The sequence below is a fragment of the Salmo salar genome, chromosome 04 (assembly GCF_965601325.2).
Source record: "Salmo salar chromosome 04, fSalSal1, whole genome shotgun sequence".
NCBI classification, from domain to species: Eukaryota; Metazoa; Chordata; class Actinopteri; order Salmoniformes; family Salmonidae; genus Salmo; species Salmo salar.
In genome coordinates, this window is record NC_138294.1 from 62,752,638 (window position 1) to 62,824,726 (window position 72,089).

The 72,089-nt window shown below is 42.8% G+C and overlaps 2 protein-coding genes across 5 annotated transcripts in view; both read left to right on the forward strand.

The window, feature by feature from the left end:
- Positions 1-18,439, forward strand: part of LOC106603510 (cytospin-B) — a 185,683-nt gene extending 167,244 nt beyond the window's left edge. For all 4 annotated transcript variants that reach the window (XM_014197290.3, XM_014197289.3, XM_014197288.3 and 1 more), the window contains 2 exons: positions 10,093-10,152; positions 17,301-18,439. In XM_014197290.3, coding sequence (XP_014052765.3) covers positions 10,093-10,152; positions 17,301-17,390 — 150 coding nt within the window. In that variant the 3' untranslated portion in view covers positions 17,391-18,439. The remainder of the gene's footprint in view (positions 1-10,092; positions 10,153-17,300) is intronic.
- Positions 18,440-19,371: 932 nt separating this feature from the next.
- Positions 19,372-54,150, forward strand: adora2b (adenosine A2b receptor). The gene is made up of 3 exons (XM_014197287.3): positions 19,372-19,555; positions 19,783-20,241; positions 48,448-54,150. The coding sequence occupies exons 2-3, from the start codon at positions 19,922-19,924 to the stop codon at positions 49,217-49,219; spliced, it is 1,092 nt and encodes a 363-aa protein (XP_014052762.1). The 5' UTR covers positions 19,372-19,555; positions 19,783-19,921; the 3' UTR covers positions 49,220-54,150.
- The last annotated feature ends 17,939 nt before the right edge of the window (positions 54,151-72,089 follow it).

Genomic DNA, 72,089 nt, shown 5'->3' on the forward strand with positions numbered 1-72,089 from the left:
ACCAAGTGAGAAAAATTATGCTCAAATTGAAAAGGAAGCCCTGAGCATAATATTCGGAGTGAAGAAGTTTCACAAATACCTCTACGGAAGGAAGTTCCAACTGCTGACAGATCACAAGCCTCTGTTGGTCATCCTTGGACCAAAATCAGCCATACCAACCATTGCTGCACTTCGAATGCAACGTTGGGCTCTGATATTGCTAGCCTACGACTATGAGATCGAGTTCAGACGATCCAGTGATCACGCAAATGCAGGTGCACTATTAAGACTACCATGCAATAGTGACTCCGACAGTGAAGATGATAGAGCAGTCTTCCAGATCTCTCTCATTAATGAACTGCCCATATCTGCTTCAGACATACCAGAGGAAACTAGGAAAGACCCAGTCCTTTCCAAAGTCTTGGACTTAACATTAGGCGGCTGGCCAACCTTTGTAAATGACGATAACCTTCGTCCATTCATCGAAAAGAAAGACCAGTTGTCCACTGATCAAGAATGTGTTCTGTGGGGATCAAGGGTGGTGGTACCTCACACATTTCAGTGGAGACTGCTATCTGACCTGCATGAAGGACATCCAGGGATCACTCGAATGAAAGCACTCGCCCACAGTTATCTGTGGTGGCCTGGACTGGATCAGGACATTCAACAGCATGTAGGCCACTGCTCACCTTGTGAAGCTGTTCGCAACAAGCCTGCTGCTGCACCTCTTCATCCATAGTCCTGGGCTGCTACATGGGAACGCATCTATGTGAATTACGCCGAGATTGACAAGCAACATTTCCTTGTTGTCGTCGATGTCAATTCCAAGTGGATGGAAGTGTTCCCTACTCAACTGACCACAGCTTAGAAGACCATCAATATTCTCAGACACCTGTTCGCATCCTTTGGACTAGTCAAGGAGCTCGTATCGGACAATGGCCCTCCTTTCACCTCAAACGATTTTGAAATATTTCTCAAGAACAACGGAGTAAGGCACATCCTCTCACCACCTTACCATTCGGCATCAAACGGAGCAGCGGAGAGAGCCGTGCAAACCTTTAAGAAGGCCTGGACTAGACTCCAGGTTCAGTATGTGCCCACCCACCAAAGGCTTCCCCGGTTCCTGTTTATTTACCGTAACACACCACACACAGTAATGGAACGTACACATTTACATTTACATTTACGCCATTTAGCAGACGCTCTTATCCAGAGCGACTTACAAATTGGTGCATTCACCTTATGATATCCAGTGGAACAGCCACTTTACAATAGTACATCTATATCTTTTTTTGGGGGGGGGGGGGGGGGGTTAGAAGGGGGGGGGGGGGGGTTAGAAGGATTACTTTATCCTATCCCCCATTGGGGTGCCAGAGCAGCGAACAGTTTTGACTGGGCTGAGCGGGAACTGTGCTTCCGCAGAGGTAGGGAGGCGAGCAGGCCAGAGGTGGATGAACGCAGTGCCCTTCTTTGGGTGTAGGGACTGATCAGAGCCTGAAGGTACGGAGGTGCCGTTCCCCTCACAGCTCTGTAGGCAAGCACCATGGTCTTGTAGCAGATGCGAGCTTCAACTGGAAGCCAGTGGAGTGTGCGGAGGAGCGGGGTGACGTGAGAGAACTTGGGAAGGTTGAACACCAGACGGGCTGCGGCGTTCTGGATGAGTTGTAGGGGTTTAATGGCACAGGCAGGGAGCCCCGCCAACAGCGAGTTGCAGTAATCCAGATGGGAGATGACAAGTGCCTGGATTAGGACCTGCGCCACTTCCTGTGTAAGGCAGGGTCGTACTCTGCGAATGTTGTAGAGCATGAACCTACAGGATTGGGTCACCGCCTTGATGTTAGCGGAGAACGACAGGGTGTTGTCCAGGGTCACACCAAGGTTCTTAGCACTCTGGGAGGAGGACTCAATGGAGTTGTCAACCGTGATGGCGAGATCATGGAACGGGCAGTCCTTCCCCGGGAGGAAGAGCAGCTCCGTCTTGCCGAGGTTCAGCTTGAGGTAGTGATCCGTCATCCACACTGATATGTCTGTCAGACATGCAGAGATGCGATTCGCCACCTGGTTATCAGAAGGGGGAAAGGAGAAGATTAATTGTGTGTCATCTGCGAAGCAATGATAGGAGAGACCATGTGAGGATATGACAGAGCCAAGTGACTTGTTGTATAGCGAGAATAGGAGAGGGCCTAGAACTGAGCCCTGGGGGACACCAGTGGTGAGAGCACGTGGTGCGGAGACGGATTCTCGCCACGCCACCTGGTAGGAGTGACCTGTCAGGTAGGACGCAATCCAAGAGTGACCAGCTGAACTGTTTCTGAAACGCCAACCACGTACCCGCCTGACATTGTTGAAACCAGACTTGTCAAGCACTGTGGCAAAGCACCAGCTACAGCAGAAGAAAGCTCATGACAGACACTCAAAGACTGTCAGAGAATTCAGAGGGAGAGAGGGTGATGGTACGTGATTTCAGACACCCCAAGCGCCTGTGGAACTCAGGTGTGATCTTGCAACGCAAAGGACCTTTGACTTACCAAGTCCAAATTGGTCATCGCCATGTCAACGTTCATGTGGATCATCTGCTACGGTCCAACACCCCAGCAGAGACATGCCGAGAGAACAAGAACAATAACAACCCCCAGGACTATTCTCCTGACTGTGGACGTACAGGAGAGACAGAGCCTGACCTTCCACCCGAACCTGGCCCACCACCGGAAGCCCAGGAGGAGCGGAGATATCCTATTCGACAGCGAAGGGCACCTCAAAAGCTTGACCTGAGTTGAGCTGTTTCAGGAGGTAACAGACAGTAAAACGAACAAACGCTTTAATATGTCCTAGATAAAAGGAAAGAAAAACGACATTACCTGGGTTAGTTATTAAGACAAATTCCATCTTCGGGGCAGAATAATCCCCTAGATTTGTGCTGGGCTCTGAAAAGTCTGCTTCAACCCAGTAGTTGAAAAATGTTTAAGAATGCGTTGTTCAGGTATTGCATTAGTAGTTCTCTAACATATTTACCTTGTTCTCTGGGAGTTAAACACTATGGGGGAGGAGTGTAGTATCTGTGATCTACATCTGTTTATATTAGTTACTATGCTGTTACTAAGCAGTAATGTATTACGGCAGGGTTATGTTACTACACCTAATAGAAAATACACATGCGCACTATCGGGCCGGGGGCTGTAGAGCACGAGGCGTTTTTGACTAAACAAAACTAACTGTACTCCCGTCTCCTGCCTGGTCATTTCTCCACAACACAAATATTACACCCACCAGGAAGCATGGAGGAGGAGGTGTGATGGTGTGGGGTTGTCTTGTTGGTGACACTGTCAGTGATTTATTTAGAATTCAAGGCAGACTTGAATTCTAATTGAATGCTTATTTGGCTGTTCTTGCCATAATATGGACTTGGTCTTTTAACAAACAGGGTTATCTTCTTTTACCAAATAGGGCTATCAGAGTAGGTGATCATCCGTTCACCTACTCTGCGTCTCACAAAGACACCAAATTTGGACTCATCAGACCAAAGGACAGATTTCCACCACAGCATTCTGCAGCGATATGCCATCCCATCTGTTTTGCGCTTAGTGAGACTATCATTTGTTTTTCAACAGGACAATGACCAAACACACCTCCAGGCTGCATAAGGGCTATTTGATCAAGATGGAGTGCTGCATCCAATGACCTGACCTACGCAATCACCCGACCTCAACCCAATTGAGATTGTTTGGGATGAGTTGGACCGCAGAGTGAAGGAAAAGCAGCCAACAAGTGCTCAGCATATGTGGGAACTCTTTCAAGACTGTTGGAAAAGCATTCCAGGTGAAGCTGGTTGAGAGAATGCCAAGAGTGTCCTAAGCTGTCATCAAGGCAAATGGTAGCTACTTTGAATAATTTAAAGTATTTTGATTTGATTAACACTTTTTAGGTTACTACATGATTCCATATGTGTTATTTCATATTTTTGATGTCTTCACTATCATTCTACAATGTAGAAAATAGTACAAATAAAGAAAAATCCTTGAGTAAGTAGGTGTGTCCAAACTTTTGACTTGTACTGTATATGTAGGTGGCATATGGAAAGGAGAAAGAAGGGCACAAAAACACAGTGTAACGCCCTGGCCATAGAGAGGGTTTTTTGTTCTCTATTTTTGGTTAGGCCAGGGTGTGACATGGGTGGGCGTTCTAGGTTTCTTTTTCTATGTTGGTGGTTTTCTTTGTTTCGGCCATGTATGGCTCTCAATCAGGAACATTAAAACCTTTCAAGATGAACACATCCTCCGCTGCACCTTGGTCTCATTTCAACGACAGCCGTTACACACAGCAAACAGACAGCAAACAGACAACCCATGTTATGGGTTGGGTTTAGCAGCCCTGTGTTAATTCAATCAGCTCACCATAAACAAAAAAGGACTAAACCAAGGCACACGCACACACAAGCACACACACCTCGATACTGCATGTTGTACGTGACAAATAAGACAGGTTGATTACTATGGTAACACCCTCATGTGCCATCCCGATGATAGCGACAAGGCTAGCCCATCCCCAGTGGGTCGTTCCATCTCAAAAAGTAAAAGAAACAATCTCAGATTGTTGTGAAATCGTTTCTGTAGTTACAAACAGATAAGATTAGCATTCCTGCAACATTATTTTGTTGAAATATAATTTGATCTCTGAGAAATTATCCTAATTGATTCCACCCAAATTGGCCATTTTAATTCATAGGATTCATATAATATTCAATAAATATAGTACCGGACATCCAATTTGGAACAAACGTTTTTCTACCAATGAGTAAGACATGAGCAAACAAACTAAAATTGTCAAAAGCCACCCACGCCAATTCCACCTCAACAAACAGTATCGAGTATCAGTTCTCTGTCTGACAAGTAGTATGGAGTATTGTTTCTTCATACTATGTAATGTATTCCCAGCGATTTTGGGGATAGTTATTTTTCCCTTTTCAGAGACATTAGGCATTGAAGTTGTGAGGTTTATGTCCCGTCATACATCCTGATATAACCAGGTTCTGACCACTAGATGGTGCTTTTCATTCTATTAGGTTTATTTCCTTACACTGTTAGCAGTTTATGGGCAAGTTATGACAACAGTCCATGCTTTGTTTTTTTTTAACTGGCCACTGTTTTAAATGCAAACTTTTTAGTATTGTGGCACAAATCCAATGCAAGCCAATGGTACCTATTTGAGCATTTTCGAGCTTCATGTCCAAATCATCCTAAAGTATTTAAAAATGTATTGTGTAACTCAATGAAGTTAATTATGATTTGGTCATAAAGTGCAAACATGCTAATATAGGTACGATTTATACCATAAATGAAAAAGCATTTGAAACAGTGGCCAGGTAAACAAACCCAAAGCATGAATTCAAATCAAATCAAACTTTATTTGTCACATGCGCCGAATACAACAAGTGTAGACCTTACAGTAAAAAGATTACTTACAAGCCCTTAACCAACAGTGCAGTTCAAGAAGAGTTAAGAAAATATTTACCAAATAAAGTAAAGTAAAAAATAATACTGTACTGTGTCAGTGTGCGGAGGTACAGGTTAGTTAAGGTAATTTGTACATGTAGGGTGAAGTGACTATGCATAGATAATAGATATAGATAATAAACAGTGAGTAGCAACAGTGTACAAAACAAATGGGGGGGGGGGTGTCAATGTAAATAGTCCGGTGGCATTTGATTAATTGTTCAGTAGTCTTATGGATTGGGGGTAGAAGCTGTTAAGAAGCTTTTTGGTCCTAGACTTGGTGCTCCGGTGATGCAACCGGTCAGGATGCTCTTGATGGTGCAGCTGTAGAACAATTCCTGAGGGGGATAAGGTTTTGTCGTGCCCTCTTTACAACTGTTTTGGTGTGTTTGGGCCATGATAATTCGTTGGTGATGTGGACACCAACGAACTTGAAACACTCGACCCGCTCCACTACAGCCCCGTCGATGTTAATGGGGGCCTGTTCGGCCCGCCTTTTCCTGTAGTCCACGATCAGCTCATTTGTCTTGCTCACATAGAGGGAGAGGATGTTGTCCTGGCACCACATTGCCAGTTCTCTGACCGCCTCCCTATAGGCTTACTCATCGTTATCGGTGATCAGGCCTACCAGTGTTGTGTCGTCTGCAAACTTAATGATGGTGTTGGAGTCGTGTTTGGCTACGCAGTCGTGGGTGAACAGGGAGTACAGGAGGGTACTAATTACACACCCCTGAGGGGCCCCAGTATTGAGGATCAGCGTGGCAGACGTGTTGTTGCCTACCCTTACCACCTGGGGGCACACCGTCAGGAAGTCCAGGATCCAGTTGTAGAGGGAGGTGTTTAGTCCCAGGGTCCTTAGCTTAGTGATGAGCTTCGTGGGCACTATGGTGTTGAACGCTAAGCTGTAGTCAATGAACAGCATTCTCACATAGGTGTTCCTTTTGTCCTGGTGGGAAAGGGCAGTGTGGAGTGTGATTGAGATTGCGTAATCTGTGGATCTGTTGGGGCGGTATGCGAATTGGAGTGGATCTAGGGTATCCGGAAGGATGCTGTTGATGTGAGCCATGACCAGCCTTTCAAAGCACTTCATGGCTACCGACGTGAGTGCTACGAGGTGGTAATCATTTAAGCAGGTAACCTTCACTTCATTGGGCACAGGGACTATGGTGGTCTGCTTGAAACATGTAGGTATTACAGACTCGGTCAGGGAGAGGTTGAAAATGTCAGTGAAGACACCAGTTGATCCATGCATGCTTTGAGTACACGTCCTGGTAATCTGTCTGGCCCCGTGGCTTTGTGAATGTTGACCTCTTTAAAGGTCTTGCTCACAGCTGATGCTCTCGTGCATGCTTCGGTGTTGCTTGCCTCAAAGCGAGCATAAAAGGCATTTATGTCGTCTGGTAGGCTCGCATTACTGGGCAGCTTGCGTCTGGGTTTCCCTTTGAAGTCCGTAATAATTTTCAAGCCCTTCCACATCCGATGAGAGTCAGAGCCGGTGTAGAAGGATTCAATCTTAATCCTGTATTGACGCTTTGCTTGTTTGATGGTTTGTCTGATGGCATAGCGGGATTTCTTATACGCGTCCGGATTATTGTCCCGCTCCTTGAAAGTGGCAGCTCTAGCCTTTAGCTCAATGCTTGATGTTGCCTGTAATCCGTGGCTTCTGGTTGGGATATGTACGTACGGTCACTGTGGGGACGCACTTATTGATGAAGCCGATGACTGAGGTGGTATACTCCTCAATGCCATTGGATGAATCCCAGAACATATTCCAGTCTGTGCTAGCAAAACAGTCCTGTAGCGTAGCATCCATGTCATCTTACCACTTCCGTATTGAGCGAGTCACTGGTACTTCCTGCTTTAGTTTTTGCTTGAAAGCAGGAATCAGGAGGATAGAATTATGGTCAGATTTGCCAACTGGAGTGCGGGGGAGAGCTTTGTATGCATCTCTGTGTGTGGAGTAAAGGTGGTCTAGAGTTTTTTTTCTCTGGTTGCACATGTGACATGCTGGTAAAAATGAAGTAAAACTGATTTAAGTTTGCCTGCATTAACGCCACTAGGAGTGCCGCTTTTGGATGAGCATTTTCTTGTTTGCTTATGGCCTTATAGATTTGGTTGAGTGCGGTCTTAGTGCCAGCATCTGTGGTGGTAAATAGACAGCTCCGAATAATATAGATGAGAACTCTCTTGGTAGATAGTGTGGTCTACAGCTTATCATAAGGTTTTCTACCTCAGGTGAGCAATACCTCGATACTTCTTTAATATTAGACATTGCGCACCAGCTGTTATTGACAAATAGACACACACCCCCACCCCTCGTATTACCAGACAAAGCTTCTCTGTTCTGCCGGTGCATGGAAAATCCCGCCAGCTCTATATTATCCATGTCGTCGTTCATCCACGACTCTGTGAAACATAACAGATTACAGCTTTTAATGTCCCGTTGTTAGGATAATCGTAGGTCATCAATTTTATTTTCCAATGATTGCATGTTAGCCAGTAGAACGAATGGCAATGGGAGTTTACTCGCTCGCCTAAAGATTCTCAGCAGGCAGCCCGACCTGCTCCCCATTTTCCTCCGTACTTTCTTCACGCAAATGGCGTGGATTTGGGCCTGTTCCCTGGAAAGCAGTATATCCTCATCGGACTCGTTATAGGCAAAAGCTTCTTCCAGTTCGAGGTGAGCAATCACTGTTCTGATGTCCAGAAGTTATTTTCGGTCATAAGAGACGGTAGCAGCAACATTATGTACAAAATAAGTAAAAAAATAAGTTACAAACAATGCAAAAAAACTCACATAATTGCACAGTTGGATAGGAGCATGTAAAACGTCAGCCATCCTCTTCGGCGCCATCATAATCGTACGCCATTGTCAATCTGATTGATGTCCATAGACTGCTTACAGTGTAAGGAAACCAATATGTCATTTTGTAATTCGGGTGATCTATCCCTTTAATATTGAGGAGGGGGGATCACACTTGTTTCCACCTAATAACAGGAACAGAACCATCTAGTGGTCAGAACCTGGTAATTTCAGGATGTATAATGGGACTCTAGAGAGTTTTTCCTGGCCACAAGGTAAAAATCTGTTGTTCTGCCCCTGAACAAGGCAGTTCATGGTAGGCTGTCATTGTAAATAAGAATTTGTTCTTAACTGATTTGCCTAGTTAAATAATTAAAATTACATGGCATGACCTCAGTGAATTTTTCAGTGAGGGCTGTGTGTTGGCTTTAATGCATTCTGCTGAGCCACTTCCTAGTTCCTAGGCCCCCTTTGACAGCAGAAGTTCTCTTTTCCTAGAATGTTATTTAGATCCTCTATCATTCCATTCATCCAAGCTCTCTGTCATGGCTGAAAATAATGTTATTTATACCAAAATATTTACTGTTGGACTCCAACACCATGGTGTTCAGCCTCTTCATGCAGCAGACATTATGGGCCTGTCCAAAACAAACAACCTAGGCTATCTGTTTAAAAATAATATTGAAATAATAATAGTCTTGAATGTTTCCTAGTCCTAGCCAAAGACAAACACTTTGATGGTCAAAGTAATTCTACGTCTCAGAGGTCAGTGACTCTTTGACTCTCCTCCCCCTCTCCCTGTACCTCTCCCTCCCCCTCTCCCTGTACCTCTCCCTCCCCCTCGTGCAAACTGTTTGGTGTAGTTTCCAGAAGGAATATGCCCTGTGTGTTTAGAAGTTGTTTTCTTTGGAGATGTGTTCTGTTTGTTGCTGTTTGCAGCGCGCTGTGTGATAATGAGTGAGGAAGAAAAGGGGGGGGGGAAGAGAAGGTGGGAGGAGAGGAGGAGGAGGAGGGCCCTGCAGTGTGTTATAAGTAAGGAGGAGGAGGAGGAGGGAGGCTCTGTAGTGTGTTATGAATGACATTTACATTTACATTTACGTCATTTAGCAGACGCTCTTATCCAGAGCGACTTACAAATTGGTGCATTCACCTTATGATATCCAGTGGAACAACCACTTTACAATAGTACATCTATATCTTTTTTGGGGGAGGAGGGTTAGAAGGATTACTTAATCCTATCCCAGGTATTCCTTAAAGAGGTGGGGTTTCAGGTGTCTCCGGAAGGTGGTGATTGACTCCGCTGTCCTGGCGTCGTGAGGGAGCTTGTTCCACCATTGGGGTGCCAGAGCAGCGAACAGTTTTGACTGGGCTGAGCGGGAACTGTGCTTCCGCAGAGGTAGGGAGGCGAGCAGGCCAGAGGTGGATGAACGCAGTGCCCTTCTTTGGGTGTAGGGACTGATCAGAGCCTGAAGGTACGGAGGTGCCGTTCCCCTCACAGCTCCGTAGGCAAGCACCAACTCGGTGAGGGTGGAGAGGAGGATCTGATGGTTCACAGTATCAAAGGCAGCAGATAGGTCTAGAAGGATGAGAGCAGAGGAGAGAGAGTTAGCTTTGGCAGTGCGGAGAGCCTCCGTGACACAGAGAAGAGCAGTCTCAGTTGAATGACCAGTCTTGAAACCTGACTGATTTGGATCAAGAAGGTCATTCTGAGAGAGATAGCAAGAGAGCTGGCCAAGGACGGCACACTCAAGAGTTTGACGAAGAGGAAGAATAGGAGGAGTGAGGCCCTCTAATGATCAACTCTCTTTGTTTTTCCTACAGGGCCAGAATCTGTCCCTGGCGTTTCAGGCTGCAGAAAGCATCGGCATCAAACCCTCCCTGGTGAGTTGAACTGAACAAACAGAGACCAGACAATACAACAAAGTAGCATAGACGCTTTGATCTGGTTTATTACTAAACAAATTACCTGATTTGATTAACTACAGAATGACTATGCTGCTTTGATTTATCTACAGAAGCAACATTTGATTAGATCATTGCATTATATCGAGTGATAGAGTGATCAGCTTCTATCACCAAGCAATAAGACTGTTGACCAGCTAACCAATGGCTGCCCACCCTCACCCACAGTCTACCTGCACTGACTCTATTTGCACTTACATTGCACACTCACAGATCTCTATACACACACTCACACATACTTTCACTGACATTCTCGTACACACACACACACACACACAGACACACAAACACATATTGACGCTACACACACACACACACACACACACACACACACATCATTGTATTCATATACTGTCCATACTGTCTATAAATCATTTATATACAGTAGCAGTCAAAAGTTTGGACACACCTACTCATTCAAGGGTTTTTCTTTATTTTTAATATTTTATACATTGTAAAATAATAGTGAAGACATCAAAACTATGAAATAACACAAAGGAATAATGTAGTAACCCAAAAAGTGTTAAACAAATCAAAATATATTTTATATTTGAGATTCTTCAAAGTAGCCACCCTTTGCCTTGATGACAGCTTTGCACACTTTGCACACATTCTCTCAAGCAGCTTCATGAGGTAGTCACCTGGAATACATTTCAATTAACAGGTGTGCCTTGTTAAAAGTTCACTTGTGGAATTTATTTCCTTCTTAATGCTATTGAGCCAATCAGTTGTGTTGTGACAAGGTATGGGTGGTATACAGAAGATAGTTGAAAATAAATTAAATAAAAACACTAAAGGACACCAATAAGAAGAAGAGACTTGCTTGGGCCAAGAAACATGAGCAATGGACATTAGACCGGTGGAAATCTGTCCTTTGGTCTGATGATTCCAAATTTGAGATTTCTGGTACCAACTGCCGTATCTTTGTGAGACAGAGAATAGGTGAACGGATGATCTCCGCATGTGTGGTTCCCACCGTTTAGCATGGAGGAGGAGGTGTGATGGTGTGGGGATGAGATGGACCTCAGAGTGAAGGAAAAGCAGCCAACAAGTGCTCAGCATATGTGGGAACTCCTCCAAGAATGTTGGAAAAGCATTCCAGGTGAAGAGTGTGCAAAGCTGTCATCAAGACAAAGAGTGGCTACTTTGAAGAATCTAAAATATATCACTACATGATTCCATATATGTTATTTCATAGTTTTGATGTCTTCAGTATTATTCTAAAACGTAGAAAATAGTAAAAATAAAGAAAAACCCTTGAATGAGTAGGTGTGTCCAAAATGTTGACTGGTGCTGTACAATGGCTTGCGAAAGTATTCATCCCCCTTGGCATTTTTCCTATTTTGTTGCCTAACAACCTGGAATTAAAATAGATTTTTTGAGGGGGTTGTATCATTTGATTTACACAACATGTCTACCACTTTGAAGATGCAAAATATTTTCTAATGTGAAACAAGCAAGAAATAAGACAAAAAAACTGAAAACTTGAGCGTGCATAACTATTCACCCCCCAAGTCAATACATTGTAGAGACAACTTTTTGTAGCAATTACAGCTGCAAGTCTCTTGGGGTATGTCCCTATAAGCTTGGCACATCTAGCCACAGGGATTTTTGCCCATTCTTCAAGGCAAAACTGCTCCAGCTCCTTCAAGTTGGATGGGTTCCGCTGGTGTACAGCAATCTTTAAATCATACCACAGATTCTCAATTGGATTGAGGTCTGGGCTTTGACTAGGCCATTCCAAGACATTTAAATGTTTCCCCTTAAACCACTCGAGTGTTGCTTTAGCAGTATGCTTAGGGTCATTGTCCTGCTGGAAGGTAAACCTCCGTCCCAGTCTCAAAACTCTAGAAGACTGAAACATGTTTCCCTCAAGAATTTCCCTGTATTTAGCACCATCCATCCTTCCTTCAATTCTGACCAGTTTCCCAGTCCCTGCCGATGAAAAACATCCCCACAGCATGATGCTGCCACCACCATGCTTCACTGTGGGGATGGTGTTCTCGGGGTGATGAGAGGTGTTGGGTTTGCGCCAGATGTAGCGTTTTCCTTGATGGCCAGATACTCCAATCTCCACTGTATCTGTCCATAGGACCATAGGACCTTTGCAGCTCCTTCAAGGTTATCTTTGATCTCTTTGTTGCCTCTCTGATGAATGCCCTCCTTGCCTGGTCTGTGAGTTTTGGTGGACAGCCCTCACTTGGCAGGTTTGTTGTGGTACGATATTCTTTCCATTTTTTAATAATGGTTTTAATGGTGCTCCGTGGGATGTTCAAAGTTTTTGATATTTTTTTATAACCCAACACTGATCTGTACTTCTCCACAACTTTGTCCCTGACCTGTTTGGAGAGCTCCTTGGTCTTCATGGTGCCGCTCGCTTGGTGGTGCCCCTTGCTTAGTGGTGTTGCAGACTCTGGGGCCTTTCAAAACAGGTGTATATATACTGAGATCATGTGACAGATCATGTGACTCTTAGATTGCACAGGTGGACTTAATTTAACTAATTGTGTGACTTCTGAAGGTAATTGGTTGCATCAGATCTTATTTAGTGGCTTCATAGCAAAGAGGATGAATACATATGCACGCACCACTTTTTCTTTTAGAATCTATTGAAACAAGTAATTTTTTTCACTTCAGATTTCACTTCACCAATTTGGACTATTTTGTGTATGTCCATTACATGAAATCCAAATAAAAATCCATTCAAATTACTGGTTGTAATGGAACAAAATAGGAAAAAACGCCAAGGGGGATGAATACTTTTGCAAGGCACTGTATATATACTGCTCAAAAAAATAAAGGGAACACTTAAACAACACAATGTAACTCCAAGTCTATCACACTTCTGTGAAATCAAACTGTCCACTTAGGAAGCAACACTGATTGACAATAAATTTCACATGCTGTTGTGCAAATGGAATAGACAATAGGTGGAAATTATAGGCAATTAGCAAGACACCCCCAATAAAGGAGTGGTTCTGCAGGTGGTGACCACAGACCACGTCTCAGTTCCTATGCTTCCTGGCTGATGTTTTGGTCACTTTTGAATGCTGGCGGTGCTTTCACTCTAGTGGTAGCATGAGACGGAGTCTACAACCCACACAAGTGGCTCAGGTAGTGCAGCTCATCCAGGATGGCACATCAATGCGAGCTGTGGCAAGAAGGTTTGCTGTTTCTGTCAGCGTAGTGTCCAGAGCATGGAGGCGCTACCAGGAGACAGGCCAGTACATCAGGAGACGTGGAGGAGGCCGTAGGAGGGCAACAACCCAGCAGCAGGACCGCTACCTCCGCCTTTGTGCAAGGAGGAGCAGGAGGAGCACTGCCAGAGCCCTGCAAAATGACCTCCAGCAGGCCACAAATGTGCATGTGTCTGCTCAAACGGTCAGAAACAGACTCCATGAGGGTGGTATGAGGGCCCGACGTCCACAGGTGGGGGTTGTGCTTACAGCCCAACACCGTGCAGGACGTTTGACATTTGCCAGAGAACACCAAGATTGGCAAATTCGCCACTGGCGCCCTGTGCTCTTCACAGATGAAAGCAGGTTCACACTGAGCACATGTGACAGACGTGACAGAGTCTGGAGACGCCGTGGAGAACGTTCTGCTGCCTGCAACATCCTCCAGCATGACCGGTTTGGCGGTGGGTCAGTCATGGTGTGGGGTGGCATTTCTTTGGGGGCCGCACAGCCCTCCATGTGCTCGCCAGAGGTAGCCTGACTGCCATTAGGTACCGAGATGAGATCCTCAGACCCCTTGTGAGACCATATGCTGGTGCGGTTGGCCCTAGGTTCCTCCTAATGCAAGACAATGCTAGACCTCATGTGGCTGGAGTGTGTCAGCAGTTCCTGCAAGAGGAAGGCATTGATGCTATGGACTGGCCCGCCCGTTCCCCAGACCTGAATCCAATTGAGCACATCTGGGACATCATGTCTCGCTCCATCCACCAACGCCACGTTGCACCAGACTGTCTAGGAGTTGGCGGATGCTTTAGTCCAGGTCTGGGAGGAGATCCCTCAGGAGACCATCCGCCACCTCATCAGGAGCATGCCCAGGCGTTGTAGGGAGTTCATACAGGCACGTGGAGGCCACACACACTACTGAGCCTCATTTTGACTTGTTTTAAGGACATTACATCAAAGTTCGATCAGCCTGTAGTGTGGTTTTCCACTTTAATTTTGAGTGTGACTCCAAATCCAGACCTCTATGGGTTGATAAATTGGATTTCCATTGATTATTTTTGTGTGATTTTGTTGTCAGTATATTCAACTATGTAAAGAAAAAAGTAATTAAAAAGATTATTTCATTCATTCAGATCTAGGATGTGTTATTTTAGTGTTCCCTTCATTTTTTTGAGCAGTGTATATTGCTCGTTCTGATATTTATTTGTATTATTTTTATATTTTTATTATGTGTGTATTGTTATCGTATTGCTAGGTATAACTGCATTTCGCTGCACCTGCCATAACTTTGATTTGATTCTAATAGCACGATTAATGAATAACTAAATGAATGCAAATCCTTCTGAGTCAACACACACGAGTAATAGTTATTTTAAAATAAATATTTGTACTGTGATTTCCCTGTAAACCTAGTGGAGGGGATATCTGTGTGGATGTATCAGGCTTAGGCATTGGTACACCATGTGTTCTTTATTACAGTGTATGTTAGGTCTAGTGGATGTTAACTTAACTTGACAATGGTGTTTTCCATGTCCTACATTATATGTGGCGTTTTGTCCTCGGTGCATGCGAAGATCAAGCCAAGGCTTACTATGGTAGCTGGGTGTTTGGGAGAGTCAGGTTTGTTACAGTCAGGATGCAAGTTGGGTCTAGCTAGCTAATAATACATCGGGTTTTTTTACATTTTAAAAATGTATTTACTTACTTGAATAGGTTCTCCCACTGTCTCCGATTTTTGGATCCTTACAGAAATGAAATAATGGGAAATCTTTTAGGTGGTAGCAAAGCGAGGCCAGCAGCCATGTGGACAAATGGGAACAAGGGAAAAAGTGTGTTTGTCACCGGAGCAGTTTCTAACATGTTGTGACATTTGACTTTACCAGCGTTATTTCAATGAATATAAATCACAGACTGCCGGTATAAAGTGTACTCTCGGTACGCTTTATAACTTGAAAACTGTCACTTTACACTATAATAGACAACAACAACCCAGACGGAAAACAGTGACGCACATAACACACAACACCCCTTCTACGGGCGTGTGGGGGAGGGTTTTTGAAATGTGACTGTAACCGATGTGAAATGGCTAGCTAGTTAGCGGGGTGTGCGCTAATAGTGTTTAAATTGGTGACGTCACTCGCTCTGAGACCTTGAAGTAGTTGTTCCCCTTGCCCCGCAAGGGCCGCGGCTTTTGTGGAGCGATGGGTAACGATGCTTCGTGGGAGGCAGTTGTTGACGTGTGCAGAGGGTCCTTGGTTTGAGCCCAGGTAGGGGCGAGGAGAGGGACGGAAGCTATACTGTTACATAACATCCAATCAAAATCTTGTCGCTGGGAGTCAAACGTTTTTGCAAAAAAATGAATCTCCAGACCTCCAAGGAATTCATTGCAATGTTGTGATTTTGGAGGGATGGCAACCCGAGACTACCGAAGTCCAAACCAACTGGATGTCTGTGTCATGACGTTTGCCAACGAACTAAGTCTTAGGCCTCGATTCAATCAGATCGAGTGTTAATGGCGTTTGAGGTGTAACTGCGGTATGAAATGACAAATTGGCGAGTGCTGCTCTCGTGTGTCACTAATCACTCCCTTCTTTATCCATACCACGTTAGAAGGTGGGGCGGCAGGTAGCCTAGCGGTTAGCGTGTTGGTTCAGTAACCGAAAGGTTGCTAGATCGAGTCCCTGAGCTGACACGGTATAAATCTGTTGTTCTGCCCCTGAACAAGGCTGTTAACTCACTGTTCCTAGGCAGTCATTGTAAATAAGAATTTGTTCTTAACTGACTTGCCTAGTTAAATACATTTAAAAAAATAAGTTCAATAATAACAGGCGACTGCGTGTTTTCATGTTCATTTGGATGGGGGGTTTCAAATTGCCAACGATAAAATGCAATTGTGTTCGTTGTCGTAGCTTATGCCTGCCCATACCATACCCCACCGCCACAATGGGGCACTCTGTTCACAACGTTGGCATCAGCAAACCGCTCGCCCACACACACATGGTCTGCAGTTGTGAGGCCGGTTGGAAGTACTGCCAAATTCTCTAAAACGACGTTGGAGGCTGCTTATGGTAGAGAAATCAACATTCAATTCTCTGGCAATAGCTCTGGTGGACATTCCTCCCTCAAAACTTTAGACATCTGTGGCATTGTGTTGTGTGACAAAACTGCACATTGTATAGTGGTCTTTTATTGTCCCCAGCACAAGGTGTACCTATGTAATGATCATACTGTTTAATATGCTTCTTGATATGCCACACCTGTCAGGTGGATATATTATCTTGGCAAAGGAGAAATGCTCACTAACAGGGATGTAAACAAATTTGTTCACAAAATTTTAGAGAAATACGATTTTTGTGCGTATAGAACATTTCTGGGATCTTTTATTTCAGCTCATGAAACATGGGACCAAAGCTTTACATGTTGTGTTTATATTTTTGTTCAGTGTACATTGTTTATGGGTTTCCCAGATCTATGCCATTGTCATGAAACCCAAACAAACGCTTTCAGCCCAGACGACAGACTGATTACGTCTGACAGTTGACCGTATATGGTGGTGGTGACACACTAGTAAACACAACTAAAGCTAAGGCTGCTATGTAAAGCTGACCCAAACCTGGCTAGGGCTGCTCTGAAGGCAGTATCACAGTAAAGAACAGGTAGTCTGTATAAGCCCTGTATAGGCCAGCTTGTTTCTCTAAGGACTAAGCCTTCGATGTCTGTCTCATTATTATTACCTCTGATTTGTGTCAATCTGGTGTATTATAAAATATATGTAGAATATGCCCATGTTTATATATAGCATCAATGTATGACATTTTGTATTATGCTCCTACATCATACTGTTGAGTGAACTCTATTTTTTCTCTGTCTGTGTGTCTGTCCTTGCAGGACATTGATGAGTTGATGCACACGGACAGACCGGACTGGCAGAGTGTCATGCAGTACGTTTCTCAGATCTACAAGTACTTTGAGACTTGACCAGAGAAGAGGAGGAGGAAAAGGAGGATTAGGAGGAGGAGGAAGAAGAAGAGGAAGAATGGAGGCACAGCAGCACTTTCTGTCCGGTCCAAGTCTTCTTCCCTCAACATGGAACCCTAGAACCCTGTCTCAACCCCCTCAACACTTGCATCCATCTCAACACTAAACGCACGAAGAACCCTCCTGTTCATTTGAAGTTTGATCTTGCTTATTGTTACTGTTTTGTACATAATGGTACAATTGACGCTGAGTGTCAGAATGCTGAATTCTCTGACTGCGTATAAGAAATATAAAACATTGTTGTTAGCACTTACATGAAGAAGACACTCTGCAATTATATTGGGCTGTTTAGGTGAAGTCCAATGATTACTTTGAAATGATACTTTAAAGGAAGAGTTTGGTTTTACATGAGAAGCCTATATCAAATAAAATTGCCTGGTTTCTGTTTATCCAAAAGAAACCATTGCCTTTGTTTTTGTTATGAGACCGACCCATGTTGCCATCTATGATGTCATACTAACATGAATTGACAACACTACATGTAGCTCTGAATAATTAGATTTTACATTCACTTTTATGTTATTAATACAGAATGTATTCGCTGTTTGTACGCTGTGGGACTGACTGACTGACTCAATCAAACCATTGTATGATGTGTCCTTTAGCAAGTGTTGTTTCTAGTTCTTGCACAGCAATATGATTTTGTCTTCAGCAAGCATCTTTCAGCTGGAGCTATCATACTGGGGATGGTCGAATGAACAACAACTGCAAAATGTATTCAAACTATGACATTTATGAAAATGTCATCCAAATGTACCATGAAGGACACTTTATACTGTCTGGAATCAATCAAACAACCTTGAATTTGCAGCTTCAGTTATGGTTTGTCTCTTATAAAGAAGGAAGTGCTGTACAGTGTTTATTTATTTACATATGTGCTGGGAAATGTGAGAATGATGCAGGAAATGTATGTGAGCATTTTTTATTTACTGAGATTTCAGAGATTTACTCAGAGGTGGATATTGTTAAATAAAGTATTTCGTCAATCAGCACTGGTCATTCTCATACTTTCTAGTGTGTGTGTGTGCGTGTGTGTGCGTGTGTGCGCGCCTGCATGTGTGTTAGAAGAGATTGGTTGTCATCTGAGTGAGTTACTGTAGGTACCCATATATTAATTTCCCCTCTCCTTTTGTTACAGGCTATAGAGGGAAGTGGACAGGTGTTTCGTGATTGGAAGAAGGCTTTTGATATAATCCGGAATGAAAGTAGCCTACGTAAATTAGAGTACCAGTCAATGTTACAGATTTCAACATTGCACCTAATATTATTTGGTTTGTGTTGCAGCAGGGTTGTAGTTGGTGTTGTCAGTATCTATTGCCCTGACTGGTACCACTTTTAATTGGGTTTCCAAAAAGCCTATTAAACCCTCTATGCCAGGGTTGTAAAAGTATTTATGTATGGGAAAACAGAGTGGAAAATGGAGAGGTATTTTTGTTTTGCCATCAGGGCCATTCTTATATCCTAATGCATTTCTAAAGTTACTCCATAGTGCAGACAGGCTGGTACATGCCATTCAAACAGGTGAGTGTGTTCTCTATCCTGCATGCAAACCTCACTTAAAAAGAAGTAGAGGATCCTAGACTGACAATATATATATATAATCTTTGATCATTCCGACTGAGGGAGGACAGTTACACGTGGGTGGAAATTTAAGTGGATGAATCAATCCACCACATATTTTAGACATTCGTGAAGGGATAGCCTTGAAATTAAAGACATATGTAGATGTCTTGGGTGGGTTTTTGCCTGCACAGTAAAGAACTACTACATCAACCTGAAAGCATGTTGGTTCATTGTTTACACCAAATTTAATGGGTGCGTAAAGGGTGCCTAATTACGCTTTTACACATGATGACTCTTGTCTCAGCTTCATTAAAGAGGAACTGTGGTTTGCAGAATTGCACGTCGTCTGTAGACATCGCTGAATTTGAGGCGTGGCTAGCCTACTCTCTGTTATACATTTTTTTTCGTTACTTCAAATACCATGTGTTGAACGGAACTAGTGACTTTCCAAAGTGAGTCTCCAATACCGCCGCGCAACAGATACTTGGAGGAGTGTAGTATATTTTCAAAGGACTGGAAAATAATGCAAAGTTTCAAGAGGGGTAAGCAACCCAAAAAGAAATTCAGATATTAGTTTTCATGTTTTTAATGTCTATTGACTAACATGTGGCTTGGTTAGACTAGTTGTAATAGGTTACCATATCGTTTTTGTTAGACGCATGATAACCGATACGAAGCTGCAAATAATTCACATTTCCAACAATTGTAATTACAGGGTTTGCTTTGGAGAACAGTAAAGTATACTATATGGTCTTTTTTCTTTTCACAGATGGCTGTTTTCGCAAACCATACTTTTGGAATATTCTTGGAATACAGCAAAAATACTATCTCTTTTGGACCCACTAGAACAGTCTGCCTTATGACACTTTTATTTCTGACAGACCTAATGTTCTGAAATATTTGCTGAGATGATTCAGTACTATATTGTATTTGAGATATTTATAGCTATTTTATCCATCTCTGGCAATGTATTGGTTTGCTGGGCTGTCGCCATCAACACCACTCTGAAAACCACTACGAACTACTTTTTGGTGTCTTTGGCTGTGGCAGATATTTTGGTGGGTTGCCTTGCCATCCCCTTTGCCATAACCATAAGCATCGGTATACTTTTGGACTTCTATGGATGTCTTTTCCTGGCCTGTTTTGTTTTGGTACTGACTCAAAGCTCAATTTTTAGCCTCCTTGCAGTTGCAATTGATAGATATTTGGCCGTCAAAATACCCCTCAGGTGAGTACCTATGCATTTTGATAGCTTGACAAACATTGAGCGTCTGTGTTTTGTGATTTAAATGAATCAATAGCATGTACTTGGGAGTAATTAAGGAACGATACAAATAATTAACCCGATACAAATAATGTTTTTCAAGACTGACTTCAATTAGGGCTACTTTACTGACCTTATTGTATCATGTACACGTTTAAAATGGCGTTAAGAAAAAGGACAAGAACAATACAGTAGACAACACATTCACAATACAAAATCATAACAGTTAGCCTGCAAACAACATTTACGTCACAAAATGGTTGTCTAAAGTGGTCAGGCCACTGTGTCATTGGCCCCTAGAGGTCTTGTCTAGTTCCCGGCTCATCCCAGGGACATTTTTAGGACATTCTTGGGACGTTGTGTCATGGTCTCTTGGAAGTTTTGTCTAGTTCACGGTTTGTCCAGGGGACATCAAAAGGATGTTTTAGGACGTTCTTGGGATGTTGTGTGTCTTGGTCCCCTGGAGGTTTTGTCTAGTTCTCTGTTTGTTCTGTGTACGTCCCTGAGGACGTTTTCAGGACGTTATGTCATGGTCCACTTGAGATTTTTGGCTAGTTCCCAGGCTTGTTCCAGGGACATCCCTTAAAAAGGTTTTTGGGGCGTTCCCAGGACATCATTTTTGCCTGTCATCGGGACGGCTCGTGATGGTCACAGGGGAATGTTCTCGGGACGTCAGTGTAAACCACGTCAGAACGTTTTTAGGATGTTGCCAGGACATTCAGTGTACCAGTTGTCAGAACGTATGGACCCAAAATAACGTTCTTTAAGAAATAATTCTTCCTACCGACCTACCTGGGTATGCCCACTGATTTCATTACACATCACCATTTGTTACTGTTTTGCTGAGCCCATTATGGCTGTGATTGGTGAACCACCAATCCATTCAGTGGTCTTTGTCTGTTGGCAAGGTTAGGGACATACACACAAACAACCCGTCTTACAAACAGTGATCACATTAGCATCTTTGACATACATGATTACATTGTGCATGTTCAGACATGTACAGTAATCATTCTTCACCATGTTGTTATCTGGGATTTTAACTGCATTTCTATCATCCCTCTATGCCACCACGTCTGTCTATAACTATTGCTACACTTTGGGCTCTATTCAATCTGTATTGCTGAAGCGATAGAAATGTAAAGGTAATTTCCGATTGAGCCGACATGCAGCGTTTACCGTATCTGCTATTGTGGGAACATTACCTATACATTTTAATCACCCTGTAATGCTGAACTTCCACAATATGATTGAATAAAGCCCTTTGTTTGAACTTGCTTTCAGCTCTCTTAGACATACAGTACCAGTCAGAAGTTTGGACACACCTACTCAAGGGTTTTCTACATTGTAGAATAATAGTGAAGACATCAAAACTATGAAATAACACATATGGAATCATGTAGTAACCAAAAAAGTGTTAAACAGATCTACAAATATTTTATATTTTAGAAATATCAGACCTGTCACAAATTATTGTCTTATACTGTTTTTTCTGCAGGCGGGTGCCCTATACCTGCACCCAGATGGGAGTAGTTAGAAGTCCAGGTAGAGGGGGTGGCTTGGGTCTTAATGGATTTTGTGAGCCTTGCGGAGGGCCCTGACCTTAAAGATCTCATCCAGGCCTGTTTGTCTGACTCCAAGTATCTTGCTTGCTGTGGTGATAATCCTTCTCAGCATGTTCTTCTGACTGACAGTGGCATGACCAAACCAACAAACAATGCAAAAAGTTAAAATACTCTAAATGAAATATTTGTAAAACAGAGTCTGTATAGTACAGTCAACATGAAAAGAGACCCGTGTCTCTGCTGACCCTTTTTATAAGGGCACAAGGCGAGACCCAGATGCAGACACGGGAGGCAGATGGTTTGAGTCTTTGATATTTATTAATAATCCAAAAGGGGTAGGCAAGAGACAGGTCATGGACAGGCAAAAGGTCAAAACCAGTTCAGAGTCCAGGAGGTACAGTGTGGCAGGCAGGCTCGAGGTCAGGGCAGGCAGAATGGTCAGGCAGGCGGGTACAGAGTCCAGAAAACAGGCAAGGGTCAAAACCGGGAGGACTAGCAAAAGAGAATAGAAAAGGCAGGAGCACAGGGAAAAACACACTGGTTGACTTGGAACATACAAGACAAACTGGCACAGAGAGACAGAAAACACAGGTATAAATACCTAGGGGATAATGGGGAAGATGGGTGACACCTGGAGGGGGTGGAGACAAGCACAAGGACAGGTGAAACAGATCAGGGTGTGACACTTTTTGTAGATCAGGCCTGCACATTTACTCCACTGAATCTTATTGTCCAACAGGACACCCAGATATTTGTATTTAACTACAAACTCTATGTCCTGACCTCTGATAGATGTTGCAGGGGTGGGTGTTGTCCGCTTCCTGAAATCTATACACGTCTTTGGTCTTGTTGGTTTTGAGGACAAAGTGTGATTCATCACACCACTCTACAAAGTCATTTAGAATTGGGCCATGGTGTTCATCATCATAATGCAACAGGCTGATCAGGGCAGTGTCATCAGCAAACTTGATGAGGTGTCTGTCAGGATGGGAAAGTACAGAAAGTGTACAGGACTGGGCACAAAACACATCCATGTGGGGAGCCTGTGTTGGTGGGGATTTTTTGTCTGACACATGGGGACCCACCTTTCAGTTTATTTATTTGTCCCGCAGTAACAAGGTTTCCATCCAACCTTTTTATGCAAGTAAAATACAGGTTGGATAAGAAATGTCACTACAGGCCTGAAGGAAACAGCAAATTTGTCAGTAAACTTTCCAAATGCCGACATAACAAAATACCCTAGACAAGGTGTGATCTTTTTGTGTCTGTAAAATGTATTATGCAGAAATGGCGATGGAAATGCCTTTATGCACAAATATTGATATAATAGCCATCAAATCGAAGTAAACTTGGTAGATAGATTCTGTGGTCCTCCCACTACGATTTTGGAAAGAATGCAGTTTATTAGGCTACAGATGAAATAAATGATAATGAACTTTACAAGGTGGTGAAGGTGCGCATGGGGATTAATGCTCCTTTCTACTAAATATTGAGGGTCTTATTCTGGAGACATGATGATCCATACTTGGCTGCAGTTTGACAAATACAAATAATCTTGTTTTTTCCCCCATAATAATGTCATCATGTAGGCCGCACTGTATCGGTGAGCTGTTGGCTAGAGCGCACGTGCCAAGACCAAAGTGGACACATTCGCTATATAATGCAACATTTTTTGTGACAAAACCATCAGTAGAGTTGAACGTGATGGAAAGCAATTTAACTTGCATTTTTTATTTGGTGCATGGGAATTTAACCGCTAAAGTTATTTTTATGTGCACTACGTCATTATCTGTATGCAACAAGTAAATTTGAGGGAAAGACATATCTAGTGGGAAAATGTGCATATTGTTTTTATGCAGATTTTGGAATATTCACATAAAAATCTGTTGCCAATTGGATGGAAACCTAGCTACTGCAATAGAAACTGTCAATTTGAACCAATTTAGGAGATGCCATGCCTTGATTTATAATTATAATAATCCATAAATCAAGGTAAACTTTTACTTGTAATCAGTGGTATAGAAGTGATGTCTCTGTTCAAAATAGAACATATGTTTATGTCTGTACTGATATGGTTTTAGGCCTAATTCAGTAGTCTTGAAAAAATGTGAGAGAAGGACATTAGCGGTTAACATTTTACTTCAGGCCTACAGCCTTGGGGCCAATAAAAGTCTGGGGCACTGAATAAATGTTATAAAAATAAGGCAATGTAAAATAGGCCTTAGTTGAGACCAGTTATTAAGCCTGCGGTCCGATAATCCTATGACCGTGGTTCATCCAGAATGCGCCTCCTTGTGCTGCACTAATATTTCCAAAGACAAAGCAACTTAAAAAATCTGCAGTCGAAGTAGATCAAGACAAGTCATTTAGGCGTACAGGCTACAACACACCACACAGACCAACACATTCCTGGGGGTTTCTTTCGTGACTGTTAATCTTCATTGTGTAGATAACCCTAGGCATATACTTTCAGTAGGCCTATAAAAACCTATGTTATAGTGTGGGGGGCACTGGGCTCTGGCTTGTTTTTTGATAGGTCATGGGTGCCTGAAGAGACATAGGAAAAGATGCTGTAGATCATTGGAAAAGCAGCTGTAGATGTCACTTCCTGACCAGGAAAGGGGTCATTTTGTTATTGTAGTCGGTCAGGACGTGGCAGGGGTGTGTTTGTTTTGTGTGTTTCGGGGGGTTTTGGGTTATGTTCTATGTTAATATATTTCTATGTTTGTTCTAGTTCTTATATTTCTATGTTTAGTTTATTGGGCTGACCTTCAATTGGAGGCAGCTGTTTCTCGTTGCCTCTAATTGAAGGTCCTATTTAGTTGGGGTGTTTTTCCATGGGTTTTGTGGGTAGTTGTTCCGTGTATAGCTGTGAGCCTTACAGGACTGTTTTTCGTCGTTGTTTTTGTAATAGTGTTTTGTTTTGGTTTCCATCTACTAAAAGAAGATGAGTATTCATATCCCCGCTGTGTTTTGGTCCACCTTTGACGACGCATATGACAGTAGATAATTCTTGCAAGATTGTAATGGCATATTGATGTATACCTTGAGGCACCGCCCATGGTACACTTTAAAGGGCGCTATAGTAGATCATCAGACCTTTCTCTCCCTCTCAGAGTCAGAGACAATGGCTGGGCCCACTGGATCGATACCTAGCCGGCTGGCCTCAGTGTCATCTTATTGATATAGAGCTGGAGGTGGCAGAGGGGCACACTGATGGTGGCACACAGTCTGCCAGCCTGGCAGTCCAATGACAGAGGAGACAAATTGGTTCAGATAGAGAAAAAAATATTTGCATCTTCTGTCTCACAAGACAAGAACTGGGACATCAGCTGGGTATTTATTTTGAAATTGCAGTTTATCAGCATAAAGTATGACTAAGGTCAGGAGTTTCCCTGTGGCTCAGTTGGTAGAGCATGGTGTTTGCATCGTCAGCATGGTGTGTGCAACGCCAGGGTTGTGGGTTCGATTCCCATGGGGGGCCAGTACCAAAAAAAATGCATGAAATGAAATGTATGCATTCACTACTGTAAGTCGCTCTGGATAAGAGCGTCTGCTAAATGACTAAAATGTAAAAAAAAAAAATGTAAAAATGAGTTTCTCCTGCTCACAGGACTCCAGAGGCCTAATTGGTCTTGCAGCCAGGAGGAAAACTAAAGGCCCTAACTGTATGTGGCCACCTAAAGTAACAGTGAGGACACAGAGGAGGCCAGTTTTGCAGAATCAAACCGCACAGATTCATAGACTTTAAGAACTCCACTTGTTATCAAGTTATGTAAGAAACACTAACAACGGTAGATGTAATTGTCAGGTGCGTCATAAAAAGTGGACCAAAACGCAGCGGGTATATGGATACTCATCTTTTATTAGAAGGAAACCAAAACAAAGCACTTACACAAAAACAATGACGAAAAACATTCCTGAAAGGCTACACAGCTATACATGGAACAACTACCCACAAAACCCATGGAAAAACACCCCTACTAAATAGGACCTTCAATTAGAGGCAACGAGGAACAGCTGCCTCCAATTGAAGGTCAACCCAATAAACTAAACATAGAAATAGAAGAACTAGAACAAACTGAAATATATTAACATAGAACATAACCCCCCAAAAAAATGAAACACACAAAACACACACCTGCCGCGTCCTGACCGACTACAATAACAAAATGACCCCTTTACTGGTCAGGACGTGACAGTAATAACAATGGTAAATGTAATAACGGCAAATGTAATAACAACGGTAAATGGAATAACGGTAAATGGAATAACGGTAAATGGAATAACAACGGTAAATGGAATAACACCTGTAAATGTAATAACTTTTCTATTTGTAATAACTTTTGATTTTTTGAAATAAATCCATTAAATGTAATAACTTGCCGGTTAAGCATAATAAAATGTTTAACGGTAAACGTAATAACTTTTCCCGCTAAATGTAAAAATTATTACATTAACCGGTGAGTAACAACTTTTTTATGAATAATGTAATAACTTCAATAACATTCAAAAATAGATGTTTTTATGTACTACTTCCCTCAATTTGATGCACATACCAACCCTACTGCCAATCACATCACAGACAAACTCATGCACATCATACAAGAATACTCATAGAGACACTCACAAGCACACATTGTAATGTACACACAAGCACACACACACACACACACACACACACACATATCCGGGTAACACTTTACTTGATTATTATTAACCAAGCTTATTTTTACATTATCCGGTGGGTATTACATTAGGTCAGTAGCAACTGTTTTGATGAATAACATAATAACTTCAACCGATCATGTAATAACATACCAAAATCAATGTCTTCATGTATTATTTCCCTTATGTTGATGGACGTGGAATAGTCCCAAAACTGCAAAACCCATCACTCTGGCACTCCAGGCAAGATCAAGCAAACGCTAAAAGTATTTGAACGATTTCAAATCTGGAGGTCAGATCTGGATGGCACCAGGGCTATTGGTGTCATTTTAACATGTTGAGTGAACTTGCCTGAAACCTGAAGACTTGCATTAGCTCCACAAGCTCACACCTTGGCTTCAGCTCAACAGAGGCTATCAAAGTCTTGTGCTGCGCAGAACTAAACCAGTCAGTAACACCAGCAACCATCAAGCTCAATTTAACCAGGTTTTTCTAATATAAAATAACATAATACTATAATGAACATATGATTGACGTTTTGTAACGGGCGTCGTAAGGATTAGACCAAGGTGCAGCGGGAACGTGTATTCTCATCTTCTTTATTAAATCAAAAGAAGGAAAAACAAACAAATCACGTATACAAAACAACGAACAACACTAAACAGTCCTGTCAGGTGCACAGACACAAAACAGGAAACAACTTCCCACAAACCCCCATAGCACAATCACCCCTATACATAGGACCTTCAATCAGAGGCAACGAGGAACAGCTGCCTCCAATTGAAGGTCAATCAACAAACCCTAAACATAGAAGTAGAAAACTAGACTGAACATAGAAAAACACTAACTTAGAACATAGACCAAAAACCCTAAAAACACTCTAAACAAACACCCCTCTTACATAAGTACATAGCCCCACAAACCCCAAACCACATAAAACAAACACCCCCTGCCATGTCCTGACCAAACTACACTAACAAATAACCCCTTTTCTGGTCAGGACGTGACAGTACCCCCCCCCCCCCCCCAAAAGGTGCAGACCCTGGATGCACCTAAAACAACAAAACCTAATTCAATAACTCTAAACACAAACAACAAAATAATCCCCAACTAAAGGGAGGGAAGGGAGGGTGGCCACCGTCTCGGTTCTTGTGCTACACCCCCCCCCTCCAACCCCCTACTACGGAGGTGGCTCAGGCTCCGGCCTTACTCCCCAACCTACCCTGTCCACCCCCGCTAAATACTCATTAAACTCTACCCCTCCCGAAGTCTCTGGGCTATGGCGCATCGCTGAAGACCTCGGGCTTATGCGCGTCGCTGGAGACCTCGGGCTGATGCGCGTCGCTGGAGACCTCGGGCTGATGCGCGTCGCTGGAGACCTCGGGCTGATGCGCGTCGCTGGAGACCTCGGGCTGATGCGCGTCGCTGGAGACCTCGGGCTGATGCGCGTCGCTGGAGACCTCGGGCTGATGCGCGTCGCTGGAGACCTCGGGCTGATGCGCGTCGCTGGAGACCTCGGGCTGAAGGGCGTCGCTGGAGACGTCGGGCTGAAGGGCGACTCTGGCTGCGCCGATTCCGGACTGTGGGCCAACTCTCTCGGCTCCGGACTGTGGGCCGTCTCTCTCGGCTCCGGACTGTGGGCCGTCTCTCTCGGCTCCGGACTGTGGGCCGTCTCTCTCGGCTCCGGACTGTGGGCCGTCTCTCTCGGCTCCGGACTGTGGGCCGTCTCTCTCGGCTCCGGACTGTGGGCCGTCTCTCTCGGCTCCGGACTGTGGGCCGTCTCTCTCGGCTCCGGACTGTGGGCCGTCTCTCTCTACGGGGCACTGTCGCCGGACACTCTGGACGGGGCACTGTCGCCGGACACTCTGGACGGGGCACTGTTGCCAGACTAGGGACACGCACCACAGGGCTAGTGCGAGGAGCAGGAGTAGGACGAGCAGGACTGGGCTGACGCACTGGAGGCCTGGTGCGTGGGGCTGGTAGTGGAGGTACCAGACTGGAGACACACACCCCAAGGCTAGTGCGAGGAGCAGGAACAGGACATCCTGGACTGGGCTGTCGTACTGAAGGCCTGGTGCGTGGTGCTGGCTTTGGAGACGCCAGACTGAAGACATGCACCTCAGGGCTAGTGCGGAGAGCGGGAACAGGATACACTGGGCCGTGAAGGCGTACTGGCGGTCTCGAGCGCAGGACTGGCACCACCCTTACTGCTGGGTGCCCGCTTCCCCCCGGCAAATGCAGGACGCTGGCACTGAGCATACCGGCCTGTGGATGCTTGACCTCGACGGCGTGCGCATCACCCCATAGCACGGGGCCTGACCAGTACCACGCAGTCTCTGGTAAGCACGGAGAGTTGGCTTACCAACCCTGGCCCAGCCAAACTACCCGTGTGCCCCCCCCCAAAAAAATGTTTTGGGGCTGCCTCTCAGGCTTCCATGCCAACCGTGTTCCAGCAAAACACTCCCGGTCCTCTCCAGCCTTCCTCCATGGTCCCTCTCCGGCTAAGATCTCCTCCCAGGTCCACGACTCCCGATAGCTCCTCTCCAGCTCCTTACCCCACTGCTTGGTCCGTTGGTGGTGGGTAGTTCTGTAACGGGCGTCGTAAGGATTGGACCAAGCTGCAGCGGGAACGTGTATACTCATCTTCTTTATTAAATCAAAAGAAGGAAAAACAAACAAATCACGTATACAAAACAACAAACGATACTAAACAGTCCTGTCAGGTGCACAGACACGAAACAGGAAACAACTACCCACAAACCCCCATAGCACAAACACCCCTATACATAGGACCTTCAATCAGAGGCAACGAGGAACAGCTGCCTCCAATTGAAGGTCAATCAACAAACCCTAAACATAGAAGTAGAAAACTAGACTGAACATAGAAAAACACTAACCTAGAACATAGACCAAAACCCCCAGAACACTCTAAACAAACACCCCTCTTACATAAGTACATAGCCCCACAAACCCCGAACCACATAAAACAAACACCCCCTGCCACGTCCTGACCAAACTACACTAACAAATAACCCCTTTTCTGGTCAGGACGTGACACGTTTAATGTGTTATGAAAGTTAGGGTGAATGATACTGCAACATTCATGAAAGGGTTATGAATGATTTCATAAAGATTTTATCAATGCATATGTATACCCCCTTTGGTGTACTGGTATATTCGCGTACATACAGACTCAACCTGTATTACAAACACATGAATGCAAAGACACTCACAGGAACAGGAACAAAATAACACACACACATTCAGGCAACATTTTATTTAAATATAAAAGTCTATTGTATAATGGAAACATGTATTTTTGTTGTTACCGTACCCACCAAAGACAGAACAGGGTCAGCCTTTCCCTCGTAGCAGGGTGCAAAGTGCCTTACACATGGCCACCAAGGCAGTAGGGGATAGCACCTGAAATGTGATGTAGGTGTAATTAAACTTGTCTGAGACCTAAAGATTTGTGTAAGCTCCCTGCTCTAATGCCTATGTTTAAATTTAGCAGGGTAAAAGTATTGTGGCCTGCAGGAGACCTAGGTAAGACACCAGTCTGTCCCATTGGTGCTGGGACCTGAATAGGTACAGTACCGTTCAAAAGTTTTAGAACACCTATTCATTCAAGAGTTTTTCTTTATTTTTACTATTTTCTACATTGTAGAATAATAGTGAAGACATCAAAACTATGAAATAACACATATGGAATCATGAGGTAGCCAAAAAAGTGTTAAACAAATCAAAATATATTTTATATTTGAGATTATTCAAAGTAGCCACCCTTTGCCTTCATGACATCTTTGCACACTCTTGGCATTCTCTCAACCAGCTTCACCTGGAATGCTTTTCCAACTGTCTTGAAGGAGTTCCCACATATGCTGAGCACTTGTTGTCTGCTTTTCCTTCACTCTGTGGTCCGACTCATCCCAAACCATCTCAATTTGGTTGAGGTCAGGGGATTGTGGAGGCCAGGTCATCTGATGCAGCACTCCATCACTCTCCTTCTTGGTAAAATAGCCCTTACACAGCCTGGAGGTGTGATGGGTCATTGTCCTGTTGAAGAACAAATTATAGTCCCACTAAGCACAAACCAGATGGGATAGCTTATCGCTGCAGAATGCTGTGGTAGCCATGCTGGTTGACTGTGCCTTGAATTCTAAATAAATCACAGACAGTGTCACCAGCAAAGCACCCCCACACCATCACACCTCCTTGTCCATGCTTCACTGTTGGAAATACACATGCTGAGATCATCGTTTCACCCGTTCACCCACACTACACACAAAGACACGGCGGTTGGAACCAAAAATCTCCAATTGGACTCCAGACCAAAGGACAAATTTCCCCTGGTCTAATTTCCATTGCTCGTGTTTCTTGGCATAAGCAAGTCTCTTCTTATTGGTGTCCTGTAGGAGTGGTTTATTTGCAGCAATTCAACCATGAAGACATGATTCACACAGTCACAGTTGATGTGTCTGTTACTTGAACTCTGTGAAGCATTTATTTGGGCTGCAATTTCTGAGGCTGGTAACTATAATGAACTTATCCTCTGCAGCAGAGGTAACTCTGGGTCTTCCTTTCCTGTGGTCTTTTACCAAATAGGGCTATTTTCTGTATACCACCCCTACCTTGTCACAACATAACTGATTGGCTCAAACGCATTAAGAAGGAAAGAAATTCCACAAATTAACTTTTAACAAGGCACACCTGTTAATTGAAATGCATTCCAGGTGACCACCTCCCGAACCTTTGTCCCCAGGGATGTTTTTAGGACACTCTTGGGATGTTGTGTCATGATCCCCTGGAGGTTTTGTCTAGTTCCTAGTTGGTCCCGGGACATCACTGAGGACATTTTTAGGACGTTCTTGTGACATTGTGTCATGGTCCCCTGAAGTTCCCCAGGACGTTCTTGGAGGTATTTGTCACGTGATTGTCCCAGGTGTTCCAGGTGATGACATGTTAAATAATAATAACTGTATAAATAAACATACACAATGTAATTTATGTCAAATATATAGGTTAAAAGCACTGTGTGTGTCCCTAGTATTGCCAAAAGAGCTGTGAATGGATCAGTGGTTCACCAATCAGGGCCTTGACGGGCTTGGCAACAGTAACAAGGGGTGAGGTGTAATGAAACTAGGGTCTGTGTGCCCTAGGTACAATACTTTTTTCTGAGGAGGGGCGACATCCCCGGGACAAACCGGGAACTAGACAAAACCTCCAGGGGACCATGACACATTGTGGGGCGTCCTCATTATTGTTTACAGGGAACTATTGGAGATTACGTGTGTGTGTGTGTGTTTACATTTGTGGGCTTGTAGAGTCTCTATGAGTATTCCTGTATGATGTGCATGAGTTTGTTTGTGTTGCAATTGGCAGTGGGTGGTGGTATGTGCATGAAATTGACTGAAGTACTACATTTTTTATTTTATTTTGGTATGGTATTACATCATTGGTTGACGTTATTACATTATACACTTAAAAAGATGTTACTCACCAGTTAATGTAATAACCACCGATTGATGTAATAACTTATTACATTTACCGGGAAAAAGTTTACGTTCAGTATTTTTTTACGTTTAGGTTGCTGGTAAACATTATTATTTGTTTCATCCTTCCAACTACAAGTCCCAGTACGACATATCACTTTACATTTGTATTTATATTTTATCAAAATTTGACCGAAGTCATGTTGGAAAAGCGTTGGGAAAAGTGACGTAAAGAGGAGCACTACAGAGCAGGAGTGAAGCCACTGTCCACATAAGACCCACATCCTCCTTTTTGTTTTTGAAAAATATTTTGGCACTCTGAAGCCAACTTAAATCGAGGTATAATGGCAAACACAAACATTAGCTACCATGATATCCTGCAAGTTATATCGGCCAATAAAGATCAGGCAGTTCAGCAAAAATAAAGAAATACAGTTGGAAGTTTACATACACCTTAGCCAAATACATTTAAACTCCGTTTTTCACAATTCCTGACATTTAATCCCAGTAAAAATGACCTGTCTTAGGTCAGTTAGGATCACCACTTTATTTTAAGAATGTGAAATGTCCGAATAATAGTAGAGAGAATGATTTATTTCAGCTTGTATTTCTTTCATCACATTCCCGACGGGTCAGAAGTTGTCACGATTTCCGCCGAAGTCGGCTCCTCTCCTTGCTCGGCGTTCGGCGATCGATGTCACCGGCTTTCTAGCCATCGCGCTCCATTTTTCATTGTTCCATTTGTTTTGTCTTGTTCCCTGCACACCTGGTTGACATTCCCTAATCACACTGCATGTATTTATTCTTCTGTTCCCCCCCCCATGTCTTTGTGTGAAATAGATTTTGTTACGTGTTGCGTGTGTACGTGCCAGGCTGGGTTTTTCCCCCGTTATTCCATGGTATTCTCACGAGGGATGTTTATCGTAAAACATTTGATCATTTTTTGGACTGTTTCGCGCCTTGCACTTTTACCTTTGGCTGGAGGTTTTGACCCAGTGGCGTCTGTCTGTTTTATTGCCTCTGCCTAAATAAAGTGTGCGCCTGTTCACAACTCTCTGCTCTCCTGCACCTGACTTCTCCACCAGTAGCGCACACCTTGACAGAAGTTTACATACACTCAATTAGTATTTGGTAGCATTGCCTTTAAATTGTTTAACTTGGGTCAAACATTTCGGGTAGCCTTCCACAAGCTTCCCACAATAAGTTGGGTGAATTTTGGCCCATTCCTCCTGACAGAGCTGGTGTAACTGAGTCAGGTTTGTAGGCCTCCTTGCTCACACACGCTTTTTCAGTTCTGCCCACAAATTTTCTGTAGGATTGAGGTCAGGGCTTTGTGATGGCCACTCCAATACCTTGACTTTGTTTTCCTTAAGCCATTTGCCACAACTCTGGAAGTATGCTTGGGGTCATTGTCCATTTGGAAGACCCATTTGCGAACAAGCTTTAACTTCCTGACTGATGTCTTGAGATGTTGCTTCAATATATCCACATAATTTTCCTACCTCATGATGCCATCTATTTTGTGAAGTGAACCAGTCCCTCCTGCAGCAAAGCACCCCCACAACATGATCCTGAAACCCCCGTGCTTCATGGTTGGGATGGTGTTCTTCGGCTAGCAAGCCTCCCCCTTTTTCCTCCAAACATAACGATGGTCATTATGGCCAAACAGTTCTATTTTTGTTTCATCAGACCAGAGGACATTTCTCCAAAAAGTACGATCTTTGTCCCCATGTGCAGTTGCAAACCGTATTCTGGCTTTTTTATGGTGGTTTTGGAGCAATGGCTTCTTCCTTGCTGAGTGGCCTTTCAGGTTATGTCGATATAGGACTCGTTTTACTGTGGATATAGATACTTTTGTACCTGTTTCCTCCAGCATTTTCACAAGGTCCTTTGCTGTTGTTCTGGGATTGATTTGCACTTTTCGCACCAAAGTACATTCATTTCTAGGAGACAGAACGTGTCTCCTTCCTGAGCGGTATGACGGCTGCGTGGTCCTATGGTGTTTATACTTACGTACTATTGTTTGTACAGATGAACGTGGTACCTTCAGGCGTTTGGAAATTGCTCCCAATGATGAACCAGGCTTGTGGAGGTCTACACATTTTTTTCTGAGGTCTTGGCTGATTTCTTTTGATTTTCCCATGATGTCAAGCAAAGAGGCACTGAGTTTGAAGGAAGGCCTTGAGATACATCCACTGGTACACCTTCAATTGACTCAAATGATGTCAGTTAGCCTATCAGAATTGTGGAATTGTGATACAGTGAATTATAAGTGAAATAATCTGTCTGTAAACAATTGTTGGAAAAATTACTTGTGACATGCACAAAGTAGATGTTCTAACCAACTTGCCAAAACTATAGTTGTTAACCAGAAATGTGTGGAGTGGTTGAAAAACGAGTTTTTATGACTCCAACCTAAGTGTATGTAAACTTCCGACTTCAACTGTACTTTGAAATAAACAATGACATGAATCAGTATTTGACCATTCATTTCTGCAAAACATGCAGTATTCTGTTGATTGAGTTGTTGTAGCTTACTTGCTAGCTAGCTAGATTATTCCATCCCCAAACACCATGCTAGATCTGTATGGTGCAAGTGGGCCAGTTAGTTTTGTATGGCCCGGTGCACTTAGATAGCTGACTAGCTTTGTTTTTTATCATCTACTAGCAACATAACATGACAAAACTCTGGGCACTTTAGTACCAATTTACCCAATTCAACTCCATCATCACCAAAGTCGCCCGCCGACATACTGTAACGTCGGTGGTCAGTGCACAGAACCTGTTTTTAGCCTCAGATTCATGGTGACTCCACTGTTGGTAGTCATCGTAATCATTTGGTACAAAGTAGGACCCGCATATGACTGAAGTGCTAGGGGATTTCCTGACCCAGTCTGCCCGAATCGGTCCGACTTTCTACCCATCTTCTTACATTTCGATCAAACATGCCGGTTAACAGTGCACTGCAGCCACCACCAGGCTGTTCCTTTCTTGACGACAAAGCAGCAATTTATTGTTGGTAAATTAATTTTTGTTTCGATGAAATATCATCAATCTACATTGTTAGATTTGTGGAAATATATCGTGCAACCTGCCCTTTAAGGCAAACTGCTGCTTTTCCATTTACAGATGTTTCCCAAGAATGTCCTCAATCAGTCAAATTGTCTTTACCCTTCCCAGTATGTTATTCTCATTATTCCCTTCATGGGTAAATAGTCAGACTATTCCTCAGGGGGTGTTAATAAAAGGACATCTCATCATCATATACAGAAAGGTTCCTGCTCAATGCCAGCAAATGCATCATATAGTTTCATAACAACATTCCTTTTTAGAAATCCAGACGGATTTAAACATCCTTTTTTACAGTTTTCCCCTTTACCCCAGCCCCACATCACACATGTGGCAATGAGAAAGGTATATGGTCAGCTCAAATTACTCTACTCTAGCCATTTCCTTAGTTTGTGTATGTGTTTGTGAGTGTGTGACTGTGCATTTGTGTGTGTCGGGGCCTTAGTCTTGTGGGACTGTGGTTCCCTCAGAACAGACTGTTTTCACAGCTGGCTCTGGTGGAAGTGAAAAGGCAGACTCAAATGCTTCAAACCATGAGAGATGGAGCTCTGCTCTGCACCCTCTGATAACACTAATACACACCCGTTTTAGAGCCTTTGTTTCCTTTTCATGTTTCTCAGAAAGAGACATCAAACTATTTATGTATTTTCTTCCACCAACACCATACCGTTTGAAGGGAAAGATCCAATAGCATAACCTCTGGCTATCCATGTTCCAAGAGTTAACAAATCTGCCAGGGCTTTCTTCACCTACCTGTCTCTCACCAACAATCTCTTCACTTCATGTTCTCAGGCCCCACATGTTTCTCTATGCTCAGAAAGAACCATTGTTGTGTCCTTGAAAAACTGTTTTCCTCTGCTAATGAGACTAAACTGTTTTTTAAAGGCTTTTTTTTCAGAAGGATGGTATTGCCAAACTAAGTGTGTGGACTTGCCACTATTGAGCCCCAAACACTGTCAGGCTGTCTCAATAAAGTTTGTCATTTTGGCTTTTGCAGTTGTTTCAGGCAACAGGTCTTTCTTACTACATTAATGTTATCACACATAACAGATATATGATGTAAATACAGCAACAAAGAGTATAAATAGTAAGAAGAAACCACTCCTCGCCACCTTTATCTATCACAATTCTGCAACACATTGAAGGAAATTCACACATGTTGTTTGTACAAAACCATAAAGCCAAGCCTCATACACACCAGCATTATTCATAGTTTCCATCCAAGCAATACATTCACTGTATGGCTCTGGGTTGCATTAAAGTGTTGATGATACTTCCATTCACCAGACCAGATTCCACCTGAGAGTCGTACTGTTAGGCCTACTCTCATCCAGAGTGACAGCAGAATGTGCTCACTTGTGTTCACAACATGTGGCACCTCATCGCCATGAATCCAAGCCTCTACATCCTGGTATGACTGTACTAGTTTGGTCTGTGGCTACAGATAATATCACACATCTCACATAGAGATATCACACTCTCAAATCTCTTGAGCCGATCTATAAGAACTGCTGGTGCTATGCCATGTGAGGGCAGGATATTTGCATAATCAAAGTGATATTTGATTTGCATAATCAAAGTGTAGGCTAATGCAAATAGTCTGGTTAGCCATTTGACTAGATGTTCAGGAGTCTTATGGCTTGGGGGTAGAATCATGAGGTTGCCACTGGGTCAAAGAGAAACATCTGTTCCCCTTGAGGCTATACTGTGGACATCTCTGTTTGAGACTATACTGTGGACATCTCTGTTTGAGGCTATACTGTGGACATCTCTGTTTGAGACTATACTGTGGACATCTCTGTTTGAGGCTATACTGTGGACATCTCTGTTTGAGACTATACTGTGGACATCTCTGTTTGAGACTATACTGTGGACATCTCTATTTGAGACTATACTGTGGACATCTCTGTTTGAGACTATACTGTGGACATCTCTGTTTGAGACTATACTGTGGACATCTCTGTTTGAGACTATACTGTGGACATCTCTGTTTGAGACTATACTGTGGACATCTCTGTTTGAGACTATACTGTGGACATCTCTGTTTGAGACTATACTGTGGACATCTCTGTTTGAGACTATACTGTGGACATCTCTGTTTGAGGCTATACTGTGGACATCTCTGTTTGAGACTATACTGTGGACATCTCTGTTTGAGACTATACTGTGGACATCTCTGTTTGAGACTATACTGTGGACATCTCTGTTTGAGACTATACTGTGGACATCTCTGTTTGAGACTATACTGTGGACATCTCTGTTTGAGACTATACTGTGGACATCTCTGTTTGAGGCTATACTGTGGACATCTCTGTTTGAGGCTATACTGTGGACATCTCTGTTTGAGACTATACTGTGGACATCTCTGTTTGAGGCTATACTGTGGACATCTCTGTTTGAGACTATACTGTGGACATCTCTGTCATGTTTAAGCGGATGTGCTTTGTGATTATTGACTCTGTGTACTAGCCTGGCAGAGGTTTGTGGGCTGCAATGTGCCCCAGGCGGAAGCCCAGGAACCATGGGGTTAGAAAAGCGATGTGTGGGGAGAGAGGGACAGAAGAAAGGGAGACAGAGAGAGAGTGAGAGAAATGCCAGCGTGCTGTCGTCATGCCAGAACTAATCTGCTCAGCCGCTCATTTACTGGCCCTCACAGAGAGGACTGTCACCATCCCATCAGAGAGAGCGGGACAGAGAGGGAGATAATATATAGAGAGTGAGAGAGGGCCCGAGGGAAAGTGAGATGAAGACAGAGAAGGAGAGAGAGGGAGACAGAAATAGAGAGTGTGTGAGGGAGAGTGAGAGAGCTGTCCACCCCCAGATATTAGTCACTGTCTGGAACACAAACCTTTCTGGGCTTGACTTACAGGTTAGAGGACTAAGACGAGAGAGAGAGAGACTGAGAAATGTATGGATGATGAGAGAAGAAGAGAGTGGAAGGAGTGATGTGTGTCCACCCTATAGCCTTAGGGCCCATCACTTCAGGTCCCTAAACATGGTCATGGCTGTCTGTGGATTATTGATGGCACTGGGGGCACAGCCACAGCATCCTTCACTGAGGGAGAGAGTGATGGGGACATGGAGAAATAGGGAGAGAGGTAGAATCATTTACTGCTGCATTATTAAAGTCCCAGTCATCTGTTTTGAGGCCTTGGCGTCTGAGGGGCTACAGTACTAATACTGTAGGTAATGATTGAAAGCCACGGTTATCTTGTCAAATGAGCTACTGCTGCCTGTGAAACTTAACTTGTATGACATTTTACTGCCAAATTGCAGCTGTTTCATGAGGAGGGAAGGGAAAAACATTTGCAGCAGAGAACGACCACTTCATGTTTTTGAATAAAACCAAAAAGTAATTTTCTCCATTGCACTTAACTATTAGTCTGTATAGAAATATCATATGCCTTACCAGAGTGTATGTAGATTACTTCAATTGTCGTTGATATTTGTCGTCCTAGAGGAAATATCATGTGGAAATATTGTTTACATGATTAGCGTGGCTGGTGACTCAACTATAATGACATTACATGTCATTATTACATGCTATAATCAGAGCAAAGTGAAGTCACATGAGCACTGACAACAAATGCTTAAACTGTGTACATGACCAATAAACTTTGATTTGATTATCCTATATCTACTGTATATTTGCTATATGGTTTCATGGTTTGGCTTGAGAACTCAGTGTTAGGGCTCTGTTCAATCTGTATCGCTGAAGCGTTACAGATTGCGTAATAGAAAATGAAAACTGCAATATACAACTTTTTGGGTGACCCGACCAAATTTTAGCAACCACGAAATGGCAGAGATATTTCTGTATAGTGCACCTTTAAAGGTCATTTTTGATTGAGCCGACATATGCAGCATTTTTGGCAGTGTAGAACCAGAGAAGGCCTAAGGATTTATTTTAAAAATTATACTGAACAAAAATATAAATGCAACATGCAACAATTACAGTTCATATAAGTAAATCAGTCAATTGAAATTAATTAATTGGGCCCTAATCTATGGATTTCACATGACTGGGCAGGGGCGCAGCCATGGGTGGGCCTGGGAAGGCATAGGCCCAACCACTTGAGAGTCAGGCCCATTCACTGGGGAGCTCAGAATGAGTTGTTCCCCACAAAAGTTTTTTTTTTACAGACAGAAATACTTCTCAGTTTCATCAGCTGTCCGGGTGGCTGGTCTCAGACGATCCCACAGGTGAAGAAGCTGGATGTGGAGGTCCTGGGCTGGCGTGGTTACACGTGTCTGTGGTTGTGCGACCGGTTAGACGTACTGCCAAAATGACGTTGGAGGCAGCTTATGGTAGAGAAATGAACATTCAATTCTCTGGCAAAAGTTCTGGTGGACATTCCTGCAGTCAGCATGCCATTTGCACAGTCCCTCAAAACTTGAGACATCTGTGGCATTGTGTTGTGACAAAACTGCCCATTTTAGATTAGCCTTTTATTGGTACACCTGTAATTGATCATGCTGTTTAATCAGCTTCTTGATATGCCACACCTGCCAGGTGGATAGATTATCTTGGCAAAGGAGAAATTCTCACTAGCAGGGATGTAAACAAACCCATCACATTTTGACTTGCAATGGGTGGGACCGTTTGAAGAAGGGACGTGCCTAGACATTTCACTAGTGAGGACAAAAGGAAATAATCAGTGGGTCAAGCAGTAGTTTCCCCATGCTTGGCTCTGCATGGTCAATCTGAGTCTGCAGTGGCCCGTACAGCATTTACTGTGATGCAGGCCTCTGCAGACGTCAGAGCAATCATACTTCTAGCGCATCGGGAAGCTCTTATACGCATCCAATAAATTGGTCTGCACCGCATCACTCGTAGTGATTCAGGGCTAACCTCTATAGTCTTCCAGGTAATTACAAGCAACTGACTAAATGAAAAGACCTAACCTCTTCTGAGATGTTGGAATCTGTTTCCCAGTGCTTGACAATAGAAGCTCAGCCAAGATAGCATGAAGTTAAAAGATTGCACTATTTTCACACCTGCATCTCCATCCCGAATCTCCCCAAACAAAATTACCCTACATTTAGGTTATTATTTATATGTGTATTTCACACTATGTTGAGGTAAAAAACAGAGTATAATGCTGGTATGGATGTCAACCCCAACACATGTTCATGTCATCGTCACCAATCAACTGCATTACAGTTCAAAACTGATTTCTGTGTGCTAGCTATTCTAAAAGCTTATACGAATGGGAGTTAGCATTTAGCAGTCACTTTTTCTAAACCGGAAAAGGGACAACTTCTAAATGTTATGCAGCAATAACCACATTGTGGGCCTGTTGCAACACATAAATCATGACGGATTTGACAAATATCCACGTTGTTAGATCAGATTTGTTGAATGTGCGCCAATCCAGCATCCTTCTATCCCCCACAGTATGAATTCCATTGACCTCTTTACCACATCTATCCAAATTACCCCCCTGATATCTTTCCAGGAGTTCAAACTCATGTCCGTGTCTTTAAAATCCCTACATGAGGTATAACTATGTTTTTTATTTGTGAACTTGTTCTGACAGATTTCCTCAAAGTTCTTGTTTGTTGTCAAGGAAGTAAGTCTGTGTTTATACAGGATGATCAAAATGAACTTCTTTCAAACTTATTTTCCAAATGATCATCATCTGGTGAGTGGTACTGTTTTGTTGCAGCTTGCTTGCTGTTAGACATCTCTTTGAAAATAATGACTGTGAAACGTTGTTGCATTTAAACCTCAGATCACCGGTTAGTGTGATGAACGTGATAAAATATTTTTGCAAAGGGAAGTAATAGCTGGTTTATTAATTTCATTTTGGAAATGAAATGGTTGTGCTTTTGTATTGTTCTGATTTCAAGGGGCCTACTGGAGTGAATGGGATGCTTCATCTTTAACGTTATTTGATGCTGTGTGTGACTGCTGTTGCCTGTCATATCAGCCGTGTCTATGTGTTTGACCAAACCTGTCTCTCCTTCAGCTCTATGGAGTGCACAGGTATTAGCCTACGGTCGCTGTCCATTCAGCACCTTGAGCCTGTCACTGTTGATGTGACACTGTTGTTATTGCTATGGGTGATAGTGTGATAGTGGTGTTAGGCTACCATAGGTTATGTAAACAGTGTTTTTTGTTTTGCTGGTTGCATTATTTTATGCTGTGTGTCATGTTGTGTCCATGCTGAACTGTCACTGTGTGTGCGGCAGCATTGCTCCTCCTTCACTACAACTAGAATTGTCCAACTACAAAATACACAATATCGGGTTCATTAAGTGATGCTATGTTTTCAGTTCTTTTTTTGATTTCTGAGTTTGATACAACGTAATGGAAGATTTTTGGTTCCTCTGAAAGCCTATGTCCTATAGTCATGGTTTGCCACTGGTTTACGGTGAATGCATTCTCCGCTAACGCAGGAACATTGCCTTTAAATTGAAATCCCGCTGTAACGCTGAACTTCCGCCGTGAGGAAATCTCTGAATCAGAGAGGTGCGGGGGGGCTGCCTTAATCGACATCCACATCTTTGGCGCCCGGGGAACCCGGAATAGGCTGTGTCGTGCCCTCTTCAAGACTGTCTTGGTGTGTTTAAGACCATGATAGTTTGTTGGTGATGTTAACACCGAGGAACTTGAAGCTCTCAACCTGCTCCACTACAGCCCCGTCGATGAGAATGGGGGCGTGCTCAGTCCACTTGTTCCTGTAGTCCACAATCATCTCCTTTGTCTTGATAATGTTGAGGCAGAGGTTGTTATCCTGGCAGCACACGGCCATGTCTCTGACCCCTCCCTATAGGCTGTCTCATCATTGTCTGTGATCAGTTCTACCACTGTTGTGTCGTCGGCAAACTCAATGATGATGTTGGAGTCATGCCTGGCCATGCAGTCATGAGTGAACAGGGAATACAGGAGGGGACTGAACACACACCCCTGAGGAGCCCCCGTTTTGAGGATCAGTGTGGCGGATGTGTTGTTACCTAACCTTACCTCCTGGGGGTGGCCCATCAGGAAGTCCAGGATCCAGTTGCAGAAGGAGGTGTTTAGTCCCAGGGTCCTTAGCTTAGTGATGAGCTTTGAGGGCACTATGGTGTTGAACACTGAGCTGTTGTCAATGAATAGCATTCTCACATAGGTGTTCCTTTTGTCCATGTGTGAAAGGGCAGTGTGGAGTGCAATAGAGGTTGCATCAATCAGTGGATCTGTTGGGGCGGTATGCAAATTGCAGTGGGTCTAGGGTTTCTGGGATAATGGTGTTGATGTGAGCCATTACCAGCCTTTCAAAGCACTTCATGGCTACAGATGTGAGTGCTACGGGTAGGTACGGGCAATTCCTTTGACCTCATGGCTTGGTTTTTGCTCTGACATGCACTGTCAACTGTGGGACCTTATATAGACATGTGGTGTGTCTGAAAACTTTCCGAAGGCACTGTATAACTTCTGTGTGTTCAACACTGTATAGATAGACTGTTGTTCTTAGAGAGGTGATGAGTTGTACTCTATGACGGTTTTTCCTTTCACATGCCTGTCTCTGAATCAATGTGCTCAGTGAAATGTGGTGTAACAGTTTGCCAATATATAAATAAATTCTTAACTTCTTACTTGCTCAACACATCACAAATGGCCAAATTCTCATTCTTTGTGCAATACTCCTGTTCACTGCAGCAGATTCAGCTATTTTGCTCTTAAGCAAATTCTTACATTGATTCGATCATAGATTACTTAACGTTCCAATATTAACCTCTCTGGGACATCTGGGACGCTAGCATCCCACCCGCGGTACACACTATCAACAGCCAGTGAAATAGCAGGGCAGGAAAATACGAAACAACAAAAATCTCCTAATTCAAATTTATCAAACATACAAGTATTATACACCATTTTAAAAATAAGATTCTCCTTAATCCAACCACAGTGTCCGATTTCAAAAAGGCTTCACGGGCAAAAGCATAACATTAGATTATGTTAGGACAGTGCCTAAACAAGAAAAACCACACAGCCATTTTCCAAGCAAGGAGAGGCTTCACAAAAACCAGAAATACAGCTAAAATGAATCACTAACCTTTGATGATCTTCATCAGATGACACTCCCAGGACTCAATGTTACACAATACATGTATGTTTTGCTTGATAAAGTTCATATTTATATCCATAAACCCCATTTTACATTGGCGCGTGATCTTCAGAAAATGTATTCCCTCAAACTTCTGGTGAATGAGCACATCAATTTACAAAAATACTCATCATAAACGTTGATAAACTTTACAACAGTTATTGAAAGAATTATAGATACGCTTCTCCTTAACCTCCCTGGGCAAGGTGGGACGCTTGCATCCCACCTAGTCAACAGCCAGTGGAATCGCGTGGCGCGAAATACAAATACCTAATAAATGCTATAACTTCAATTTCTCAAACATATGACTATTTTACACCATTTTAAAGACAAGACTCTCGTTAATCTAACCACACTGTCCGATTTCAAAAAGGCTTTACAGCGAAAGCAAAACATTAGATAATGTCAGGAGAGTACCCTGCCAAAAATAATCACACAGCCATTTTCAAAGCATGCATATATGTCACAAAAACCAAAACCACAGCAAAATGAAGCACTAACCTTTGATGATCTTCATCAGATGATACTCCTAGGACATTATGTTATACAATACATGCATGTTTTGTTCAATCAAGTTCATATTTATATCAAAAACCAGCATTTTACATTAGCATGTGATGTTCAGAAATAGCATACCCACCGCAAAATTCTGGTGAATTTACTTAATTACTCACGATTAACGTTCACAAAATACATAACAATTATTTTAAGAATTATAGATACAGAACTCCTTTATGCAATCACGGTGTCAGATTTTAAAATAGCTTTTCGGCGAAAGCATATTTTGCAATATTCTGAGTAGATAGCCCGGCCATCACGGGTAGCTAATTTGACACCCACCAAGTTTGGCCCTCACCAAACTCAGATTTACTATAAGAGAAATTGGATTACCTTTGCTGTTCTTCGTCAGAATGCACTCCCAGGACTTCTACTTCAACAACAAATGTTGTTTTGGTTCGAAATAATCCATAGTTATATTGACATAGCTCTGTTTTGTTCGTGCGTTGAGGTCCCTATCCGAAGGGTGACGCGCGGGCGCATTTCGTGACAAAAAAATTCAAAATATTCCGTTACCGTACTTCGAAGCATGTCAAACGCTGTTTAAAATCAATTTTATTCGATTTTTCTCGTAAAATAGCGATAATATTCCAACCGGGCGACGTTATATTCATTCATAGACTGAAAGAAAAACATGGAGTCCTCTCGTGGACGCGCACTCCAGTGTCACTGTTCTCAGGCTGACCACTCACAAAAACTCCTGCTGTTTTTCGCCCAGAGACTGCAGAGACGTCATTCCACTTTCTGGCGCCTTCTGAGAGCCAATGGAAGCCTTAGAAAATGTCACATTACAGCAGAGATGCTGTATTTTTGATAGAGATGCCCTAGAAGGATAACAAATTGTCAGACAGGGCACTTCCTGTATGGAATCTTCTCAGGTTTTGGCCTGCCATATGAGTTCTGTTATACTCACAGACACCATTCAAACAGTTTTAGAAACTTTAGAGTGTTTTCTATCCAAATATACTAATTATATGCATATTCTCGTTTCTGGGCAAGAGTAGTAACCAGTTTAAATCGGGTACGTATTTTTTCCGGCCGTGCAAATACTGCCCCCTAGCCCCAACAGGTTAATGCAACCGCTGTGTCAGATTTTAAAATAGCTTTACGGCGAAAGCACATTTTTCAATATTCTGAGTACAGAGCTCAGCCATCAAAGCTAGCTATACAGTTACACGCCAAGTTCTGGAGTCAACTAAACTCAGAATTAGTATTATAAATGTTCACTTACCTTTGCTGATCTTCCTCGGAATGCACTCCCAGGACTTCCACTTCCACAATACATTTTTGTTTTGTTCGATAAACTCCATATTTATGTCCAAATACCTCCGTTTTGTTCGCGCGTTCAGATCACTAATCCAAAGGCATAACGCGAGTCCGCAAAACCAGAGATGAAAAGTCAAATAGTTCCATTACTGCTCGTATAAACATGTCAAACGATGTTTACAATCAATCCTTAGGGTCTTTTTAACATAAATCTTCGATAATATTCCAACCGGACAATAGCGTATTCATTACAGAGGAAAAAGAAGGAAGGGTGCCTGGGTGCCTGCGCAGTAAACAACTCGTTGGTCCCAGGCTTGAGTCAGCTCCTATTCTCTGCCCAGTAACAGTAGAAGCATAAAACAAGGTTCTAAAGACTGTTGACATCTAGTGGAAGCCTTAGGAAGTGCAAAATGACCCCACAAACACTGTAGTTTGAATAGGGATTAGATAGAAAAACTACAAGTCACTTCCTGGTTGGATTTTTTTCTCAGGTTTTTGCCTACCATATGAGTTCTGTTGTACTCACAGACATCATTCAAACAGTTTTAGAAACTTCAGAGTGTTTCCTATCCGAATCTACTAATAATATGCATATCCTACCTTCTGGGCCCGAGTAGCAGGCAGTTTAATTTGGACATGTTATTCATCTGAATTTCTGAATACTGCCCCCTGTCACCAAGAAGTTAATACTAACATGCCACTTAGAATGCATTCCCTATACAACATATTCCTTAATAAGTGGTAGTCTATACTATGGATATTGGAACAGAGCATATGGAGCCCAATGGCATTCATACCCAGACCTCGGTCGATAGAAGGGTCGTTCCACGAAATTAGTGTCTTTTATTTTAAGTAGAAATTGTGCACAAATATGTCATTTTAAAAGCCTGTTATTTACATTTTTGTAATTTAGCAGATACTTATCCAGAGCGACTTACAGTAGTGCATGCATACATTTTTTTTTTTTTTTGTACTGGCCCCCCATGGGAATCAAACCCACAACCCTGGCGTTGCACACACCATGCTGGCGTTGCAAACACCATGCTCTACCAACTGAGCCACAGGGAAGGCTATTATTTTAATTGAAGTGCCCTTTAGTGTAGACCACATGGAAAGTTCAATAAATCATATTTTTTTATATGAATAAAGACTTGCTAAAGAGCAAAAATTCAGTTTTCACCATCATTATAAAGCCCTAGATATTTTGTGGTTTGACAAAGTCATTTCTGAAGATTATTATTTATTTCATGTGATTTAGTGATTCATAAAAACTGTCCCTTGTTTTAAGATCAACCCTGTTACGTGAACTGAACTTTCGTTTTAATATGGTGAAACTATGCTTTAAAAAAATTATTATTCAAAGGAAACATTGAACATCTAATAGTCAAATCATAGTGTTAACCTCTATGGGCTAGGTGGGACGCTTGCGTCCCACCTACTCAACAGCCAGTGTAATCCTGTGGTGCGTTATTCAAATACCTTAGAAATGCAAAACCTTCAATTTTTCTAAAATATGACTATTTTACACCATTTTAAAGATAAGACTCTCGTTAATCTAACCACACTGTCCGATTTCAAAAAGGCTTTACAACGAAAGCAAAACATTAGATTATGTCAGCAGAGTACCCAGCCAGAAATAATCAGACACCCATTTTTCAAGCTAGCATATAATGTCACATAAACCCAAACCACAGCTAAATGTAGCACTAACCTTTGATGATCTTCATCAGATGACAACCCTAGGACATTATGTTATACAATACATGCATGGTTTGTTCAATCAAGTTCATATTTATATCAAAAACCAGCTTTTTACATTAGCATGTGACTAGCATGTGACTAGCATTCCCACCGAACACTGCCGGTGAATTTACTAAATTACTCACGATAAACGTTCACAAAAAGCATAACAATTATTTTAAGAATTATAGATACAGAACTCCTCTATGCACTCGATATGTCCGATTTTAAAATAGCTTTTCGGTGAAAGCACATTTTGCAATATTCTGAGTAGATAGCCCGGCATCACAGGGCTAGCTATTTAGACACCCAGCAAGTTTAGCACTCATCAAAGTCAGATTTACTATAAGAAAAATGTTATTACCTTTGCTGTCTTCATCAGAATGCACTCCCAGGACTTCTACTTCAATAACAAATGTTGGTTTGGTCCAAAATAATCCATCGTTATATCCAAACAGCGGCGTTTTGTTCGTGCGTTCAAGACACTATCCGAAAGGGTAAATAAGGGTGGCGAGCATGGCGCAATTCGTGACAAAAAAATTCTAAATATTCCATTACCGTACTTCGAAGCATGTCAACCGCTGTTTAAAATCAATTTTTATGCCATTTTTCTCATAAAAAAGCGATAATATTCCGACCGGGAATCTGCGTTTAGGTAAACAGACAAAAGAAAAGAAAGCATTCGGTCGACTCGGGCACGCGCCTAAGCCCATAGTACTCTGAGCGGCCACTTGCCAAAAGCGATAAAGTGTTTCAGCCAGAGCCTGCCTCGATATCGTTCAGCTTTTTCCCGGGCTCTGAGAGCCTATGGGAGCCGTAGGAAGTGTCACGTTATTGCAAAGATCCTCAGTCTTCAATAAACAGAGACAAGATGAAACACTACTTCTCAGACAGGCCACTTCCTGCATGGAATCTTCTCAGGTTTTGGCCTGCCATATGAGTTCTGTTATACTCACAGACACCATTCAAACAGTTTTAGAAACTTTAGGGTGTTTTCTATCCAAAGCCAATAATTATATGCATATTCTAGTTACTGGGCAGGAGTAGTAACCAGATTAAATCGGGTACGTTTTTTATCCGGCTGTGTCAATACTGCCCCCTAGCCCTAACAGGTTAAAGCAGGTGAGCTGGTTCTGGCCCTTTTCTTTTTGGGTCGAGCATAACACGCCAATGTTAGCCACAGATAGACAGGCTAGAAACGTTTTCACAATTTCAATTGTTTCGTGAAGCTTGTATTCCCCCAGTCACAATGGGATTTATAACTGAATTACGTTGAAATCGTTAACCCTTTTTGGTATTTAACCTCTTGAGATGGGAAAACATTATTATAATTTTTTTTACCAAGTTACACTACTTGAAAGGCACCTAATTGGTAGAACCACCCAGAAGTCTGTTGGAATGATGTCTCGTTATGTTTTGGTACTCTGCTTTTGACAAAAAGATGGCAATGATATATTATTCCTATCACAGGCCCTAATTTAATGTTCATTTGGAAGAACTTTAAGGACAGCATATTTGCTTCTCTATTGCCCTATTGTCTTTCTGTAATAACTCATTATTACGTTATTTTAATCATGAATAGATGTGCAGCATAAGCACCATAATGCTTGAAAGAGGGCACTCAGTCACAACTCTTAGGGAAAAGAAAATAAGACCCATTTATAACCCCCATGGATATTAACCAGCGTCTTTTTGGTCTTCCCTCGTCCTCTTATCCAGGTACAAGGAGCTGGTGACGGGTACGAGGGCCAGACGAATCATCGCCATCTTATGGATCCTGTCTTTCGTCATCGGCCTCATCCCATTCCTGGGTTGGAACCTGAAGGTGACTTCCTGCTGTCAGAATGTCTCCAGCAGCCTGATGAATGGCAAGTCTTTGGGGGACAATGCCAGTACCACTATCCCCCCCCTGGTGGACGATCTGGGCAGTGCAGGTGACTTCCTGAGCAGCTGCAAGCTTACCTGCCTGTTTGAGAGTGTGGTGGACATGCACTACATGGTCTACTTCAACTTCTTCGGCTGCGTCCTGCCTCCTCTGTTTATCATGCTGGGCATCTATGTGAAGATCTTCACCGTGGCCCGCAAGCAGATGCACCAGATTGAACTCAAGTGCTCAGTGAGCAGCAATGGGGACAGCCACCATCACGGGCTCCTGCAACGCGAGATCCGTGCCGCCAAGTCTCTGTCCATCATTGTGGGGCTGTTTGCCCTCTGCTGGCTGCCCGTGCACATCCTAAACTGCCTGACCCTGTTCTACAAGGACCTGTGCAAGCCGGCCCCTGTCATGTACATAGCCATCATGCTGTCACATGCCAACTCAGCCGTCAACCCCGTTATCTACGCCTACCGCATCCAGGACTTCAGGAACACCTTCCGAAAGATCCTGACGCGTCACGTCCTATGTCAGAAGGAGGAGCCTTACCTCCACTCCTCCAATGGGAGCAGGCGGAACAGAGACCAGATCCACATGACCATTGACCCTTTACTCTGAGGGGTGGGGCTACAGGGGGCATGACCCTTTACTGTAAGGGCAGACACCAGGGTTCGTGAGGCGACTAGCCCCGCCTACATAACTTTACTTCAAGTGTGGGGCCACAGTCCGGGGGTATGACTCAAGGAGAGCCCCAACCCCCCAAAACACTATCTGTGTTCATGTTATTGTTGTATTGTATTCTTGAATTACATTTTAAGTGAGATTATAAATGTTTACAGAACAAAGAGAGTGGGTATGTTGGAATGTGAAACTGAATAGATTATCTGCCTTGAATGGGGAGCATTGCTTATGAGTTAAGATGAGTATCAGGGGCCAGGTGATGAAAAGGTAGCCTGGTCCCAGATCTGTTTGGGACCATGGCCATAGGAGTTGGCAAGACACCGCAAACACATCTGGGACCAGGCTAGTGAAAAGCAGGCAAGAGTCTTATTTACTTTAAAGCTGGAATCCGTATTAGGTAAAACTGCCACGTCCTTTTGCAATTTACAACAACAAAGAAGTTACTTCAAACAACGAACACATTTTTTTCCCCCTCTGATATAATTTCACGTGCATTAGAACAGCCACGATGCTGGATGCTTCTCTCCTCTGTTTCATCAACAAAACAAAACAATAACAAATGCGCTGGGGTGAACAATGGCACAGTTCACCTTCTGATTTCAACTGTTAAGGATTTTATTTTTATTTTTCAAAGCTAACTGGATTTTCAGGACTGTGAAATGAACCCATTACTACAAGATAACACATCATTTACCATTCCTACACATTAACCATAACTCAAAACATTGCTTTTTCTAAGCCTTAACTTTTCAAAATAATATACATCAATTGTTCAACTTTCTTTTACCAATGTTTGGTATTTTATTTATTGTCATGTAGCAAAATGTTTTAAAACCTGGCTGAGGTGTGTACTGTATTGTTCATCATGGGCTACATCGCACTTGCTCAGTACAGGTCTTGTGTAAAAAACAGACATAGGAAAGTCTGCCCAGTGGAACAATTTACGTCTGCAACATCACCAAAATCTCCAGTGAGAGGGCATAACACACACGCAACACAGCTCGAAGGGGGAAAGTATTTTTAAACATTATATAAACTTGTGGAGTGTTATTGTGCTCTGCTTGAATTTAGCAAATGTCATGGCTTCTTTAGTGTCATGGAGAAAGCTCAGGAATATACAGAATGTGGTGAGGAAGACAGACTGAGTTGTGAAAAAATACATCTGAAATTCACAGACACAGGATATTTGGAGGTTGAGACCTCTGGCAAGAAAATAATATATAAATCATCACTCACAAATACAGTTGGAGTCATAAGTTTACATACACTGAGGTTGGAGTCATTAAAACTCGTTTTTCAACCACTCCACACATTTCTTGTTAACAAACTATAGTTTTGGCAAGTCGGTTAGGACATCTACTTTGTGCATGACATAAGCAATTTTTCCAACAATTGTTTAAAGACAGATTATTTCACTTATAATTCACTGGATCACAATTCCAGTAGGTCAGAAGTTTACATACACTAAGATGACTGTGCCTTTAAACAGCTTGGAAAATTCCAGAAAATGATGGCATGGCTTTCGAAGCTTCTGACAGACTAATTGACATCATTTGAGTCAATTGGAGGTGTACCTGTGGATTTATTTCAAGGCCTACCTTCAAACTCAGTGCCTCTTTGCTTGACATCATGGGAAAATCAAAAGAAATCAGCCAAGACCTCAGAAAACTAATTGTAGACCTCCACAAGTCTGGTTCATCCTTGGGAGCAATTTCCAAACGCCTGAAGGTACCACGTTCATCGGTACAAACAACAGTACACAAGTATAAACACCATGGGACCACGCAGCCGTCATACCGCTCAGGAAGAAGACGCGTTCTGTCTCCGAAAGATGAACGTACTTTGGTGTGAAAAGTGCAAATCAATCCCAGAACAACAGCAAAGGACCCTGTGAAGATGCTGGAGGAAACAGGTACAAAAGTATCTATATCCACAGTAAAACGAGTCCTATATTGACATAACCTGAAAGGCCACTCAGCAAGGAAGAAGCCACTGCTCCAAAACCGCCATAAAAAAGCCAGACTACGGTTTGCAACTGCACATGGGAACAAAGATCGTACTTTTTGGACAAATGTCCTCTTGTCTGATGAAACAAAAATATAACTGTTTGGCCATAATGACCATCATTATTTTTGGAGGAAAAGGGGGGAGGCTTGCAGGTCAAAGAACACCATCCCAACCGTGAAGCACGTTGGTAGCAGCATCGTGTTGTGGGGGTGCTTTGCTGCAGGAGGGACTGGTGCACTTCACAAAATAGATGTCATCATGAGGTAGGAAAAATATGTGGATATATTGAAGCAACATCTCAAGACATCAGTCAGGAAGTTAAAGCTTGGTCGCAAATGGGTCTTCCAAATGGACAATGACCCCAAGCATACTTGTTGTGGCAAAATGGCTTAATTAAGGACAACAAAGTCAAGGTATTGGAGTGGCCATCACAAAGTCCTGACCTCAATCCTACAGAAAATTTGTGGGCAGAACTGAAAAAGCATGTGCGAGCAAGGAGGCCTACAAACCTGACTCAGTTACACCAGCTCTGTCAAGAGGAATGGGCCAAAATTCACCCAACTTATTGTGGGAAGCTTGTGGAAGGCTACCCAAAATGTTTGACACAAGTTAAACAATTAAAAGGCAATGCTACCAAATACTAATTGAGTGTATGTAAACTTCTGACCCACTGGGAATGTGATGAAAGAAATAAAAGCTGAAATAAATCATTCTCTCTACTATTATTCTGACATTTCACATTCTTAAAATAAAGTGATGATCCTAACTGACCTAAGACAGGGAATTTTTACTAGGATTAAATGTCAGGAATTATCAAAAACGGAGTTTAAATGTATTTGGCTAAGGTGTATGTAAACTTCCGACTTCAACTGGATATGCCTCATTATTTGAAAGGTTGATTATTACTTACTCATGACATCCCTTTTTAAAATTAAAGATTTACATTATTATTTCTGACAAAATGACTTATTTTAGGGTTTTACTGTAGCCTAAATCATATGGGAAAACAAATCTAGGATACCCTCTTCCCTTGGCATCCCTAGAAGGGCCATTATACAACCCTAACATGGACACACACACCCCTCACATGAACACAGCTCTAATCATTTGCCTAAATGTCTCTCTGTAACAAAAGGAGAAGAGAGAGAGGCTGGCGTCTCCACATGGACACTGGGATTTAAGTGTCACTTCCTGAAACAAACCAGGTGGCTTCTAATACTCAATACTTTCAGACTGTAACCACTTCCACTGCATACTGTCTGTCCTTGTCCTCCGCATGGCAGTTAAGAGCCATGTGGCTCCACCCCCCTCACTCAGTCAGAACTCCTAAATTCACCACTTCACTACACCAAGCCAAATCAGTCAACACAATGCTGAGGAGGTCCCTCTTTATTGAACGAATCAAGGATCCAGGGTTCGGGTCCATTCTGAATTGAGTTGCGGAAATAGAAAGTAGGATTCAATTAAATTCAAATGGGTTATTTATTCTGAATTGCTTTGAATTATATTCTACTTCCTTCAATTCAAAGCCAATTCATGGTTTGAATTGAAATAAATTCAAATAATCCAAATTGACCCCAACCATGCTAGGAACACTTAAGCCTAACTAAATTGTAGGGGGCTGACAAGTTCTTGTTCTGTGAAAGACAAAAACATGCTTCGTCAGTGTAAGAGTGTCATTGTGGTATTGTAACTGTGAGTCTGAGACAGATGTGTTAAATAGACGGTGCATCGCTCTTGGTTTGAGTTTCAAGATGTCTCTCTCTACTTGACCACCCAACGTATGGTCTTGCACATGTTTCCAGTGTGGAGATAGAAAACCAAACCTCAAAATAATTCCAGTTTAACGAGACTCAGTTTGGACATAATGGCACACAATTGGTGCTAAAACGAAGGTGGTTTTCACCTCTGCTATGAGAAGAGCCATCCTTGGTGTGGTCAGATGAGGATTTAAATGCACTGACATTTTAGATAAGGCTATTATATTTTTATGCTTTAAGATTAAAATGTGTTGTATAGTGTTTTTCGAGTGTTCACAAGGTTAAAGAGATTAAACGGGATCTTAAGCACTTACAAATTCGTAATATATTGTACAAATTGGAGGGGACGCATTTTGGCTCATGAGTGCTACTTATACAAAACCTCTGTAGCATTACTAACTTTTATAAGGAATTTAAGACAAGCATTGTCTTATCACTGGGCTCCAACAAATACAGTATTTCCATTTCCTTGGTTTTTAATTTCTTCAACATACTCATCAACCTTGACCTCTACAACTTCAAGGGCTAAACTATAGGAGTGTGCAGAACCTCAAGTACATTCCATTTGAGACTGCACTGCACTGGTATTACTATCATTTGTTCACTCAAATGTGACCTTAGCATCAAGACACCAGGGCTGGGGTCAATTCCATTCCACTTCAGTCAATAACATGAAATTCCAATTTCCCTAAGTGCTTCTCAATGAGAAAAATGTGGACTTGGAATCTCAGTTTATTTCCAGAGTTGACTGAATTGGAATGGAATTGATCCCAACCCTGCTAAATACTGTGGGTGGAAAAGCCTTCAACAAGCATGACTTGTGAATGATGAATGATTGAGCAAAACCATATAAAAACAAGCTTTTCATAGTGATCCTGCCTTCCATTCCAACCTGTGTGTTTGCAAATGTGTTATAGTATTGATGTCACTAATCAGTAGCCTAAACAGTCCACTGTGGTTCACGTCTATGATGTTCAATGTTTAAATAATTATTCTTTCACTCAACTGGCTACAACTGTAAACCAATACTGCTATTTAACATGAGAATATCTGTATGTATAGCAAATTATTTTGTTAATAAAAGCTATGCTTATATTGTTATAGGTCAGACTTTCATATTCTTACAGGAAGAGTTTACAAACCTACACAACCATTTTCATTGATTTTACTCACAATGTTTTTAGTTCAGAACAAATAATAAATATACAAAGCCTTCTGAAAAACTCAAACATCTTTGTAATCTCTGGTCACTGAACCACTGGACTGAGTAAAATGTGTCTTACCTTTACAGTTCCCTTTCAGCAGGCAACACCATAGGGTGACTGACTTGTCTTCAAATAAAAGGAGAGTCTAAAACTAAAGTCAATGAACAGATGCACATTCTCTGGTAACACATTAAGAACACTTACACAGTCACAAACAAATGCAACATCTGTTGACAGATTTTCAGAAAGCAGAGAACCACACCAGACGTCCAGAAGAACAGCACAATGACCTAAAAGCCATCAAAATTATCTTCACACATGCAGATAGACTGGAGGAGACCATGCAGCAGCAGTAGGCTTTGGCTTTTAAACATCTTTAGCTTCAGCAGCTTGGTCTTAGATGGTGCTGCAAGGGTTTGAGTCTGTTTCAGTGACCTGTTGGGCTGTGATCTACGTGTTTGGGTCTGTCATAGCTGCAGTCTGGTGGTCTACTTGTAGGTCTGGATAAGTGTCCTGGGGTTGGGTGGTCTAGCTAAAGGTCTGGATGAGTGTCCGGGGGTCAGGTGGTCTACTTGTAGGTCTGGATAAGTGTCCTGGGGTTGGGTGGTCTACCTAAAAGTCTGGGTGAGTGTCCTGGGGTTGGGTGGTCTACCTAAAAGTCTGGGTGAATGTCCTGGGGTTGGGTGGTCTACCTAAAAGTCTGGGTGAGTGTCCTGGGGTCGGGTGGTCTACCTAAAAGTCTGGGTGCAGTGTCCTGGGGTTGGGTGGTCTACCTGTTCCCATCAAATTGATCTGTTGCGGATAAAAGGCTGTGTCTGATGATGAGGTGCACATAAAAATAACTTTTGCTGTTAAATTCACATGTACCGAATAAAGAATACAAGTTAACTGGGTTTCCAAAGCATTTTCAACTCTACTGATGGTTTTGTCAACAAACAAAAAAAACATATTGCGATTGTGTGTTCCCACTCTGGTCGTGGCATGTGCGCTCTAGCCAACAGTTAGCAGATACAGTGCGGGTAGGATAGCCTACATGATGAGATCATTATGCAAAAAAAATGAGATTATTTGTATTTGTCAAACTGCAGCCAAGTATGGATCATCATGTCTCCAGAATAAGACCCTCAATATTTAGTAGAAAGGAGCATTAATCCCCACGCGCACCTTCACCACCTTGTAAAGTTCATCATCATTTCTTTCATCTGTAGCCTAATAAACTGCATTCTTTCCAAAACTCATTTCTCGCAGAATAAATTTTACCGACACAAAAAGATCCCACCTTGTCGAACATATTTTTTTTGTCGACATTTGTACATTTTACCGACCGATTTGCTGTTTCCATCAGGCCTGTCATGACATTTTTTATTCGACATGTACTTTACTCCCATAAAAAGGTCGGATGGAATCATGGTTACTAACCACGTTTCCATCCACAATTTTTATCTGCGTAAAGTCATACTGCATAAAATAAAATAATGACAGCTGTGATGGAAACAGCAAATTTGTTGGGAAACTTTACTAATGTCGACAAAACAAAATATGCTAGATGGGTGGGACTTTTTTGTGTCTGTAAAATAAATTCTGCGAGAAATGGCAATGGAAATGTCTTTATGCGCAAATATTGATATAATAACCATCATATCGAAGTAAATTTGGAGTCACCGACGATATGGTGTGTGGTCCTCCCACTACGACTCGGGAAACCATGGAGTTTTTAAGATGAAATAAATGATAATGATGAACTTCCCAGGGTGGTGAAAGTGCATGGTGATGAGCTTGATGATCCTTTCCAATAAATATTGAGGGTCTTATTCTGGTGACATGATAATTGATGCTTGACTGCCATTTGAGAAATATTCTCGCTCTTATTGTGATGTGGTGAGGTTGGACCCAGGTGCAGAGAAGAGACCAGAAATCAACGTTTAAGGATAAACATAATACTGAGAAACAGTAGCCGCAGGATCACAGTACTCTTGAAAAACACCAAACAACTAAGTGACACAAACGCACACAGTAAACAATTCAGTCCTCGGGACCTGATTGGTGTCACACTTTTGCCCCAGCTAACACACCTGACACCAATTATCAACTAATCATGATCTTCAGTTTAGAATGCAATTAGTTTAATCAACTGTGTTTTCTAGGGATGTGGAAAAACTGCTTGTTTTGCATGCATGGCTGCAGCAAGATGTTTAGGGGTGGGGGGTGCTGTAATTTTTTTGTTGATGGTTGATGGCTATTTTGGTCTGCACATACAGGAATAATAAAGGCCCAGTTGACTACTTTAGTGGGAAAATATATTTTTCACAAAGAAATTATACACACTGAACAAGAATAGAAATGCAACATGTAAAGTGTTGGTCCAATGTTTCATGAGCTGAAATAAAAGATCCCAGAAATGTGCCATACGCACAAAAAGCCAATTTCTCTAAAGTTTTGTCCACAAATTTGTTTACATCCCTGTTAGTGAGCATTTTACCTTTTCCAGGTGTGGCATACCAAGAAGCTGATTAAACAGTATGATCATTACACATGTACACCTTGTGCTGGGGACAATAAAAGGCCACTATAAAATGTGGAGTTTTGTCACACAAAATGCAACAGATGTCTCAAATTTTGAGGGAGCGTGCAATTGGCATGCTGACTGCAGGAATGTCCACCAGAGCTGTTGCCAGAGAATTGAATGTTCATTTCTCTACCATAAGCCGCCTCCAACGTTGTTTTACAGTATTTGGCAGTACGTCCAACCCGCCTCACAACCGCAGACCACGTGTATGGCGTCGTGTGGGCGAGCGGTTTTGCTGATGTTAATTTTGTGAACAGAGTGCCCCATGGTGGCGGTGGGGTTATGGTATGGGCAGGCATAAGATACGGACAGCGAACACGATTATATTTTATCGTTGGCAATTTGAATGCACAGAGATACCGTGACGAGAACCTGAGGCCCATTGTCGTGCAATTCATCCGCCGCCATCACCTCATGTTTCAGCATGATAATGCACGGCCCCATGTCGCAAGGATCTGTACACAGTTCCTGGAAGAAGAAAATGTCCCAGTTCTTCCATGGCCTGCATACTTACCAGACCTGTCACCCATTGAGCAGGTTTGGGATGCTCTGGATTGACGTGTACGACAGAGTGTTCCAGTTCCCGCCAATATCCAGCAACTTGGCACAGCCATTGAAGAGGAGTGGGACAAGATTCCACAGGCCACAGGACACAGTCAACTGCCTGATCAACTCCATGTGAAAATGTGAGGCGTTGCATGAGGCAAATGGTGGTCACACCAGACACTGACTGGTTTTCTGATCCACGCCCCTACTTTAAAAAAAGATATCTGTGACCAACAGATGCATATCTGTATTCACTGCCATGTGAAATCCATAGATTAGGGCCTAATTTATTTATTTCATTTGACTGATTTCCTTATATGAACAGTAACTCAGTAAAATCTTTGAAATTGTTGCATTTTGCATTTATATATCTTTTCTGTATTTATGTTTTATATTTATTCAGATTTATCAGGGGGTGCTGCAGCACCCTCAGCACCCGTACTTCCCGCAGCTATGTTTGCATGGGTGGAGTTTTGGCCTGCCTGGCATACATCACCAGGCAGTATAAATTAATAGACCAATATCAAAGAGAGTTTCAAACCTCTCTACCAATAACAGGTCGTTTTCAGGTGACATATCCCTCCCATTAGGCTCATCCAATTAAGCCCCTTACTCAGACCACTCCCAGACAGTCCTAGCTAAATTCTTGCTTGAGAAATTGCTCTTTATCAAGAAGCTATTTTTGTTTATTTTTGACAGTTTTAATTGATAACAATCACTGTAAGGTACTTGTTAACCAGAAATGATTTTATATTGAGATAAAAATGGTTGCATCCTGTAAAACAACACAGAGCTCTGGCTCTATGTGAGAGAGGGGGGAGAAGTGTGGTCAACCTCACTGTGAGGTATGGATATACAGTATTCTGTATTCAGGGAAATATTCAGAGGCAGCTAGGGTTGATGGGACTTTGGGGTCTTTTTGGTTTTGGGCTCCTGGGTGTCATATGGGATGGACAGGTTTAAATGAGATGTAAAAAGATCACTAGTGCCAGTGTCTTGCTAATAATCCAAGATGAAGAATCCAAGATGGCGTAGCAGTCAGACGTCTTTGTCCTGTCGTGTCCCTTGTATATATCTTTTTACATCTTTTTCTTCGCATATCTTTTTAAAATATTTCCCTAAACCTCAACTTCTAAATACTCTCCTGTAACCCGCGTCACCCAATGTGGCGTGGATCTGTTATTTTTTTTTCTGAAGTATTTCAATTTACTTTGGATCTGGAATCCCTCAACTGAAGCTAGCCAGCTAACTACCTACCAGCTATCAGTCAGCAAATCATTGCTAGCGGTCATCAGCTAACCTTTAGCTCTGAAAACTCTTGCCAGTTCGAACAACGTGACTCAAACCAGAGCATAACGGACCTATTATTATTTTAGATATTTCCCCCCCATATCCCCAGATACCTACCGCAAACTCGGAACATTTTCAGCTGGATCTTCGCAACTAGCTAACCCGCAATCCCGGTCTGCTAATTGCTAGCTTGTTTAGCCCCGGCCTACTTGTTAGCATTGGCCTGCTAACTGTCTGAATCGCCGTGTCCCCAGTCAGCCCAACCAATCACTGGACTCATATGTTCACCTGGCTATGCATGCCTCTCTCTAATATCAATATGCCTCGTCCATTACTGTCCTATCCCTGCTCAATATGCCTTAACCAACCAAGTTGTTCCACCTCCTACATATGCGATGACATCACCTGGCTTAAACGTCTCTAAAGACTATATCTCTCTCATCATTACTTAATGCCTAGGTTTACCTCCAATGTACTCACATCCTACCTTACCTTTGTCTGTACACTATGCCATGAATCTATGCTATCGTGCCCAGAAACCTGCTCCTTTTACTCTCTGTTCCAAACGTGCTAGACGGCCAGTTCGTATAGCCTTTAGCCGTACCCTTATCCTACTTCTCCTCCGTTCCGCTGGTGATGTGGAGGTTAATCCAGGTCCTGCAGTGCCTAGCTCCACTCCCACTCCCCAGGTGCTCTCATTTGTTAACTTCTGTAACCGTAAAAGCCTTGGTTTCATGCATGTTAACATTAGAAGCCTACTCCCTAAGTTTGTTTTACTCACTGCTTTAGCACACTCTGCCAACCCAGATGTCTTAGCCGTGTCTGAATCCTGGCTTAGGAAAACCACCAAAAACCCTGAAATCTCCATCCCTAACTGTAACATTTTCCGCCAAGATAGAACTGCCAAAGGGGGCGGTGTTGCAATCTACTGCAAAGATAGCCTGCAGAGTTCTGTATTACTAACCAAGTCTCTACCCAAACAATTCGAGCTTCTACTTCTAAAAATTCACCTTTCCAGAAACAAGTCTCTCACTGTTGCCGCTTGCTATAGACCTCCCTCTGCCCCCAGCTGTGCCCTCGATACCATATGTGAATTGATGGCCCCCCATCTATCTTCTGAGCTCGTGCTACTAGGTGACCTAAACTGGGACATGCTTAACACCCCGGCCATCCTACAATCTAAGCTTGATGCCCTCAATCTCACACAAATTATCAATGAACCTACCAGGTACAACCCCAAATCCGTAAACAAGGGCACCCTCATAGATGTCATCCTAACTAACTCGCCCTCCAAATATACCTCTGCTGTTTTCAATCAATATCTCAGCGATCACTGCCTCATTGCCTGCATCCGTAATGGGTCTGCCACCAAACGACCACCCCTCATCACTGTCAAACGCTCCCTAAAACACTTCTGCAAGCAGGCCTTTCTAATCGACCTGGCCGGGGTATCCTGGAATGACATTGACCTCATCCCATCAGTAGATGATGCCTCACCATCTTAAATAAGCATGCCCCACTCAAAAAATGTAGAACTAGGAATAGATATAGTCCTTGGTTCACTCCAGACCTGTCTGCCCTTGATCAGCACAAAAACATTCTGTGGCGTTCTGCATTAGCATCGAATAGCCCCCGTGATATGCAACTTTTCAGGGAAGTTAGGAACAAATATACACAAGCAGTTAGAAAAGCTAAGGCTAGCTTTTTCAAACAGAAATTTGCATCCTGTAGTACTAACTCAAAAAAGTTCTGGGACACTGTAAAGTCCATGGAGAATAAGAGCACCTCCTCCCAGCTGCCCACTGCTCTGAGGCTAGGAAACACTGTTACCACCGATAAATCCACTATAATTGAGAATTTCAATAAGCATTTCTCTATGGCTGGCCATGCTTTCCACCTGGCTACCCCTACCCCGGTCAACTGCCTGGCACCCTCCACAGCAACCCGCCAAAGACCCCACCATTTCTCCTTCACCCAAATCCAGATAGCTGATGTTCTGAAAGAGCTGCAAAATCTGGACCCATACAAATCAGCCGGGCTAGACAATCTGGACCCTCTCTTTCTAAAATTATCTGCTGAAATTGTTGCAACCCCTATTACTAGCCTGTTCAACCTTTCTTTCGTATCGTCTGAGATTCCCAAAGATTGGAAAGCTGCCGCGGTCATCCCCCTCTTCAAAGGGGGTGACACTCTAGACCCAAACTGCTACAGACCTATATCTAATCTACCCTGTCTTTCTAAGGTCTTCGAAAGCCAAGATAACAAACAGATTACCGACCATTTCGAATCCCACCGTACCTTCTCCGCTATGCAATCTGGTTTCAGAGCTGGTCATGGGTGCACCTCAGCCACGCTCAAGGTCCTAAACGACATCGTAACCGCCATCGATAAGAGACATTACTGTGCAGCCGTATTCATCGACCTGGCCAAGGCTTTCGACTCTGTCAATCAACACATTCTTATTGGCAGACTCGACAGCCTTGGTTTCTCAAATGATTGCCTCGCCTGGTTTACCAACTACTTCTCTGATAGAGTTCAGTGTGTCAAATCGGAGGGCCTGTTGTCCGGACCTCTGGCAGTCTCTATGGGTGTGCCACAGGGCTCAATTCTCGGGCCGACTCTCTTCTCTGTATACATCAATGATGTTGCTCTTGCTGCTGGTGATTCTCTGATCCACCTCTACGCAGACGACACCATTCTGTATACTTCTGGCCCCTCTTTGGACACTGTGTTAACTAACCTCCAGACGAGCTTCAATGCCATACAACTCTCCTTCCGTGGCCTCCAACTGCTCTTAAACGCAGGTAAAACTAAATGCACGCTATTCAATCGATCACTGCCCGCACCTGCTCGCCCGTCCAGCATCACTACTCTGGACGGCTCTGACTTAGAATACGTGGACAACTACAAATACCTGGGTGTCTGGTTAGACTGTAAACTCTCCTTCCAGACTCACATTAAGCATCTCCCATCCAAAATTAAATCTAGAATCGGCTTCCTATATCGCAACAAAGCATCCTTCACTCATGCTGCTAAACACACCCTCGTAAAACTGACCATCCTACCGATCCTCGACTTCGGTGATGTCATCTATAAAATAGCCTCCAACACTCTACTCAAAAAACTGGATGCAGTCTATCACAGTGCCATCCGTTTCGTCACCAAAGTCCCATAAACTACCCACCATTGCGACCTGTACACTCTCGTTGGTTGGCCCTCGCTTCATACTCGTCGCCAAACCCACTGGCTACAGGTTATCTACAAGTCTCTGCTAGGTAAAGCCCCGCCTTATCTCAGCTCACTGGTCACCATAGCAGCACCCACTCGTAGCACGCACTCCAGCAGGTATATCTCACTGGTCACCCCCAAAGCCAATTCCTCCTTTGGTCGTCTTTCCTTCCAGTTCTCTGCTGCGAATGACTGGAACGAACTGCAAAAATCTCTGAAGCTGGAGACTCATATCTCGCTCACTAGCTTTAAGCACCAGCTGTCAGAGCAGCTCACAGATCACTGCACCTGTACATAGCCCATCTGTAAACAGCCCATCTATCTACCTACCTCATCCCCATACTGTATTTATTTATTTATCTTGCTCCTTTGCACCCCAGTATCTCTACTTGCACATTCATCTTCTGCACATCTACCATTCCAGTGTTTTAATTGCTATATTGTAATTACTTCGCCACCATGGCCTATTTATTGGCTTAACTTACCTCATTTGCACTCACTGTATATAGACTTTTTTGGTTTTATTTTGTTCTACTGTATTATTGACTGTATGTTTGTTTATTCCATGTGTAACTCTGTGTTGTTGTATGTGTCAAATTGCTACGCTTTATCTTGGCCAGGTCGTAGTTGCAAATGAGAACTTGTTCTCAACTAGCCTACCTAGTTAAATAAAGGTGAAATATATATATATATATTTTTAAATGTATCCAATAAGGATCTCTTTTTTCTCATGGACATCAATGGTAGAAGCAGACTTTAAGAATATACATTACATGGTGGGCCTTTTAGTCTCTTGCTGCTTTCTGTTTCTCAGGCTGATTTTAGCTCTGCCTCTCTAGGGACTGGAGCTGTCCTTATGCAAGGGGTCGCTAGGAGCCCAGGTTGTTTTGTAGAAAAAACTGATATTTACAATCCAAATAGAAACCTTCAATCAAAGATGAGACCTGACCAAAATATCCCCTGAATGCTCAGTGCAACTGCTATACACATCAACATGTGCATAGCTACATGAAAATGTTTGGGGGTGGGGGTGCTGCATTTCTTTTGACAAGGGGGGGGGGGGTGTATATCCGTCTGCTACTGACAGCTATGTTGGTCCGCTAATACAGGACTAATAAAGGCCCAGTGCACTACTTTTGTGAATTTGTTCCATGTTTACAGAACAAAGAGAGAGTGGTAAGATGATATGTGAAGCTGAATAGATTAATCTGTCAAATGTGACTTGAATGGGGAGCATTACTTATGAGTTAATCTGAGTATCAGGGGCCAGGTGATGAAAAGCCAGCCTGATCCCAGATCTGTTTGTGCTGTCTTGGCCATAGGAGTTGGCCAGACAGCACAAACACATCTGGGAACAGGCTTGTGAAAAGCAGTCTTATTTTAACAAAAAAAAGCCCACTCTTTGCTGGATGCTTCTCTCCTCTGTTTCATCAACAAAACAAAACAACAAAACAAAACAATGATTTGCAGGACTGTGAAATGAACCCATTAATACAAGATAACACATCATTTACCATTCCTACACATTAACCATAACTCAAACATTGCTTTTTCTAAGTCTTAACTTTTCAAAATAATATGTTTTTTACCAATGTTCGGTATTTATATATTGTCACTAAGCTAAGAAACCTGGCTGAGATGTGTACTGTATTGTTCATCATGGACTTCCTCAGTACAGGTCGTGTGTAAAAAGACATAGGAAAGTCTGCACAGTGGAACAATTTACGTCTGCAACATCAGCAAAATCTCCAGTGAGAGGGCATAACACACACGCAATACAACTCGGAGTGGAAAAGTATTTTTACACATAATATAAACTTGTGGGGTGTTATTGTGCTCTGCTTAAATTTAGCAAATGTCATGGCTTCTTTAGTGTCATGGAGAAAGCTCAGGAATATACAGAAAAGATGGCACCGGAGAAGAAGGCAGACGTTTTACACACCCCCAGCCGATTGTGTTTTTTTGTTTGTTTATTTGCGTTGTTTGTAACTTATTTTTTTACTTATTTTGTACATATTGTTGCCACTACCGTCTCTTATGACCACAAATAACTTCTAGACATCAGGACTGCGATTACTCACCACGGACTAGCAGAATCCTTTTTTTCCTTTCACGACTCTGAGGAGCCCGATATGAAGGATATACTGCTTCCTCGGGAACAGGCCCTGATCCCCGTGATCTGCGTGAAGAGGAGGTGGAGAAAGAGGGGCCGAAGGGCGGGCTGCCTTCTGAGAATTCGTAGGCGATCTAATAAACCCCCACTTCCCTCCATTCTGCTAGCAAACGTGCAATCCTTGGAGAACAAAATCGCAGAGTTACGCGGAAGATTAAACTACCAACGGGACATTAAAAACTGTAACATCTTATGCTTCACGGAGTCGTGGCTGAATGACGACAAAATCAACATTGGTTATCCGATGAACCGGCAGGATAGAACAGTGGCGTCTGGTAAGACAAGGGGCGGCGGACTATGTATTTTTGAAAATAACAGCTGGTGCACGATATCTAAGGAAGTCTTGAGCTATTGCTCGCCTGAGGTAGAGTATCTCAAGATAAGCTGTAGACCACACTACCTACCGAGAGTTTTCATCTGTGTTCTTCGTAGCTGTTTACATACCACCACAGTCAGAGGCTGGCACTAAGACAGCATTGAATGAGCTGTATTCCGCCATAAGCAAACAATAAAACGCGCATCCAGAGGCAGCGCTTCTACTAGCCGGGGACGTTAATGCAGGGAAAGTTAAATCCGTTTTACCAAATTTCTATCAGCATGTCACATGTGCAACCAGAGGAAAAATAACTCTGGACCACCTATACTCCACACACAGAGATGGATACAAAGCTCTCCCTCGCCATCCATTTGGCAAATATGACCATAATTCCATCCTCCTGATTCCTGCTTACAAGCAAAAATTAAAGCAGGAAGCACAAGTGACTAGATCAATAAAAAAGTGGTCAGATGAAGCAGATGCTAAACTACAGGACTGTTTTGCTAGCACAGACTGGAATATGTTCTGGGATTCCTCCAATGGCATTGAGGAGTACACCACATCAGTCATTGGCTTCATAAATAAGTGCATCGATGACGTCGTCCCCACAGTGACTGTACGTACTGTGGTATCCCAGGAGGTCTACCCCAGGGGATGGTAATAGAGGGGAGGTACGTGAGGCGACGTTGACTCCCTCTGCTGGAAATACAGGAGCTGGGCACCCCGACACGGACAGCTAAGTGGAGGTAATTAGAGGAAAGTGCCAACCAGCTGTGGAGGCTAAATAAAAGGAGCCCGATGGCACACCACGGGAGAGAAGGGAGAGAGACAGACACCAGTTAAGAGAGAGAAGGAAGACCGAGCAAAACCTAAGTTATTTCTTTGATATATTTATTTTCTGTCTTAAGTAAAGTTGTTTTTCGGACTAACGCCTCCCTGTCTCTGTGTCAATCTCTGCACGCTCAACCCAACACCCCGCGGTATACCACAGTACATACCCCAACCAGAAGCCATGGATTACAGGCAGCATCCGCACTGAGCTAAAGGCTAGAGCTGCCGCTTTCAAGGAGCGGGACTCTAACCCGAAAGCTTATAAGAAATCCCGCTATGCCCTCCGACGAACCATCAAACAGGCAAAGCGTCAATTCGTCAATACATCAAATCGTACTCCACCGGCTCTGAAGCTCGTTGGATGTGGCAGGGCTTGCAAACCATTACAGACTGCAAAGGGAAGCACAGCCGAGAGCTGCCCAGTGACACGAGCCTACCAGACGAGCTAGACCACTTCTATGCTCGCTTCGAGGCAAATAGCACTGAAACATGCATGAGAGCACCAGCTGTTCCGGAAGACTGTGTGATCACGCTCTCCGCTGCCGATGTGAGTAAGACCTTTAAACAGGTCAACATTCGCAAGGCCGCAGAGCCAGACGGATTACCAGGACGTGTATTGCGAGCATGTGCTGACCAACTGGAAAGTGTCTTCACTTACATTTTCAACCTGTCCCTGTCCCAGTCTGTAATACCTTTTGTGACTTTGCCATTGTAATTGTTTGTGAGCTTGTGTAGTCTAAAATGTATCTATGATCGTATGCTATCCATTTGTTCTTTTGTATGTTCTTTGTATGCCATTTTTATATTTCAGAGTTAACCAATGATATTAGGCCACATTTGGCCATGATTACAGACACCTGTGTGTCTTCTGACACTATATAAACGAGTCATCTCGCAGTGTTTGTGATGATACCCTGATGAAGACAGCTTGGCTGTCGAAACGTTGGATATTACATTTTTGCATCTGAGCTCCTAGAGTGTGCAGCTCTCCCTTATTTTCAAGTTTTCTACTCCGCTAGCCAGCACCTCGCCTTAATAGGTGTGCGTTTCTTTTTCTTCTAGAGAGTCTGTAATACCAACATGTTTTAAGCAGACCACCATAGTGCCTATGCCCAAGAACACTAAGGTAACCTGCCTAAATTACTACCGACCCGTAGCACTCACGTCTGTAGTCATGAAGTGCTCTGAAAGACTGGTCATGGCTCACATCAACACCATTATCCCAGAAACCCAGGACCCACTCCAATTTGCATACCGCCCCAACAGATCCCCAGATGATGCAATCTCTATTGCAATCCACCCTGCCCTTTCCCACCTGGACAAAAGGAACATCTATGTGAGAATGCTATTCATTGACTACAGCTCAGCGTTCAACACCATAGTGCCCTCAAAGCTCATCACTAAGCTAAGGACCCTGGGACTAAACACCTCCCTCTGCAACTGGATCCTGGACTTCCTAACGGGCCGCCTCCAGGTGGTAAGGGTGGGTAACAACACATCTGCCACGCTGATCCTCAACACAGGGGCCCCACAGGGGTGCATGCTCAGTCCCCTCCTGTACTGCCTGTTCACTCATGACTGCACGGCCAGGCATGACTCCAACATCATCATTCAATTTGCCAATAACACAACAGTTGTAGGCCTGATCACCGACAACGGCGAGACAGCCTATGGGGGGAGATCAGAGACCTGACCGTGTGGTGCCAGGACAACAACCTCTCCCTCAACGTGATCAAGACATAGGAGATGATTGTGGACAACAGGAAAAAGAGGACAGAGCACGCCCCCATTCTCGTCGACAGGTCTGCAATGGAGCAGGTTGAGAGTTTCAAGTTCCTTGGTGTCCACATCACCAACAAACTATCATGGTCCAAGCACACCAAGACAGTCGTGAAGAGGGCACGACAAAACCTATTCCTCCTCAGGAGACTGAAAAGATTTGGCATAGGTCCTCAGATTCTCAAAAGGTTCTACAGCTGCACCATCGAGAGCATCCAGACTAGTTGCATCACTGCCTGGTATGGCAACTGCTCAGCCTCCGACCGCAAGGCAGAGGGGCCAAGCTTCCTACCATCCAGGTGGTGTCAGAGGAAGGCCCTTAAATTGTCAAAGTCTCCAGCAACCCTAGTCATAGACTGTTCTCTCTGCTACCGCATGGCAAGCGATACCGGAGCACCAAGTCTAGGTCCATAGGCTTCTAAACAGCTTCTACCCCCAAGCCATAAGACTCCTGAACATCTAGTCAAATGGCTACCCAGACTATTTGCATTGCCCCCCCACCCCCTCTCTTTACACCACTACTACTCTCTGTTGTCATCTATGCATAGTCACCTTAATAACTCTACCTACATGCAAATATTACCTCAACTAACCGGTGCCCCCTCACATTGACTCTGTATCGGCACCCCTTTCTATATAGTCTCGCTATTGTTATTTTACTGCTGCTCTTTAATTACTTGTTAATTTTATATCTTATTCTTTTCCATATTTTTTTTAAACTGCATTGTTGGTTAGGGGCTCGTAAGTAAGCATTTCACTGTAAGGTCTTCTACACCTATTGTATTCAGCGCATGTGACTAATAACATTTTATTTTATTTTATTTTATTTGAATGTAGTGAGGAAGACTGACTGATTCATGTGAAAAAAAATACATCTGAAATTCACAGATACAGAGGATATTTAGAGGTTGAGACCTTTGGCAAGAAAACCATGTAAATCATTACTAACAAATACATGCCTCATTATTTGACTATTACTTACCTTTTTAAATTGATGGATTTACATTATAATTCCTGACAAAATGCAGACATATTTTAGGGTCTTGTTCAACATAGCCTAAATCATATGGGAAAACAAATCTAGGATATGATGTCACCCTCATCTCTTGGCATCCCTAAAAGGCATATTATACAACCCTCACATGGACACATAAACACAAACACACACGCACACACAGACACACACAGACATCTACACACCCTTCACATGGACACAGCTGTGATCATTTGCCCAACTGGCATATTCCATTCCACCACAGGCCACCATCGTCATAGAGTGGCAACTGTGACTAACTGCCTCTCTGTAATAAAAGAGAAAAGAGAGAGGCTGGCGTCTCCACAAGGACAAGCTTTTAACACTCAATATTGTCAAACTGTATACTGTCCACTGCATACTGTCTGTCCTTGTCCTAGCAGTTAAGAGCCATGTGGCTCTAGTTTTTAATTTCTTCACCATACTCATCAACCTTGACCTCTACAACTTCAAGGGCTAAACTATAGGACTGTGCAGAACCTCAAGTACATTCCATTTGAGACTGCACTGCACTGGTATTACTATCATTTGTTCACTCAAATGTGACCTTAGCATCAAGACACCAGGGCTGGGGTCAATTCCATTCCACTTCAGTCAATAACATGAAATTCCAATTTCCATAAGTGCTTCTCAATGAGAAAAATGTGGAATTGGAATCTCAGTTTACTTCCAGAGTTGACTGAATTGGAATGGAATTGATCCCAACCCTGCTAAATACTGTGGGTGGAAAAGCCTTCAACAAGCATGACTTGTGAATGATGAATGAATGAGCAAAACCATATAAAAACAAGCTTTTCATAGTGATCCTGCCTTCCATTCCAACCTGTGTGTTTGCAAATGTGTTATAGTATTGATGTCACTAATCAGTAGCCTAAACAGTCCACTGTGGTTCACGTCTATGATGTTCAATGTTTAACCTCTTACATCTAGACGTTCCGCTAGCGGAACACCTGCTCCAATATCCAATGATAGGCGTGGCGCGAATTACAAATTCCTCAAAAATACACAAACTTCAATTTTTCAAACATATGACTATTTCACAGCATTTTAAAGACAAGACTCTCCTTTATCTAACCACACTGTCCGATTTCAAAAAGGCTTTACAGCGAAAGCAAAACATTAGATTATGTCAGCAGAGTACCAAGCCAGAAATAATCAGACACCCATTTTTCAAGCTAGCATATAATGTCACAAAAACCCAGAAGACAGCTAAATGCTGCACTAACCTTTGATGATCTTCATCAGATGACACACCTAGGACATTATGTTATACAATACATGCATGTTTTGTTCAATGAAGTTCATATTTATATCAAAAAACAGCTTTTGACATTAGCATGTGACGTTCAGAACTAGCATACCCCCCGCAAACTTCCGGGGAATTTGCTAACAATTTACTAAATTACTCACGATAAACGTTCACAAAAAGCATAACAATTATTTTAAGAATTATAGATACAGAACTCCTCTATGCACTCGATATGTCCGATTTTAAAATAGCTTTTTGGTGAAAGCACATTTTGCAATATTCTAAGTACATAGCCCAGCCATCACGGGCTAGCTATTTAGACACCCGGCAAGTTTAGCACTCACCAATATCAGATTTACTATTATAAAAGTTTGATTACCTTTTGTTGTCTTCGTCAGAATGCACTCCCAGGACTGCTACTTCAATAACAAATGTTGGTTTGGTCCAAAATAATCCATTGTTATATCCGAATAGCGGCGTTTTGTTCGTGCGTCCCAGACACTATCCGAAATGGTAAATCAGGGTCGTGCGCATGGCGCAATTCGTGACAAAAAAAATCTAAATATTCCATTACCGTACTTCGAAGCATGTCAACCACTGTTTAAAATCCATTTTTATGCCATTTTTCTCGTAAAAAAGCGATAATATTCCGACCGGGAATGTCCATTTAGCTAAACAGAGGAAAGAAAACAAAGCTTTCGGTCGACGCGGGCACGAGCCTGAGTCTCCCAGTACTGTAACCAGCCACTACCCAAACGCGCTACTTTGTTTCAGCCAGAGCATGCAAAGCCACGATTCAGCGTTTTGCCGCCTTCTGAGTGCCTATGGCAGCCGTAGGAAGTGTCACGGGACAGCTAAGATCCTCACTCTTCAATAAACAGAGACAAGAAGAACGACACCTTGTCAGACAGGCCACTTCCTGCATGAAATCTTCTCAGGTTTTTGCCTGCCATAGGAGTTCTGTTATACTCACAGACACCATTCAAACAGTTTTAGAAACTTTGGGGTGTTTTCTATCCAAAGCCAATAATTATATGCATATTCTAGTTACTGGGCAGGAGTAGTAACCAGATTAAATCGGGTACGTTTTTTATCCAGCCATGAAAATACTGCCCCCTAGCCATAACAGGTTAAATAATTATTCTTTCACTCAACTGGCTACAACTGTAAACCAATACTGCTATTTAACATGAGAATATCTGTATGTACTGTGGCGACCTGTCATTCAAGGCAGGTGGGGCAGAGCCCTACCTGTTTTGAGCCCCACCTGTTTAGCAAAAAAAGTAAATAAAAATGATGAGTTTTTGCATGTTATTTTGGCATTAGTATGTGTCACATATCAGTTTGCAAACAATGTAAATAAAATAAAGAATCCTTGAGTTAATAAAGCTGCAGTTAATAAAGGGCAGTGCCCCTGTGACAACAATTTTGGACCCCCTTGTGGCCCCCCTAAATGTGGAGTATGAAATTATTTTTACATAGCTCATTTTTGCTGTCGTTCTTTTTTTCCATCCGTTATTAGACAGTGGCAACGATGATGATTATGAACATGGTCTTTTGCCTGCAATGCAGTGAAGAAAACGATATGACAACAATAACGTCTAATGTAACTGGCCCCTCTAACAGTACAACTGGCCCCAGCTTGCCCCCCCCCCCCCCCCCCCAGTTGAAATGGTCTAGAACCGCCACTGCCTGTTTTCCCAAATTAGTCCCTGGGTATTTATTCCTGTGTTCTTTGTTTGTCTGTTGCCAGTTTGTCTTCTCTTATCAAGTCAACCAGCGTGGTTTTTTCCGTGCTCCTGATTTTTTCTTATCTCTGTTTTTCTAGTCCTCCTGGCTTTGACCCTTGCCTGCCCTGACTCTGAGCCCGCCTGCCACTCTGTACTTCCTGGACACTGACCTGGTTTATCATATTTTTCCTGTCCACGACCTGTCTCTTGCCTGACTCAAACCATCTGCCTCCCGTGTCTGCATCTGGGTCTCGCCCTGTATTGTTATACAATCGAAATTACGGATTGCCTCTTATTCGCTCGTAGTCCCCTTATGTCATAGTTTGTACATCTCAGTTGTCAGTAGAAACCACATTTGTTTAAGCAAGTCAGCTATGTTTTTTAAAAAGGCAGTAAATGATGCTGAATGAACTGTTTCGCTGACAGACAAGGCTCCACTGATAGCCAGGTATATCAATGGTAAAGTGTTGGGACTCTGCTGTTGGGACAGCTGTATGTAGGCCCTAACAGTTTCTGGGCAACCTTTGTCACCGTTATAGTGTAATTAATGTATTGTTTAGTGTTGTGTTGTGTAGTGGCTTTGCTGGCATGCATCTAAAAAATGTTTTGGAAGTTTTCCCCACCAAGATTTGCATGCTAAAATTGCCAATGTGTATGTATGGTGAATTATTTTGTTAATAAAAGCTGTGCTTATATTGTTACAGGTCAAATGTTCATATTCTTACAAGAAGAGTTTACAAACCCACGTATAACAATTTTCAATGTTTTAAGTTCAGAACAAATAATAAATATACAAAGCCTTCTGAAAAACTCAAACATCTTTGTAATCTCTGGTCACTGAACCACTGGACTGAGTAAAATGTGTCTTACCTTTACAGTTCCCTTTCAGCAGGCAACACCATAGGGTGACTGACTTGTCTTCAAATAAAAGGAGAGTCTAAAACTAAAGTCAATGAATAGATGCACATTCTCTGGTAACACATTAAGAACACTTACACAGTCACAAACAAATGCAACATCTGTTGACAGATTTTCAGAAAGCAGAGAACCACACCAGACGTCCAGAAGAACAGCACAATGACCTAAAAGCCATA

Coding starts and splice junctions, on each gene's coding strand:
- adora2b (XM_014197287.3), top strand. CDS start 19,922: ATGATTCAGTACTATATTGTATTTGAGATATTTATAGCTATTTTATCC. Junction 20,242..48,447: donor GCCGTCAAAATACCCCTCAG/GTGAGTACCTAT, acceptor CCTCTTATCCAG/GTACAAGGAGCTGGTGACGG.